Raw genomic sequence first — 67500 nt, 5'->3', positions numbered from 1 at the left:
AAACTCTGTCCATTTTATAAATGTAGGAATATTTTTGAATTCTCTAAAGAACAACACAAAGTATTCTTTCTTCTTTAAAAAGTGGGTTTCATTTACTAAATAATGTTCTCAAAGGGTTCATAGCCAAACTGAACATGCAACATGATACATGCAGCCTGGAAGGCACTATCATAATTTCTTTTCTGTTACCTATCAGGTACTCATTTCACACCTGATTATAGTGAGAGCTTTTTTGCTGCCCCACAGCAGGACTCGAACCTACGACCTACAGGTTGCGTCATATTATGTGACTACAGAGCTTGGAATATCTATTTAAGAATTAAATTAGCAGGTTTCAAGCAATGCCTTAGGCACTGACAATTTGACCTATTTTCATTCAATTTTAACTCGAAGGGGAAGCCTCCCCCCTGCCTGAAAATAAAAAAAAAGAAATAAAATGCGAATGAAAACTTAATTTATTTTTTACTTTAAATAAGCTTAATGTCTCTCAAACCTAATTATTTTTTCTGTTTTTTTAAATTTTAAACCAATGCTTTCCCTAACACGTGTGTTCCAGTTAAAATAAGAAACATACTTTGAGTGTGGCTTGTTGGAGTGACCATGAGTATCTAGACCAAGTAAATGTAGAAAGAACAATAGACCATCACCTTGCAAAACCTGTTTTAGAGTTGCATTTGATGATGCAGATGAAAAGAATGCCTGAAATATAAAATATATGCACATCAATGATAGTTGAGTGGTTTAAATACACATCCTTGGACCTGGTATCAAATTAAAAGACTGGAAGCAGTTGAAATGTGGTTTCTGAAGAAGAATGCTCCGTATTCCGTAGACAGATAAAAAGAGAAATGAGGATGTCCTTAAAGAGGCTGGGTGTGTAAGAGAAGTAGTTGGTGCAATACATGTGATAAGAGAGGGTCTGGAAAAATTGAGTGTGACCGGAAACTTAACAGGAAAGAAAGCCCATGGAAGACAGAGAGTGAAAATGATGGATTCCCTGACACAGACTGGCTGGGAATGAAAAACAAAAAACAAAACAGAAACACTATGTTACCAATAATGATGATAAATGCACACAATTTGGTGCAAAACAGAATAACTAATAAATTTTGGTGAGGCGAATGCAGGAGAAAAAAATTGAACAGGAGCTGATTGACAAAGAAAAGGGGGGTGAAAGTGATGGAAAACAAATGAAATAGTAATGGCAATAGGTTGCTGTATTCATAAATAAATGTTAAATAATAAATTGAATGTATGAAAAATATATTGAGTTTCATCGAAAAACAAAGCAAGCCAGATTTATACATGTTTCCTAACTCTCTCAAAATGAATTATGATTGTTTTAAACAATGAAAAGATATAAAGCATAAAGGTAATGGATTTAACCAATCTATATATTCAGAGCAATGATTGTATACCAATCATAACTCTATATACAAGGAATGGATTTGATTTATCTATAATTCAGAGTAATGAGTGTATCTATATATCATAACTATATACAAAGGAATAATATATTTAATATATTATCTTTATAATCAGAGCAATGACGTATGCTTCTTATAACCATGAACATACCCTGACTTTATCAAACACCCAAGTATCCAGCTTTGTCTTGTTAAACCTAGCAAAATCTTCAAACTGAGCAGAGTAACAGTTGATGTGAACATGCTTCCCTGAGGCTCCTGCAGAAAGAGGTGGAAAAGTACGAAAAAAATGGCCTTTAAATCATAGATAAAATAAACTACTCTAAAAGTTTTAAAAATACAAATAAATGTAACAAAATAGATGAAATAGAAACAACTTCCCTCAATTGAATGTCTCAATTTACTAAATCCATTTTGCGATTTGTTGAGGACCTTAATGCTTTGAATTCAAAAACTGAAATGCGAGTCCTGTGCAGCTCAAATTTTGAGATTCAGAAGAGACAAAAAACGAAAACAGTTTTTTTAATTATTGATTCTTGTGTAAAAATATCTGTAGAATACCATTTCTTAGACTTCAAAACCCAAAAAAGGTGTCTAAAACTCCTAAAATTAACATTGAATAATGTAAGGGTAAGGCAAAATATGAATAAAATGTTGAAAGTGCCCCAACTTTACCCCTTAGCAACGATATTTTTCACTATCGTAACATACCAAAGCTTGGTATTATTGGAAACCTCTAAATCAAAACTAAACATGACCGTTATTTTCGTTACTATCGATGTATAAGGGAGGAGCAGAAACAAATGAGGTTATTATTTTGCACATTTTTCTTAGGGGGTGGGTTAAAATATGTGGCTGCATCCTTTACAATTTGCTTTTAGTTTATTATCAATCTTTTGAAAAGGTTCGCACTGTTTTTAAGTTCCATAAAATATATAGATTAATGCACAAAATGTGTGTCTAAAATGTCATTTTTGACTAAATTGTCTCTCTATTTTAAGTAGATCTAAAAAGGTAATTACTAGAATTAGCTGTAATTTTGCCTTAATGTATCACGTTTCAAATAGATTTTTGATTAGCTGTTACAGTTTTTTTAGTTAGGACATTTTTTCTGTAATCATCCTTTAAATTCGGAGACCTCAATATAGTCTAATAATGACACACTTTGAGGATGAATATGTAAAAAATATGATAAAGATTCTCAAAATCGGCTTTTTGAAGGTGTTAGAGTCCGTCTATAGGAGTTATCATGCCAAATATCAGGCCTTAAACTAGAATATGTTTTGAAATCTACCCAAAATAAAATAATGTGTAAAACGCTGAGTCAGCATTTTAACCATGTCACCACCGGATGAAAAAACATGCATTTTTTTTTGGAAGCTTTAGAGTATCTAATTTTCAGCAAACAACTACACTAAGGTATATAAACAAGCAACAAAGATATAATATTAAGTTTTGTAGTATACCATAGCCATCTCCCCCTTTAAGTAGGCTCATTCCATATAAAATATGATACTCCTCACCTTTGGCAAACATTGGCAGAACATCTGGACTTCCCCATGACCAAGTTTGTTGAGTCTCGTTAAAAACTGAATCAAATTCTTCTGGATTCTCTATCCAACCTGTTTAAAGTGAAGTAAAGCAACTACTTGAGATGAAAAAAAGCTTTCAATGTCGGCTCAATTCTTCTAAGTCATATCACAAGAACCACATAAAAGTTATTCATCATCCATAAACTAGTAGGGGTGCAAGTCCTGACATTTAGCTGGTCTCATGTACAGGGCTTGTCTCTAATTATAACTGAGATGTCGGTAAACACGAGGTGAAGAAAATAATAAAATAAATTGTTCAGTCCCTGTTATTTCAGACTCAGAGATAAAATATAATCAAGTTCATTTCCGTGTACAATCTGATTTTTCCCCCGGAAAAAAAAAAAGGGGGGGGGGGGGATTAACATATTAACATATTTCTATCCCCTGATGTGTATCAAGATATTTTGGTGTCATCAACCCTTTTTTATATGTTGGATTCTTGATTCATTAGTTAATGAAACATCACTAATTATCTTGATTATAAACAAGATCTTTTACTGTACTTAGACCTTCTTTCAGCGCATATTTTATAAAAAATTGCCAAGTGGTAAATTTGAATTAGTGACTATAAGTCAGGCATTTTTTTTCATACAGTTTCACAATTTTTTTTTGGTATTCAGATATAACAAAACCAGTAATGCATAACGTAGAGAGGTTAATTGACACTCGTCGTTAACTTTCTGATTTTCATGGATTTTAATCTTGATTGTATTTGTCACTAATTAGCAAGTCTGAACAAATATGCAAAACTTAAAAAATGAAATCGTGAGAAAAATGTAAAGATATGAAGTGTAAATAACAATTTATCCCTTTCACGATGGGATTTGTTTTCACTCTAACCTGTCAGAACTTACTGCTTTTGTCAAGACAGCTGTATCAGTGATAAGAATCTGATTTCATTGAAATAAGAGTCTCAATATTGTTACTTTTTGTGTGAAAGTAGTTCTCTACAGTGTTAAGAAGATAAATGAAGGGAAATATAATGCAGCGATCACATACACTTTTGTTGTTGCAACAAAAGTCATCAGATCACTTCTCCCCCCTGCTCCTTTACCTGATCCTGCAGTAGTTGCTTAACAACAATAGCATATCTATAAAAGAGATGTGGTTGAGTATTTAAAAGGTTTACCCCCATATTTGCAATTTAAAGACAATTTACAATTCCTAAGTTTGTTGACTGATTAATATCATAATATCCTTCATTTAGTAAAAACTTTGCTCAGGGTTGTAACAAACAGTGACAGTACAATAATAAAAAAATCCCTATCATGTTGTTGACTGGAAATAAATTGAGAATCATACCCTTGATGACAGTACTAACATCCTCATAAATCCCAGCAATGAGAGCGACATGGCCTGGACGGGTCTCAGTAGGAACTCTAGTATGGGATAAGCCCCACACACCCTTTTTTTCAATCATCCGTCTGGAAATAAATAACATTTTACAACTTATCATTTTTAAAAGAGAGAAGTGTGAAATAAATATGTCATTTAAGTAAAGGAAAGAGGTAATGTCTAAAGAGCCATTATTTATTCCTTGTAAATCACAATGCACTTCACATTTTAAAAGAAATTAAAGACAAAACAAAACATATAATTGCTACTTGGATTAAATTTAGTGACACACCAAAACAACAATTTTAAGTTACAAAAGCAGGAACAATTTCTTCTTCTAAAAAAATAATAAATAAACAGCTGACTCAGCTAAATTGAAAATAATTTCTTTGAAGTACACACACACACACACACATACATACACACACACACACACACACACACACACACACAAATATACACAAATATGTTTCAAATGATTCAATTGAGAATTAACATTTTTACATAAGATAACTAAAATAGTGACTTGTTTCAGAAGATGGGTCAACTTTCATGTCACATGTCTTTTCACCAAATATAGTGCAACCTCTGGATAACGACACCCCTGAATAATTACAACGCCTGGATAGCGACAATGATCTTTGGTCCCAATTTTTTTCTATATGTTATTAGTAATAAAAGCCCCCAAAATAACGACATATATTTAAGTAAAATCCCTATTTAGCGACATCGTTATAACTATAATCTGCAATTGATAACAATGCTTGATACCCGACCATCGTCATCTCGTACTCTTAACCAATAAAAAAACCCTGCTATGCTATTTTCCTCACCAAATTAGATCGCTTTGTTATGGACCAATCAGAATGCTGGTTTACTACACTGCCTGGAATAAGTGTTAGTTCTTATGGAATCACAGCAAAAGAAGTTTACCAATGGATGGAACGATCAAGGGTCCATTAACCTTCCTTGTTAGCTACTGGTCTGAGGTCAGTGGGGTTTAACTGATATCAGGCAATGCCGTGTCCAATGGGGGTAACTATAGATATTTATGCTCTTATAATATGTTGGAATAGCTGGGAAAATAATAAAAGCCTCTTTCACTTCATTTATTTTCATTTGAAACATTAGTTGTCTTTCTAAACATCAGTCTAAATTTGATATTGTTGTGGTTAATACCTAGACCTATTTGTGTTTTTTTTTACATAAAAAATGCAGATATACTAATTTTAAGTGCTTGTTAATGTTGGTGCTCTTAAATAAAATTTTCGGCATTCAAAATTCATCAGCTGTAATTGCATGTATCTTAATTAAAATCAAACCTAAATGTGTGCATCTGTGTTCTTGTGCGGTATTATCTTGATTTATTCTTAGTTTTGTTCTGTGGCATTCGTGCACTGTTTACAATCAAAACAATGACAATACACATTGAAAAGTGAAAGCATAACTGGCATACCCTTTGTTAACAAGAGAAATACATATTCTAATGTTGTTGGGCTGTTTCTTCTCTCAGGCAATGGTCCCCGCATCGCACTGTTATGTATTCAAGAGTCTCAACATGTCCCCTTTTTTTGTCATCTTGAAAACCCTGGAATAGTGACATCCCTGGATAATGACTAAATTTTCTTGTCCCTGGTGATGTCGATATCCAGGGGTTGCACTGCATAATGATTGATCAATTTAAAATAATGACAAGGCTACCTCAGAAATGGTGCTCTGTATTTGCCTGTCTCATCCTGTTGATAAAATTTGTCTGCTCTGAGTCCATCAGTAACAATCAGAAAAAGACGTTTGGCAGGGGCTTCTACTGGTGGTTTAATTGGTGTCATGCCATGAACCAGTGGAGAGGTGAAATAAATGTCAAAGATAGAATAGAACAGGACCACATGGACAATGACGCCTGCCACAATCAGCTGCCATACTTGCATTGCGAATTCTCTATAGGAAAAACATGAAAATTGAAGATAATGAAAACAAAACATAACAAAACAACAAAAAAACTTTAAGCAACCAAGCAACTTAGGCTTTTAATGCCTTTGCTGATCTTGGGTGTCTAGCTTCGCGTATCATTTCATATCCTTGACAAGTCCTTTGATCTTTGCAGTCACATAACTTTGCTTAAATGGCCGTTGGTTCTTTAACCACCTGCAGTTTGATGGGAGGCTCAAATTAATTGAACATATAATCTGACAAAAGGCTGTTTAAGTTTATCCCTGAAGGTATCGATGTTTGGAACTTCAGTGACTGAAACTGTGATGATGTTCCAATGACCAATAACACGCTGACTAAAGAAATGCTGTCTGAGTGATGTGTTACATCTTGATATATTAAATTTATATTTATGGCCTCTGGTATTGTTGTCAGCAAACATAAATAGTACTCTCTGGACATTGTAGAGATCATGTGTAAATTTGTACATGTTTCTAGCAGATCACCACTAATACCCCTGTATGGCAGACTGGGAATCTCAATTAACTTCCGTTTTTCCTCTTATCCTTTAGACAAGGCATTATCTAAGTTGCTCTATGAAGTACTCCTATTATCTAGTTTCTAATCTTTTTCACACTTAAGCGCCCATACTGAGTTGCTGAATTACAGGTGAGGCGGAACCAGAGCAATGGAAAAGAAATCTCATGGATTCCAAATTGAGAAATTGACTCCTAATGAGTCCAAGGATTCCGTTTATCTAATTAACTTGGATCTCATAGAACACTTCCATGAGCCTGATAGGGCACACAAGTTAAATCGTTAAAGTGGAGATTAATTTTGTTATCTAAGCAGTGAAGATAATATAACGCAGAAGTGGATGAGAAAAACGGGTCAATTCTTTTGCACAACACCAAAGCGCTACAACAGTGGAGTGCTGTTGGAAGATTTCTTTTATTTTGGATGTATCTAGACGTCTAGACGGTCTAAGACCTTAAATGAATTGAATAGGAATGATGCTGGAAACGGGTGCCATCACTTTTCAAATCTGCATGGAATATAGGGTCTCCTTTAAAATGGTACAGAACAAAATAAATCCATGCAAGATGAGAAAACCGATTTGTTGGCAAGAAGCAAAGTACCGTGTCAATTGACGCAAAGAAAGCGAAAAGTACAGACTCATTCCCTCGTGAAATAACGTTGTTTTAGTTTGGATGATAATGATAATGAATGAACCAAAGCATACCGGCACAAATAATAAATTTAGAACATGATAAAAGAGAAGTAAAGCATATGTGAATCTTGTCATTTCAAATTATATAACAACCTTCAAAGTCGAAACCTGTCCCCTAAGCATGGATAGAATCAGAAAATAGGAACAATCGATCGGCTAGATTGACATGGACGACTCATCGCAGAGTCATTGAGGCAGAAAAGGGTGGATCTTGTGGATTCCTTGAATCACAGCAGACAATAAAATATCAATAATTCGTACAAAATCGTATTCGTCTATTACTTTTCATATTAAACATCCAGGTTTTTTATTATTTATTATTATTATTATTATTAATTATTATTATTATTATTATTTTATTATTATTATTATTATTATTATTATTATTATTATTATTATTATTATTATTATTATATTATATTATTATTATTATTATCATTTTATATTATTATCATTATTCATATTATCATTATTATATATTTATTATTATTATTATTATATTATTATTATTATTATTATTATTATTATTATTATTATTATTATTATTATTATTATATTATTCTTCTTCTTCTTCTTCTTCTTCTTCTTCTTCTTCTCTCTCTCTTCTTCTTCTTCTTCTTCTTCTTCTTCTTCTTCTTCTTATTTTCTTATTTTTTATTATTATTATTATTATTATTATTATTATTATTATTATTATTATTATTATTATTATTATTATTATTATTATTATTATTAAATTTTTAATATTAATTATATAATTAATATATAATATATAATAATAATAATAATAATAATAATAATATAATAATAATAATAATTATTATAATAATATAATTATATTATTATTAATTATTATTATTATTATATATTATTATTATTATTATTATTATTATTATTATTATTATTATTATTATTATATTATTATTATTATTATTATATTATTATTATTATTATTATTATTATATTATTATTATTATTATATTATTATTATTTTTTATTATTATTATTATTATCATTATTTTTATTATCGTCATAATAATAATAATTTTCATTACCAGAAGCTGAGGATTAGTGATGAACCTCACTACCACCATTACTATTTACAATCATTATCACACAATCAACAGGATCCTCATTTTATCCGGTGCAGTAGTAACAGCAGCAGCAACAACTGCAGTCGATTTACAGGATTTTAAGGCGCCTAGAAATACAAAAATGTAGGTAGTTTCAGCTCAAACCAGAAAATAAAATGCTGCTCTCTTTTTCGAATAAGGAGGTGGCGACAAATCTTAGTTCGAACCCTGACTCTCTCTCTCTCTCTCTCTCTCTCTCTCTCTCTCTCTCTCTCTCTCTCTCTCTCTCTCTCTCCGTTTTCTTCTTTTGCCACTTTCACATTCAACTCACAACTGAACATTACTCTAATCCACTGAGGTTTCTTTTTATACCACAAAGTGAAAGTCGGAGGACAAATAACCTTAATCGTAATAATAATACAGCAAAACCACACTTTTTCAATTAATATTTTAATAATAAGTCTAAGGAAGACCCTTTTTTTTGGATATTGCTCAGAATAATAATGAAATTTATACAATATATTTATTCTTTTATTTTAATAAACGAGCGGACGCAGCCAGACATAGCAATTATTTAGATGTGCATAACAAAAGTAAAAAGAAAAAAAGTAGGCCTTCTTTGATAATAGTCTGTAGTACATCTTTTAAGGTCTCAATATTGGCCACAAGCGTGATACGCGAAACGCATTTGTGAAAATTGAGTAAAGATGACTGTCAACACGAGATAGAGAAATATTTTGTTTGATATTCCAACTGTCTGATTTGTATTTTAGCTTACTTCTTTTTTGTTTGTTGTTGTTTACATAGGCGTTTCACTCTTCCAGGAGCATGGGTCATCAACAAAACCGGGTACGATTTTGGACTGCCATCACCACCTCCATCCATGTTGTCTCTTTCTCCTTCAAGTCAGTTTCAGACTGTGTTGCGCCTCCAGCTGCAACTTGGCTTTACCTTCTTTCGTTTCCCCTGAAAATTCCACAGGAGTACCTGGCGTGTGATGCTGGTTACTGTCTGCCATTAGGTGTCCCAATCCAACTCCCATTTCTCTGTCGGATTTTCTGCCAGACTGGTACTGCTTGAAAGGTCCCAGGTTTGAGAGTTTTTGCCAAGATGAGGGTCATTCAAATTTTTAAATAGTGTTTTTTTTTTCTCCAGAGTTCGGCAGTTAACTAGTTCATTCCAAGAGCTAAAGGTATTGAACCAAGTTCCAATCAATGCAAGTCACTTAGGTATAACTTAACGTGATTTTTGTTATTTATTGATGTTTCAATATTCATCACTACCTATAATAATGAGGTGGGCACTGCCTTCTCAATCACAATCAGATATAAATGGAGTGGAATTTTGCGTTTTCTTCTCTGTTATTTTAGTCCTTCTGAGACATTAGGCCCATGGGGGCCGGAGTTTATCCCGGTTTCTATAGCGTGAAACGGACACAAGCAATTGCTTGATACCATTGGGATAGGACGCTAATCTATCGCAAAGTACTTTCCGCTAGATTTTAAAGACCCAGCTAGCTAATCGCTGATAGGGGGTGACATATTAAAAAAAAAAAAAATCTCGACTTCACCCGGGATCGATCTCGTTCCATCTGAGTGTGAAGCGAGAGCTTTACCAACTGAGCTATAGGGATCCCATAATTCTGTACTTTATATGTTGACACCTCGGGGTCCTGGTAGTTCAGTGGCGGAGTGACTCGCCTCACATGCAAAGAGAACGATATTAATCCGAGATGCGTCGAGAATATTTATTATGCCCGCTCCCCCCGACGGCAGCAGCCTCTTATGGTTCACACTATTATGTTATGACGATCGACCCAATCAGCAAAGTCCGGTCCGCATTCGTACACCGTCGCGAACCCGCCGGGTAGCATCGTCACAACACACCTTTCGACTAGATGCTCTGCCGTCTCGGGTTCTTGCCCACAGCGTGGACATATTGGACAGGAAGTTAGACCCCACCGATGTGCTACTTAGTGGTGGGAACTAGGTTTAGTTGATGTATAGTTGTATATTTTAGAGTATAGTTGCAAGAACATAAAGCTTAAAGATAAAATATGTCAATTGATGGGGAAATTGGAAAACTGATAATCATTGATATAGGCTATCTTGATTAGTGGCATTGAAATTTTTTTTTTTCTAAAGTCGATGCATAACCCCACCCCTCACTCTTCTTCCAATAAAAAGTAAATCAAACATAAAAAATCAACAAACGAACAAGAAACAAAAGAAAAACAAACAAAAAAACAACAAACACAAACAAAAAGAACAAAAACAAAATAAAAAACCCCCAACAAAACCAACCCTAACAAATCAACAACAACAACAACAACAACAACAACAAAAACAACAACAACAACAACAACAACAACAACAACAACAACAACAACAACAACATAAGAAGCCAACTGATTTAAGAAAGTCGGTTTATGATCGTTTATTGGAATCCATAGTGATGATATATTATCTTATTTTAAGTAACATTTCTCCGAACAAAAAGTAGTCTGAATACATATCTATACACACGGATAGCAACACTATCCATGAACTTATGATAAATGAATGAAACATCAACCTCTACGTGTACTCATTTGCAGGTCTGATACCCAATTTTTGATGGACTCATTGTTGTAATGGAAATACAGTGCAACTCCTAGATAACGACATTGCCTGGTACCGGAAAATTATGTCGTTAAATTATCCAGGGATGTCGTTATTCCGGGGTTTTCAATATGGCGGAGAAATGGGGCATGCTGAGACCCTTGAATATAGATGGAACGAAATAGCCGTCACTCAATCATTTGTTATTGTTTTTAGCCAGCCATGTTTAGGAATAGTTCTCACTAAATTCTATCAATCAGACTATAAACGTTTAAGGTTACACACAGTTTTATGTTTTGGAACGTTATTTCCGACTGGCGAATGGTGTGAGCTTTTTGGTTAAACACACAGCATCAATAACCATGCGATGCGCAGGCCATTGTCGGTTATAAAACACGTCCGAACCACGTTAGAATGTGTTTACTAGTTACACTTTCACTCTGATGTGTATGGTCATTGTTTTGATTGTAAACAGTGCGCAGCAGAATCGTCACAGGCTACTTTAAAGACAAGGCTAAGTATGAAAGTGGTAAATTAAGGAAGTGGCACTTGTATAGGATAAAGATAAGAAAAAGATGTGTCTGAAACTGTTTCATGAACTTTTTATTTCGGGTCCTTAAATTAAAAAAAAAGGCGAAGCCAGTCTCACTGTTTAAATCTATTAACCCTATCCTTACCAACTACAGGAAAATCGTCACATTCGTTACGATGCAACCAACTTTTTTCTTATTCAAATTTCTTGTGTAGGGCTACATCATAAAATCTAAAGAAAATGAACAGTGTGTTGTAGAGCTTGTTTTGCTAAAGAAATTATGTATCGCAAGAACTTACTGCTAATGTGTTTGAGTGATAAAAAAATATATTTTTGTGTTAGTTGGGTGTGAAGTTTTGGGAAAAATCCTGAAAATGGTTGGTAAGGAGAGAGTTAAGGCAACCATTGTTCGCGTGAAAATCCGCCATTCCAAGCTTGTCCACAATAATTTTGGTCTGCTCGCAGTTGGTGGGGCCAGAAGTTGGATCATTTGAGGCTGTGTCAAAAGTCGTTTTGAAACATTCTCTACAAAAATACTCTGAAACTTTTTCATTTTGCAAAAACTAATGCCAAAATCGTTTTCATCAGAAGGGCATCTACCATATTGGCCAGAAAAGAAAAGTTTAAATTGGCTAAGAGGACGAGATGACGTTGCATATTAGAGCAGGTTATTTGTAGCAAGCGCATGTCAACTGTTGCTTATTGTTATATAGTTGTCGTTAAACAGAGGTTTTTATTAAAATGTATGCCGCTATCTTGGGCTTTTATTACATATCATATGTAGCAAAAGAAAAAAAAATCGGGACCAGCGGTTGTCGTTATTCAGGGGTATCGTTATCCAGCGGTTGCACTGACTCTCAACCATCGCAAAATGGTGTCTATTACCATAATGTTGTTAAATCAAGCCCACAATTGCATATAACATTCGGATACCAGACCTTCAAATACGAACCTGTCGATCAACCCCAATCTTTCATTCCATTCTGATAAGTGTTAATGTTTTTCTTTTCACCCGTGTCGTGTATGAGATTGTCATTGAAAGTAGCTCTGTAGATGTTTGTAATTTGTGTGAGACCAGTAACAGAATTTATTTTTAACTGAGTTGGTCTGATAGAAGGCTCTGATGGAGTAGGGGTTTCTACAGGAGGAATCGAGTCCCGTGGGTCGTAAGGTTTTGGTGGGCAGGCTAGGAAGAGAAGAAAATAAAAAACAAAAAACAAAACAATGTCAAACAATAAATAAAATGATGATAATGATGATGATGATGATGATGATGATGATGATGATGATGATGATGATGATAATAATAATGATAATATTAATAATAATGACAACAATGACGCCGACGACGATGATGATGATGATGATGATGATAATGATGATGATGATGATGATGATGATGATGATGATGATGGTGATGATGATGATGATCTTGATGATGATGATGATGATGATGATGATGATGATGATGATGATATAATAGTATTGGTGTTGTTGTTGATGTTGTTGTTGTTGCTTATGACGATGATAATGATAATGATGATGATGATGATGATGATTGAAGTGAGTGTAAAAGAGTCTGTCTTTAGTTTAAACCTAAGTCTAGGCTTTATTCAACATTCAAAAGAGGTACGACGAGAAGCATGATGATCTGCAACACAAGCAGAAAAGCAAACAGTTACGAAAACAGATAAAGCAGACATAGCATAACAAAGCGTTGAAAATAATAGCAAAGCGAAGCGGTCGAACAAAGCTACATCACAACATTCTTCCCCCCTCAGTCTAATTGGAAGCATCGAACAATGATTGCAAAGCCCCAAAGTCTATAATAAAATAAGAATGGGGGACGTAATGCTATGAATCAAAACACAACAAGTATAGTCTTGGTCTTAGAGATTGTCAGAAAAGTTCAGGCTTCTCTATTGCGCAGGTTGTAAGCCCGGGTCCGAATGAAAGGACTTGGTTTGGGACGACGAATGTTCTCATTAGGTGTTTCAGGGTCAGAGGGGTTTGGCCCGTTTTCTTCACAGAATGAGGTTTGAGGTTCAGGATCAGGAGTGTCTACCGATTCCGCTTGTTCCGAAACTTGATTTGGGGCATCCGCCTGAATAAGAACGGGTACTGGAACGTCCAGTGCCTGGTTTGTTGGCTCATTAATTGAGGGGTGCGTGAGCGGAGGAAAAGTGTCCTTTACGAAAGAGTCAGGCATAGGCAGGCCACCAGATGGTGCTAGGTTACGCAAAGCTACTGTTGTCTCCCTCCCGTCCTGGAGTCTGACATGGGCATAGAGTGGATTGCAATCCAACAGTTCGACTTCATCTACCAAAGTTTCATACTTTGAAGATCTCACGTTCCTTCTCATGAGCACCGTTCCAGGGGTAGTGAGCCAAGTCGGAAGAGTTGTACCGGTTGTGGATTTCCTGTTGTAGCGAAACATTCTCTCATGAGGAGTTTCGTTAGCGGAAGTGCACAAAAGAGACCTTAGGGAATGAAGGGAATCAGGAAGAACGAGTTCCCACTGGTGAATCTCCAGACCACGAGACTTTAGTGCAAGTGTTATTGTCTTCCAGAGTGTTCCGTTCAGTCGCTCCACTTATCCATTACCTCTCGGGTTATACGGAGTAGTCCGGCTAGTAGCTACACCCTTCCTATGTAAAAAGTCATTGAGATCGGCGGACATGAAGCTGGCCTCTCTATCAGAGTGCACATAAGACGGCATTCCAAACAGAGAGAAAAGCTGGCAGAAGCATTTGATGATTGTTGCGGCACTCATATCGGCACACGGAAAAGCAAACGGAAAGCGAGAGTATTCGTCAATCATTGTTAAAAGGTATTTATTTCTTGAAGAAGAGGGCAGAGGACCATTGAAGTCCACACTCAGGCGCTCAAAGGGCTGAGAAGCTTTGATCATATTAGGATCTTACTGTTTGTATAAGGAGGGCTTCGGTTCACAGCAGATTTTACAGTTTGCACAAATCTTCTTAACTTCATCAAGCGAGTAAGGCAGGTTCTTGGATTTGACGAGATGCATCATCCTTGTAACCCCAGGATGGGATAATGAGTCATGGAGATTTTGATGTGCCTCAGGATCAGAATGAGTTGTAGAACAATAGCCTCTGGAAAGAGCGTCTGCTGCATGATTGTCTTTGCCTGGTCTGTAGACAACATCGTAGCTGTAGCACGACAGTTCGATTCTCCATCTTTGGATTTTGTCATTCTTCACCTTCCCTTTCTGAGAGCTATTGTACATGAAGGCAACGCTTTTCTGGTCAGTTACAAGTTTGAAATGCTTCCCTAGTAAGTAGTGTTTCCATTTACGGAGAGCCTCTACAATGGCATATGCCTCTTTCTCTACAGAGGAATGCCTCCTTTCACTTTGATTCAGAGTTCTGGAAAAGAAAGCAACTGCGCACGAACAAAGCTACATCACAACAACAACAATGATGATGATGATGATGATGATGATGATGATGACGACGACGACGACGACGACGATGATGATGATGATGATGATGATGATGATGATGATGATGTTAAAATGATGATAATATGATAAATAGATAAATTCCCTTTATTCATCCCCAAGGGAAGACTGGAATAATCCAGGCGCCAGCCTCAGCGCAGCTTCGCAAAGTGAGATAGAGAGTGGTGACTTGCTCATGGACACACAGTGCGGTGGGTAATCGAACTCGGTGTCTTTTGGGGAAGAAGCAAAGACTTTACAGCAGAGTCAAGCTGCTGCACGATACATTTTAAAATCTTATAAAGCATACTACGAACGTTGACTTTCGTGATAAATTTTTATTTTGTTTTATATGGACCATTAGATATGTCCCGAGATATCATGTCTGGCGGGTCTGTGTGCACTTATAGGCAGGTATGATAACCGAACGCAATTATAGGCTTGAAGTAACATGGTTAAATGAACAATTTTTTGCGTTGCTTAAAAAATAACACAAAAACTTGAGCTTTTATATTGCCCAATATCTACAAAACGTGCCCAAAGCGCTTTTCAAGAGGTCCCTGGCCAGCAGCAACATGTAGGACGTGGCAGACGCCTGTTAGGCGATATTACAATTTTTTTTCAGACAGAGGCAACGCTTTTAACGGCCAGGTAATCATTTTACTCCGTAGTACGGTGAGAGAATGTGAGTAAAGAGCCTTTTCCAAGGACTCAACTATGCGCCGAGCGAGGTTTGAAGCCAGGACCTTCCGATCCGAAATCGAGTGTAATACCATAAGACCACATAGCCGCACAACGTTTTTAGAGTATTTCCATTAAAAAAATTATACAATAAAAATGTGGGTGATTAGACTGACAAATAAGCAGGAACACGTCGACCAATACCATAAATAGTTTACCAGATTATCAAAAATGATTTTTTTAATGAGAGCAAAATTAAAAAAAAATAACGCCAATTGTTTTTTAGTTATTTTTGGCACGTTTTTTGGAGCATTACCTTTGACCCACTGCTTGGTTCTGTCAGGGTAGTATTTTGATTGTGCTTGTCTTCGTGACTGGGAAGAGAAGCAGCAAGAGCCCCAACAGTATCGAACCAGAAGGAAGGTTGCCAAACTCAAACCTGATCAAGAATAATGCAATGCGATTAAGGTAATATTTGATAAAGGATAAAGTACTTGAATCTGTAAGCACTTAAGACTTTTCCTCTGGAAATACTTACATTTCTGAAAATTGCAGGCAGATACAATTTTAATCGACCGTCTAAGTTAACTTTCTCCCATTCAAAACATAAATCAAACTACAGTGTATTTTACTATTCAAGATTTCGTAATTCATATGTTGATGCCAGTACACGTATTAAAAAAAAGCGAGTGTCATACCACAAGACCACATAACCACACAACACATTTCCATTACGATGCAACGATTAAAACTGAAAACGTTTAATATGTGACATCACAAAACAAAGCGATATCCTGTGACAAGTGAAATCGAATTCTTTGTCGAAAAAACTGGATTTCTGTGGTTCGATTTTGAAAATTTAGAGAATGTTCCCCTAAAAATGAACAGAAAAGAGAAAAGGATAAAACATTTTGGGCTCACATTTCTCTTCTTTCTTAATAAAAATAAGTTCATTGACGCACCGCAATTTTTAATCTCCATTGAATAGTTGAAAGTTTTTCAAAATTTAACTAAATGCAATAAGCCGAGTTCAATATCTTTTTTAATAATATTAGGACGCTGAAAAGAAGAAACACCTAATGACTTCAGAAATTTTACTGGTGTAACGAATAGACAGAAATCAAATGAAGAATTCTATGAGCATGCTTTGAACCCACCCTCCCGCCGTATGCATCCATTTATGTATAAGTAGCTACTCTGAATCTGTTGATAATGGAATTTGAAGACTTGCAAAGTGCATATGAATAATGGCACAATACAATGAAAAAAGTTTGAAATAGTCTGAGCTCGTGATATATTAAAGAGAATGTTCTTTTAAATGTTTGTAAAACAAGGATAAGTTTGACAAGATTATCAACTGAAACGATTAGCAAGTGTACAATAATTGTAACAAAATACAACGGAAACTGGGGTATGCACAGCAAGATAAAATAATGACTCAAGATCAAGAGAATCGTTTCCATGGCATACTATTGCCTTGCAACAACAACAACAACAACAACAACAACAACAACAACAACAAAAAAAAAAAAGAACAACCCCCCCCCCCTAAATAAAAAAAACCCCTAAAAAAACCGAAAACCAAAAACCAAAACAAGACTTAAACACTCACACATATTATTCTAAGACTATTGTGAGATTCTTACAAAAGAAGCACAAGTCAAAGTTACAATAATTTATTTGCGATTTTGAAAGATCAAAGCAATTTATTGGATAGGGTCAGTATTTATTGAAGACTGCAGATGGAAACGTATTTGTTAAGCGTTGCCTCAAAACGGTATTATGTCTTGCTAAAAATATAATTTTATGTTAAATATATGAATTCGACGTCTACATATATACAGGTCTGAAATCCGAACCCAATTATGGGCCTCGTTTAGCCTAACAGTGTTGTAATGGAAAGTATTTTGCGTCATTTTCTTGATATTTCAATTACAACAATCAGCCCATAAGGAATGGGGTTATCAGACCTGCAAAGAAGTGATGTCGATGAAATGGGAATTATAACAACAGCCCTCGTTGAGGGAAGTGAATTTTGTTTTAAGACTTCAAATCATATAAATCCCCCAACTCATATTATTTTCATTTTAAACTATTTATTTTTTCCCATCCAGTTTGTTCTGACACGGCGATGCTTTATGGGTTCATTGTTGTAATGGAAATCTCAACAATGACGCAAAATATTGTCCATTACAACAATGTTAAATTAGGCCCAAAGTGGATTCGGGTGTCAGACCTGTATACATGTACACGTCTTTCTGACATAATACCAGATTGACGCGGTGGATAAAATTTATGACCCAATGTCTGGAAACGGTAACATGTCGGGATGATTCAGATTCTCAAAATCGAATTTACAGTGAAAAATCAGAAACTGGTGAAAAATTTATATGTTTTATTGTGGGCAATGGAAATAGTGCCTAAAACGAAAAAAAAACAACTAAAGTCTTACTTTTCTGGTCATTTTGACTTTACAAGCACTTTTTGACATTTGGTTTGACCTAAAAAAATACCGGTTTGAGACGAGTGGTCACTAATGTTGCAATACTGATTTTAAAAAACAAACAAACAAAACAATAGAATGTTTAAATAATAGCGAATTAGAAAGAAGCCATTTATTGTATCATCTCCTCGTATCGACGTGCACTTATTTGCAGGTCCGATAACTCAATTCATTATGGGCACACTGTTGTAATGGAAATCTAAAAAAAAATGACACAAAATATTGTCAATGTTAAATTAGGCCAGTAGTTGCGTTAGGATGTCAGACTTGCATTCATGTTTACGTCGCTTCATAATTATATAAATTCACTTCTTCAACATATTATATACACTCACATAATCCGATAGGAAACCCAATTAAAACTGATAGCAAATCCCGGACGCTCCTATCCATGGAGGGGCTCCTGGGGATGTATGGTGATACTACACAGCGGCAATGACTGTATTCTACAAGGGGACAGGTGCTTGGAGTGAAGACGTCAGGGAAAGCTGGCTGTTTCATTTTAGATAACATGAATATAATGAGTAAATCATACTATTTAAATAATTAGACAAATCCAACATTTTGGTTGGGGGCTTTTCATGAAATATAATGAGAAAGTCCTTTATTTTTAAGACAGTTAGTCATTGGAACACATCTAGATTTGAGGCTGAAAATATTTCTCCTATTAAAGCCTTCAAAATTGGTGACTGTAGGTTTATCACTTTGAAGCTATCTAGATCTAAGTCCTCAAGAAAACAAATAAAATTAACAAAGTTTTATATTTTGGTTACAAATTCAATGTCCCCAAGAAAACAAATAAAGTTAACAAAGCTTTATATTTTGGTTACAAATTCAATTCCCAGCATTCAAATCTCCTTGATATAACTCAGTTTTGAAGCTGTATCTCGGTCACAGCTATACAGACCTGCCTACTTAAACAAATTAAAAATCGTAATTTTAAGAGATAAAAATAGCAGTCGCTATAGTAATTTTATAGATCAACAATTTACCTTCACACTAGTTAATAATGCTTCAAAATCCTTACAATCCTTAAAACTTTGGCATCAATTTTATTTTTCCTAAACAAGGTTTAATACCTTAGAAATTCTCATAAAGTTTTGAAATTAGAGCCGAAATTTCGTAACTTTACGATTTTTTAGTATTAGTAGGGATGTCACATATATAATTTACCAGAGTATTAGGTCCAGCTGGTCCTGATATACCGGGTTGTATTGGGACTTTACCAGGGTGGCCACCCTTTCCTCCAGACACAACAGTGATGACAGGGGTTTTGCCTATTGGAATAACACTGTTGCTTCCTGTAGGTTTGAGTGTTGGTAATGGCATTCCTGGGAATCTGATGGATTACGTTATATTTAAATTTGATAACAGCACTAGTAGGTTAGATGATATAAAGCAGAATAAAAAAACCCAAAACAAACAACAACAAAAAACCTCCCAAAAAACAAAATAAACAAAACAACAACTATCCCCCCCCCCCAAATAAGCAAAATAAAAAACAAACAACAATCCCCCCCCCCCGTCAAAAAACAAAAAAACAAAACAAACCAAAACAAAAACAAAACAAAAAAAATCCAACAACAAACAAACAAAACAAACTGCCCGTGAGATTTACTTAGTGGCTTAAGGAAACATGCAGTAGCAAAAATAAAAATCTATTTTCTATAATGATGATGATACAACCCAATTCATTTTATAGTTTGTAATTCAAAAAGATAAAAAATGTACAGGGCATTAAAAATATTCTCCGGTTGCCATAGAAATTGAAATTGTTTGGCCGCCATATTGGATTAGTACCATTAAAAAAAGACAAAGGCTCAAGAACTAATGGACTAATAACATTGAAAACACATGTTTTGAGAGATCAATATATTGTCTCAAGAATGGCACACACTTTTTTAAACACAAGTCTTTTATTTATTTTATCAACGTTAAACTCCAGAAAGATGAAAAAAAAATAAATTAAAAATCACAAATTTACAACAAAAAAAAATAAAAAAAATTTAAGTTTTCAAAATATCACCACCCCCCCCTCCCACCCCAAAGCAAAATCAAAACAAACAAACTCATGCATTTTTTTGTCTGTAATCTCTGTAATTTTATAGGCTCTGTGTTAAAAAAACGGTAGGAGGAGTCAACTTTTGTATGTCAAAATGTAACAATTTTAGAAAAAGGCAGTTGAAGCCGAAGTGGGAAATTCAATCCTGCTTCGTGGCAATCATCAGATGCAGGAATTTTCAAATATTGGGTGATCACAAATATTGATGTTTTGTTTTATCGTTTAGGGATTAATCAAAGCTTTCCAATGCTGTATGACATGGATGTGCTGATTTCATAAAACCAATATTACTAAGGGATGGAATTTGATATTGGAAGATTTTTTTGATGAGCTTGGAATTAACCCACTTATGGATTTGTCGTAAGATTGAACAAGTTGAAACTTTTTTTCACGGTATAACCATTTAAAATTAAAAGTTAGATTTTGAAGAATCTAAACATGTAAAAATTATTTGGTGCCAAGTTGAAAAAATTTTTCCATCGCAGGTCCCCTTAAGGAGGCTTAGGGCAATCTTAGCTCTCCTCTCTCTCTCTCTCTCTCTCTCTCTCTCTCTCTCTCTCTCTCTCTCTCTCTCTCTCTATATATTATTATATTATTATTATTATTATTATTATTATTATTATTATTATTATTATTATTATTATTATTATTATTATTATTATTTATTATCATCATCATCATCATCATCATCATCATCATCATCATCATCATCATCATCATCATCATCATCATCATCATCATCATCATCATCATCATCATCATCATCATCATCATCATTATAATCTTCATAATCATCACCATTTTTATGATGATGATAATAATAATAATAATAATAATAATAATAATAATAATAATAATAATAATAATAATAATAATAATAATAATAATAATTATTATTATTATTATTATTATTATTATTATTATTATTATTATTATTATTATTTATTATTATTATTATTATTTTGAATTTCCCACCTGTTTCTATAGTCGCAAGTTCTTCCTTGCCAACCCGATGGACATTTGCATGTGAAACCAAAGAAACCGTTTATGCACACACCTCCATTGAAACAAGGATTAGGGCTACAAAAGTTATGACCTGGTGATAAGACAGACAAAGCCATTACATTCTAATTTGATATTTAAAAAAAGAAGTCATATTATTTGAATTATGAATATAAGACTAAATCAAGTAATAATCTTAAAGGTACCTTATGGATTGCAAGAGTAAGTAAAATTAATGTCATAAACTTGCCCTTTGAGAAAAAATACAAATACCCAAAAAATAAAAACAGCAGAAATTAAAATATTAAAATCTTAATTGTCTTAGAAAGTAAATAAGATGATTACAAATTAGAAGATGAATCGGATTTACCCTCAAAAATTTGATCTTATAGGTATTGATTACATTTGTACACAGCCTACCTATTTGACACAATCGTCCTGTAAAACCGACAGGGCAGGTACACGTGAAGGATGCTATCTTGTCATGACAAACACCTCCATTCTTGCAAGGGCTGCTGGCACAGTCATTAATATCTGGAATGAAAGAGGTGATGCATGATCATTTATTACATTTCACACGATAATCTGTTCCATTAACAGCAACATTAACTCCTCCCCTCCCCGTCCCCCAAGAAAAAAAAGAAGAGCATAAAAATGAGTGTGAGTCACGTCCTACAGATAGAGTCTCAATTATGAAAGAATTTTGCTTTAAATTTGGCATCAAAGAATTAGGTATGGTAGGACTCCTGACTGGTTAAACTACCATCAAAATGTAGGTCTTTTGTTCACAACGGAGAACAGAGGATAGAGCACAATGAATATATGTAAATGGTGTGTTATTTGGCAACACCAAAGACAGTGAATTTTGCCACATGAACACTAGGCTAAAACAGCAAAACAATTTTGCTAAAATAGCTTCCAATCGAATAGAAGCACCATCCATCCATGCTAAAGTAGTCTAATTACTCTCAGGACTACTGACACGACAGACATTACAAATCTCTTCAACAAGCCATTTAAGAGTTCAAATTGTCATCTACCAACGGTCTTACTCGGCATACACTTCGTCATCATTGTAGATCTGATGTAGTAACATAACACTTCACGTTTGAACGCTGACATATTCTATATCGAACCTCATAGACCATGCAAACACTGTTAAGAACGGTGGTGTCCACTTTCAACTTAAAAGAGTGGCTATCAGTGACGACAGCAATCTACATTCCCAACGCGCGCGCACACACACACACACACACACACACACACATACAATACACGCACACACACACACGCGCACAAACATACACACATTAAACATACAGTAAACAGTTATAGAATAATGAAATCCCAATAACTGGAATTGAAGTAACTGGACCGCTTCTGAAGACTGGGCAGTTGAATGGAATTAAAACACCAGACCATAAAACAGATACTTTCTACTCTGCCATCACATTCAGAATATATATCTTAAGTGGAATAAACCATTTGCCTACAAAGCCCCAAACAGAGAGGTTGCCTTCGTTCAAGATAATCGCAATCACAGTCAACAAAGAGAAAGTATTTCAAACCACTGTAAAATTTTGTTTATTATCCTACTTTTAAATGAATTTAACGTTTAACTCACCTATCCCGATAAAATGTAACGACAGGACATGAAATGCAAACGCAATAGACAACAAAATGTTAAGAAAAAGAAGACAATAAATTAAAAAAAAACAACGTAAAACATTACAAAAGCATTCAAAATAAATACGAGCATACAATCAAACCTTAATTCATATTGAATGACTGAGTAAAATGTCCACGTTACTGTCTGAGGCCTACTTACTTGTTTGACAAGTCTTGCCTTTGAATCCAGGGGGACACACACAAAAGAAATTGTTCACCTTGTCTATGCACATTCCACTGTTGTTACATGGATTTGGAGTGCAATCATCTATATCTACATGGAATTGGGATAGAAAAGATATTCAATAACTTTTTTGTTTTAATATTATGAAATACCTTGGTTACTTTCATGCTGAATGTGTTAACTCAATACAAGGTTGGCAGCATTTCGCATTTTCTAGAATTTAAAAAATATTCTAAATCTCTTAATAGGAAAAATAAATGCAAAATCTACGATAAATGCAAAATCTATGTTTTAAAACTGAACTCTCTATCCTACTAAAAAAGAAAGAAATGAATGAATCATTCTACCTTTTCCTCAAAAGGCTGAACTCGGAAACATAAAAAAAATAGTCAACCAAAATTAAAGAAGAGAGTGGCATTGTATTTTTAATTATGTTTTGATTGAATATTGATCTATCTCTCTTGCTAAAAAGAAAAAAAAATATATTTAACTTAACAGCTTATCTTTATTAAGGCAAACTAATTAATGATATTGGTGTAAACATACATTATCAGAATTTAAATATGTAATATAGTTTATATACTTTTTTTTTCCAAAACAAATCATATTTCTAATACACAAGATCTGAAAAAGTGTGAATGAAACATTTGATTATTCCAAGACACATTGGCGCACATTGCAAGTTCTTTAAATCAACAATCATACCAATTTGACAGTTGACTCCAGTATAACCAGGCAAACAGTTACATGTATAACTATTGACTCCATCCACACATGTGGCTCCATTCTGGCATGGGTCTGGGTTACAGTCGTCAATATCTGAGACGTATCATCATGATTGTTATATTAATAGTGATGATAATGATGAAACGATGGTGATTGTAATGGTGATGATGATATTGATGATGATGATGATGATGATGATGATGATGATGATGATGATGATGATGATGATGATGATGATGATGATGATGATGATGTTGAGAATGGATGGTGGTGGTGATGGATCTGAAAGTGGTGGTGATTTCGATAGGGGTGGTATTGATGGCGATGATCGGATTTTGCAAACAAAAATAGTTGATGCCTATTGGTATATTATCTTTCAAAACTAAAGCGATGATGGTGTCTAATAATAATAATGCCATAAATTGATAAACATTTGAATAATAATACCAATTTGACAGTTGACTCCAGTATAACCAGGCAGACAGTTACATGTATAACTATTGACTCCATCCACACATGTAGCTCCATTCTGGCATGGGTCTGGGTTACAATCGTCTATGTCTATGAGTTAAAATATACCATTTGAAATCTAATTATCTTGACAGAATTATTGTCGTTGATTTTGTTGATAATGATGAGGTTGTTGCTATTGATGATGATGATGATGATGATGATGATGATGATGATGATGATGATGATGATGATGAGGATGTTCAAGACAAAAGTGCTTACAAATTAATAAAAAGACATATTAAGATAGAAACGACGCACTTTATCGCAACAAATGGAAACATATCTATGTAATTAAACAAAGCTATACCCCTATAGTTTCAAATTGTTCTGCCGTGAATGATAAAATAAATCAATCTATCAAAATATTACTCATGTTGAAATTCATAACGTTGTGTTACGTTATGAAGACGCTTTGATAGTTGAGACTAAATTGCATAAGACACATGAGCAGTACATTTCATGCTTATGAAAAACTTACATAAAACATCATAAATAATAAATGAATATTAAAACATTAAATATGAAAGCAAAAGTATGTAATCAAAAATTAAGTTTTTAATGTTTCTTTAACGCAAATTAAGAACCACATTTATAATGCATAGATCTAGATTACTGGTTGTAAATAGAAAGTAAAGCGGCTTAAAAGTAGTTAAGAATATAATTTTAAATCGTTTTTAAAACCCAAAACCATTACATGCCGCACACGATGGCTTAAAAAGTTAAAATATACACTAGTAAGTTCAAATGTTACAATGCAAGAAAAATATAGAACAGGAAATATGACTCGGATCTAGAAAAAATTGCCACAAAAGTTCATACATGAACGGAGCAAATTCAGTTGTAATGATTAAGCAAAATCAAATGTGGTATTAAAAATTAAAATGTGACAAGATGTATTAAAGAGAAAAATGCTCAGAACAAATTGAAAGTTCTAAATGATGACAAAGTTTTTACTACATTTGAGAGATAAGGAATGCTTTGGAATGGCTAGATCAATAAGTATCAAAAGTAGGACAACATATGGGTTCATAAATTGCGTTGGGAACACTAGACCATACGTCAAATTGCTAAATAACGCCTCATACTGATAACACCACAGAAAATGCAAAATTCTTTTAGAGGGATGCAAACATAATATATGCTTGCATGTTTTTATCTAAGGAAAATTTATTTTATGTTACCATTCAAATCTCAATAAAATTAGATTGTTGTTACATCAGGACTATTAACATTTAATATTAGCTAGTTAAAAAAAAATTGTCCATAGAAACAGCTTTTATATAGAGTAGTACCGTCTTAACAGTGCTCAAAGCGCTTCAGATGGAGACCCTGGATGATGGTTAGGCACCAGTAATATAGAGCTTTGAGAGCCAAGTATGCAATAACAAGCAGCTACTCGAATGATCTTGAACCTAAACAACAAAGCATCTTCTTGTTTAAAAATAGTTTTCTGGCCGATTTATATGACCCGAGGGTTCAGTTATGAAAATATCCATCAAAATACCTTTCGGCTTAATAAAGCAAAGCTCATGTTTTAAAAAAGATATTATTACCTGATCCGCAAATGGAAGCCATTCATGCTCTTTTTTAACTTTTTGCTTTTATCAATTTAAAAATCTAATTAGCTTGTATCTCATTTGGTATAATTAAAGTTGCTATTTTAAATTGTAATTAAAAATGTTTATAAAGTGAAATTACAATACCAAAACGTGAATTTGCAATGTTTACACTTGAACTTTCAGTATTATAAACTTTGTATTTAATCTTGCAAATATATATTTTGTTTTGTAATATACCATTTGAAATCACAAGTCGAACACATAAATTGGAAAATAAACTCTACATTGTAATATTTTTCAATAATAGAAAATGGGAAAAATCAAGCCTGGTTATGGTTATTCAAACCAAGAATATTATTGTCTTCGTACAATAATATGTTAAGGTATTAAATTTTGCTGGTAAACTCCGGTCAGTGCAAGCTATAGATTCAACTGTTTAATAAGTCTCATATGTGTGACAGATTATTAAAAGTACCAAAGAAGCCATGCCCATGCAGTTGTTATATGGAAAATAGTGAGACTTATATTTTGTACGGTTTGCACAAAGTGCACATGCATAATATCTAAAAATCTTACCCTCTTAATAACAGCTGTCTGAACATAGTAAATACAATATATATATATATATATATATATATATATATATATATATATATATATATATATATATATATATATATATATATATATATATATATATGATGAAAATAGCAAAAATAAAAAGACACATTTTCAGTCCTGAAACAAAAATAAGAGACAAGGACGAACATTAAACGGGGTCGAAAATTAAAATTCTTATGACGCAGAACATAAATGTAAAAAAAAAAAATAAAAATTAAATCAAAACAAGTTTTGAAAAAAAAACCCAAAAAAGAAAATGAAAAGGACAGCAACAACAACTACAACACTATCACCACCACCACCACCACCACCACCACCACCACCACCACCACCAACAACAACAACAACAGCAACGACAACAACAAACACCAACTCTCCCCATCCTCCCCCCCCCCCCGGCCCAGAAATGCTCATTAACTAACACTCCGAACAATGAGAGTATCTCAACATTAAGACTTAAAGAATGAAACAAAACGAAAGTACACGTTAAAACTGTTGATCTTGAAACATTCAATTACTCATCATTCCAAAAACCAACAACGATTTTTAAAAAGATGAAAACTGTATTTAATATAAAAAAATTATATTGAACAAGCACATCAACGTGCACATGACAACAACTAAGTATGGATTTCACTGGTCATTCCGTCGACGATAGGAATGCAAGAGGAGTACAATGTTTTGTCTCTAAGAAAGAAATATGTGCTCTTACACTAAAAGACGGTTTACACTTGACAATTCCTTCAGAACCATTACCATGTATCCTGCGTTTATTCCGGCCTCTAAAGCGTGAAACGGACAAAAATGCTTTGGACAGGTTGCTGGTCTATTCCAAAATACTTTCCCGCCAAATCTAACAATCATTGCTGGGTGGACAAGGGGGATCAGATGAAAAGAAAATAATCTCAATTGCATCCGGGATCGATCCCACAGTCGCTTGCTTTGCATATTAAAGCGAGTGCTCTACCAACTAAACTATTGGAATTCCTTTGACATAATATGACTTAACAATAATATAAGTAGAAAATAAAAGTTTTGACTAAAATCGGATTTTCTAACATTTTGACGCAGCTGTTTTACAAAAAAGTGTTATTTAGGAGAACAGTTCCTGGTTTAAATGTTGATACCATCTACACACTTGGCTCCATTCTGGCATAGGTCTGAAATACAGTCATCTTTGTCCAGGGGAAGGTAAATTAATTACTCGAAAACTTTATGACAAAGTTCAAATCAATTAATAAAGGAAGTGTCAGTTACTTTATATATTTATAATGTTGTTTGTTGTAGGGCTGAATAACGGTAATGGTGATAATGGTGACACTTATGATAATGATACTGATGATGGTGTTGACGCAGCCACTGATGATAATAATGATGATGATGGTGATGATGATGATGATAATGATGATTGATGATGATGATTAGAGGTGGTGAAAGAAAATTGTTATGATTTTACAAAGTGACAACCATGTAAAATGCAACCCCAAGAATTCATAAGTAAATTCACATACAGTTTCGAGCAATCATACCAATTTGACAGTTGACTCCAGTATAGCCAGGCAGACAGTTACATGTATAACTGTTGACTCCATCCACACACGTGGCTCCATTCTGACATGGGTCTGGGTTACAGTCGTCTATGTCTGTTAGATAATTAGAATATTGAGTTAAGATGATGTTGATGATAATGAATATGTTTAGGATAAGGATGGCAATTAAGACGATGATAATGACAATGATGATGATGGTGATGACCACGAATACTACGACGACGATTACGATGACGACGATAATGATAATTACGATGATGATGATGATGATGATGATGATGATGATGATGATGATGGGAACGATGACAATAACATTAACAATGATGATGATTATGATGATGACGACGACGATGATAATAATGATGATGATGATGATGATAATGATGATGATGATGATGATGATGATGATGATGATGATGATGATGATGCTGGTGATGATGACAATGATGATGATAATGATGATGATGATGATGATGATGATGATGATGATGATGATGATGATGATGGTGGTGATGATGACGATATGATGATGATGATGATGATGATGATGATGATGATGATGATGATGAGGGTGAGGGTGATGGTGAGGATTATGATGATGATGATGATGATGATGATGATGATGATGATGATGATGATGATGATGATGATGGTGAGGATCATGATGATGATGATGATGATGATGATGACGATGATACCAATTTGACAGTTGACTCCTGTATAGCCAGGCAGACAGTTACAGGTATAACTATTGACTCCATCCACACATGTGGCTCCATTCTGGCATGGGTCTGGATTGCAGTCGTCTATGTCTGTTCGATAATTAGGACAAATAGTTGTACGATGATGATAAATGATGGTGAGGCTTATTTTTAAAAGGAGGATGATAATGATCATCTTCATCACAATGATGACGACGAATACGAAAATGACTAAGACGACGACGATGACGACAATGACGACGACGACGACAATGATGATGATGATGATGATGATGATGATGATGATGATGATGATGATGACGATGATGATGATGATGATTGATGATGGTGATTAGAAGTGGTGATAGAAAATTGTTATGATCTTACAAAGTGAAAACCATGTAAAATGCAACCCCAGGAATCCATAATGAGTAAATTCACATAAGTTCGAGCAATCATACCAATTTGACAGTTGACTCCACTATAGCCAGGCAGACAGTTACATGTATAACTGTTGACTCCATCCACACATGTGGCTCCATTCTGACATGGGTCTGGGTTACAGTCGTCTATGTCTGTTAGATAATTAGAATATTGAGTTAAAATGATATAGATGATAATGAATATGTTTAGGATAAGGATGGCAATTAAGACGATGATAATGACAATGATGATGATGGTGATGACGACGAATACTACGACGACGATGACGATGACGACGATAATGATAATTACGATGATGATTATGATGATGATAATGATGATGATGATGATGATGATGATGATGATGATGATGATGATGATGATGATGTTGTTGACAATGCTACCAATTTGACATTTGACTCCAGTATAGCCAGGCAGACAGTTACAGATATAACTATTGACTCCATCCACACATGTGGCTACATTCTGGCATGGGTCTGGATTGCAGTCGTCTATGTCTGTTCGATAATTAGGATAAATAGTTGTACAATGATGATAAATGATGGTGAGGCTTATTTTTAAAAGGATGGTGATAATGATGATAATGATGATGATAATAATGATGATAATCTTAATCATAATGATGATACTGCTGATGATGATAAATGTTTCGGATGATGATGATGACAATTAAGACGATGATAATGACTATGATAATGATGGTGATGATGACGAATGATGACGACGACGACCACGACGGCGACGATGATGACGACGACAACGATGATGATGATGATGATGATGATGATGATGATGATGATGATGATGATGATGATGATGATGATTGTGGTGATGATGATGATGATGATGATGATGATGATGATGATGATGATGATACCAATTTGACAGTTGACTCCTGTATAGCCAGGCAGACAGTTACAGGTATAACTATTGACTCCATCCACACACGTGGCTCCATTCTGGCATGGATCTGGGCTACAGTCGTCTATGTCTGTTCGATAATTAGGACACATAGTTGTACGATGATGATAAATGATGGTGAGGCTTATTTTTAAAATGACCCAACAGCAGATCTTCCCGATTTCATCAAAAGACAAGTAACGCTTTGATAATTGAAGTCCGGGTCGCGATGGTCTGACTGCTCTTTTTGTGGAAACGCTTTTTTCTCCATAAACAATAATAAAGATAAAAAGAAACTTATCTGGAAAAAAAATCAGCTTCTCTGGTTAAAGCACCTGCACGACACGCGTCCCATATACTAGGTCACGAGGCGACCCGTCTCTTTTTCACCTTCCCCCATATCCCCTCCCGTCATCCCTTATCCCTCCAATCTCGGAATATCCTGCTGGATATGAATTGTTTTCTCTCTTGATCAATTAAAAGACATTGGGTAGCTTGTTCACAGTTGGATATGTGAATTGTTTTGAAAGCGATTCAGTCCCGAGTTCCGATTCAATGTCCCGTCACAGCTCTAATTGATACACACTTTGATTCTTCAAAACAATATAAAGAGTCCCAGGCATACTTAATCGTTTTTACGTATTTTAGTCACAGAAGTAAAACTTCTTATGTTCAAAGACAAAATGTGAAGACAGTTCTACATCATTTTAATTACATGATTCTGCAATGGCACACTTGTAGAGAAAAACGGATATTTCTCTAAGTGATATAAAATCATCTCATACGCTATGGCTCTATTCAGAGCATTGCAAACAACTGTGGTGGATAAACCGCTTCCATTACCGTGCTATTGTGATTACAGAGGGGAGTATTTTGAAGATGTTAAAGTGGTTACTATGCAAGAAAATAATTAAATTTAATTTATCGGAACGACCACTGAATCCCATTTATAAATTGATATAAAAACTTTCTTCTTTCTTTCTTTCTTTCTTTCTTTCTTTCTTTCTTTCTTTCTTTCTTTCTTTCTTTCTTTCTTTCTTCTTCTTCTTCTTCTTCTTCTTCTTCCTCTTTTTCTTCCTCTTCTTCTTAGTTATGTAGAAAACCTCGTTTGAGGACCACACTACATTTGATATTAATAGAAACCAGTGATAAAAAAGTAATTGATGAAGAATTGTTGAATGACGAGTTTCGGAGCTTGAGGATGTTATTGGGCGCAACGTGATATCACACGATGAAGATTAAACCGGCTGCCAGATTCCGTTTCATTCCTAATTCGTAATTTGGCTTTTTGTTGCATGGTCTAAAAATGGTCAAACCCCAGGCTTTTAGCACATGATTAGGCGCATGTTTGTAGTGGCCAATCGTTGTAAATACATCTGGTTACTCTAATGTGTCATCTCCAACGCATTTTAGAGATGCATGTTCCAAGTAATACTGGATATTTTGTAGCAGCGAGCAAAGGTGTTATTTGAACAGCGTCTTAGACTATGGTGAATAAACAAGTTTGTTCTTTGCCTTTTGATACTATCTGTGGGATATGGTCGCGTTCATTTTGTTACTAATTTCCACACCGAGGTATTTTACAGATGTAATTCTATTTAGTGTTTCATTATTGAGTATCTAGATATTTGAAGCGCGAGAGATTTTAAAAGTTACTTATTGGGATGATATGACATTTGGATACTTTGTACTCCATCCACCACTCTTATTCCTCTTCATGTAGTATGTGTAAATCCTTATCTAAAATCTGGCAGTTATCTAGGGTTCGGATATATTTGCACAGAGGTCTATCATTTGTTTGTACTTATTATTGCTATGGATTATTGGTGCATATCAACAAAAATAGACAACCTCAGAGGCGAAATTAAAAAAAAATGCAGGAGCAATAAGATAGGATGGTTTTTGGGACTGGATCTCTGTTTAATTTAGTAAAAGTTCATAATTTAAACATTTTAATTATCGTACCAATTTGACAGTTGACTCCAGTATAGCCAGGCAGACAGTTACATGTATAACTATTGACTCCATCCACACATGTGGCTCCGTTCTGGCATGGGTCTGGATTGCAGTCGTCTATATCTAAAAGTATTCAAGAAAAAACACAGTTAATGGTAATAATAATAATAATAATAATAATAATAATAATAATAATAATAATAATGATAATAATAATAATAATAATATAATAATAATAATAATAATAATATAATAATAATAATATTGATAATGATAATAATAATAATAATAATAGTAAATAATAATAATAATAATAATAATAATAATAATAATAATAATAATAATAATAATAAAAATAATAATAATAATAACAATAATAATAATAATAAAATAATAATAATAATAATAATAATAATAATAAATAAATAATAATAATAATAATAAAATAATAATAATAATAAATAATATAATAATAATAATAATAATAATAATAATAATAATAATAATAATAATAATAATAATAATAAAATAATAATAATAATAATAATAATAATAATAATAATAATAATAATAATAATAATAATAATAATAATAATAATAATAATAATAATAATTAATATATATGTTAGCGCTACTACACTTTATTGGGAGGCTCTAATCGAAGATTCACCCTCATTGTAAATCGAACAAATTTGTTCGATTTTCCATGCATATGAAGCCGAGGGAGTTTTAAATAAGAACAGAGCAAATACACCAAAATAACTGATTAGTAAGGATATGTAATTTGGACCTTTGGGAAGTTTTTATTAATATTCTAAATCGAAATCAAAACATAAAATTATAGAAAAAACAAACAAATGGGAAACAAAAATAAGAATCAGAATGAAAGAACATTTTTACTTATTTTGCTTAAACTATATTTTAGATATTGTAAGACGTTTAATTGATAGAAAAAGAAAAGAAAAGAAAAAAGAATGCAAACAAAACAAAACGAAACAAACCCCCCCCCCCCCAAAAAAAAAAAAAAACAAAAAAAAAAAAAAAACCCCAAAAAACCCTTAACCCGAGAATGAATTTCATGTGATTGCTAAAATTATTACACTTCAATATTTCATAACTTAATCATATTGCTCGATACAACATGATATTTACATTATATTTTAAAGTGGATTCTTATTAAACATATTGCAAACAGAATGCTTGGCATGTAATTTAGGTAATGAGGTTACTTAAAGTAATTGTATCCTCTCGAACCATGTTTCAAATAAGTTTGTTAGATTGTTATCAACCTAATTGTAAATTGATTTAGAGTAGGTGCATATTTATTTTTATTAAATAGACATTTACATAACAAAAAACTTTACCGATTTGACAGTTGACTCCAGTATAGCCAAGCAGGCAGTTACAAGTGTAACTATTGATTCCATCTATACATGTGGCTCCATTCTGACATGGGTCTGGATTACAATCATCTATGTCTTAATGATAGAAGATTAAATACAGTTATAACTTATCTTATATAAAGAAGCACAGTTTATTTTAAAAAAAAAAATCATTTTATAGAATAATTGATTGTTATTCAGATAAAAGAACTGGATAGCTGTTTTTCTTTTCTGAAAAATCTATACCAAAAGTTTTCGTATCTAAAATTGAGTTTACAGAAAGATACGGCAATGAAAGTCAGTCTCAACTATCCGTGATTAAAAAATTACAACATGGATTTTGATATTGCAAATATTGACTATTTCAATAATTGTTTGTTATGGATGAGTTAAACGAAAGAATTTGTTGAAAGGTAGAATAGACATAATATGTGTTGATTCTCAAATAGGTCTAGGATATAGTATAGTACCTCACGAAAGAATTACAATATCATTCATGGTTATTCCATTTATTAGGTCTAGATACATTTGTCTTTGTTTGGTTGTAGACAATAGTTGTCGTTAATGACGATTCTTCGGATTTAAAGTTAAAACAAATGGCATTCCACAAGGCAGCGTACTTAGCCCATTATTGTTTTTACTTTTTAAAAAATAAATGACCTGTTGAATCCTTTGTAACATGTTTGCTGATGACATGAACATTTAAGATCCTACTTTGGGTTATGCACTTATCCAAAATGATGTTTGATGAACTACTCAACTACCAAATATTGTATGAATATAGCACATATAATTTTAGAATGTATTGATCAATGTGTTTTAAAATGCACGTATCATTTATTAATTTGTATAAATCAATGGGTAAGTCAATTTTGGTTTATGTATCTGTATCTGAAGCTCCCTTTTCAAAAGGCAATCCACCGACACTGCAAATGCACAAAGACATAAAAATACCATCACCAGAATTAATTGAAAGATGTAAATGAAAGATTGAAAGAAATAAGAACTAAAATATACATTCTTGAACCCCCCCCACCCCCCCCCAGAAGATAAAGTGTTCACCTCATTTACTTGTATAAAACTGTCCATAATATTAATACCACCAGTCCTAATTCTGGACAAAGATTACTACACATAACTTGTATAGGGTGGGGTTAGGGGTTTAGAGCTGTTCATAAGGTATTAAGTAGAAAGTTTTCATTTTTTTTTCAAAATCTAAAATTCTATTTCATATAAATGCTTTCAAGATTGCCATTGATAGGACGATGTCTCATATGATATATGAGTATGAGTAATATAAATACTCTTATTACACTATGCCATGCTCACTTTTACAAAATCTAAGAAAGTTTTCTCTGAATGACTTTAAATACGCAAGGCATTTTTTATCATAATTCTGTGTATTACATTAACCCAAACTGTTAATTATATTCTAAAAAATTAATTATCATTAGTTGAAAAGTTTACCTTTAAGTATATTTGCTTTGCATATTGATATGATAAGATATGTTAGGTATTATATAACATTGGTTGAACTACTTATACATATGTATATATTTATATATATATATATATATATATATATATATATAATATATATATATATATATATATATATATATATATATAATATGAAACATGACTCGATTCACACATAAACCACCAGTTTATAATTGTCAGTTATGTAGCTGTAGAAGGTAAAAAAACAACTTTACAGGATATATATTATAAAATCTTTGTTTTCTAAAGCGTTTATTATGAATATCAAACATTACCCCTGAGCAAAATTATTGAAAAATCAGTAATTTTCAATTAAATACTTTGTAATAGATATACAGCTAAATTACAGTTTACACCCCCCCCCCCCAATAAAGATCAAATAATGATTTTGAGACACGGTATTTTGTGCAATAGCTGATAACTGCCATGTCTACAAAACAGGATTAATTTTGTTGGTACATTCAATTTAATTATCTGGAAAATTAGTGTTTTCTATAATATGTAACTGTATATAAAAAGCTTTATTATATGTTCAACCAATGCTGTTATTGAATTAAAAAAGTAATAAAAAGTAGGTAATTTGCCCAAACAATCCCGCCTTCTCTCCCCCCCCCCCAATTATGATACACACAATTATCATGCTTAACCTTAAAGCATGTTATTTATAATATTTCGTTTTTTATTCCGCTGTCAGCGTAAGTATTCACTCAAAGGCCTGAAAATAATAAATGCACACTACAGGAAGCTGATCATTGATAATACCCATGGTACAGTGACAAATTTTTTTCTCACTCAGCAACAATTCAACAGAGTGCTAAACGATTAATCTTACCAAATATGTAATGAAGATTCCTTCACCAATAATGAGGTTTACAACAGTTTGAAAAAATGAAAAGCACAGCACAATATTCTTACCGTTAACATAAAAGAACATTACCTTCTGAGTCTAATAACATCTTTGAGTTTTACGTCTGTAACAAGTACATCAAATAAAGAGTTTGCAAATTAGTTCGTTCATGCCTTTTGGAGAGAAAGATGTAATATTTTTCATTAACGTCAAGGTCCCATTTTTGATTGAAAAAAGATAATGAGTTTTGAAAACAAAAAGGGTATACATAGAATTTTTTTTCTTCGTAAATCATATAAGCAGCTTATTTTGTTATAGTAGAAAGTAGTCAACAATTTCTTACCAATTCAAATACGAGTTTTAACTCAGAGGTATATAATTTTACTTTACCAACTTGGCAGTTAATTCCGGTATAGCCAGGCAGACAATTACAGGCATAACTATTGATTCCATCCACACATGTGGCTCCATTCTGACATGGGTTTGGATTACAGTCGTCCTTATCTAGTCGAAGATAAGATATAGGTTTTATCAGTTTTATTCTCTCTCCCTCCCTCCCTCCCACCCCATCTCTCTCTCTCTCTCTCTCTCTCTCTCTCTCTCTCTCTCTCTCTCTCTCTCTCTGGTATAGAAACAAATTCAAGTTAAAGCAACAACAGTTGTTTAAACCAAGATATCTTAATTAACATTTAGAATGTGTCATACAATCCCTTATAGAATTCCATTTGTGTGACCATTCTAACACCAGATTGTAAAAGTGTCAAAAAATAATATAACATATTCTGAATCAAAGAAAAATGCACGTCTGATGAGTCTCCATATTATAAAACTGATGATGTATAACCAGACTCTTAAAGGAAGAACTGAGCTTTTACATTATTTCACTTATAGCAGAGTAAATATTGCAAGGTTCTTTTGGCATAATTAGTAACTACAAAAATAGCGAGCATTTAAAAACAAAATCATTTCATTTATGAGAATAACTTTTAATTATTGAACAGCTTACTGTCAATGAAGCTCAGAAATTAACTTGAAAAAATTATGATATATCTAAATTATATTTGCTGTTTCATTGCCTGTTCCACAGGTAAGTCCACTGTAGCCAGGCAGACAGTTACAGGTATAACTATTGACTCCATCCACACATGTGGCTCCATTCTGGCAGGGATCAGGGCTACAATCGTCTATATCTGTAGTGGTTGGAAGCATTGTATGAAAATAAAGTATAGTATTTAAAACCAAAAGTGTAGCTATACAATATGTTTTACAGATATCTCCCCGGAACAATAATTTTAAAAAAATGGGAAATAGACAGTGAAATTGGATATTTAAAAAAACAGATTAGGCGTGTATGACATGCTGCTTTATAAACAAAATGACACTCTGTTCCCAATTGAGAATTACAGATTTTTATGGATGATTCTTTTTGTGTACTGTCCTGGATCCTTTGTCTCACAGTTTTAACTTATACAATGAACATGTACATAGTTCAATGCACAACAAAATCATCGTTTGCCACTATCAGCAATTTGAAGCGGTCAAAATAACTATCAAAAAAATTGGCACTATTCTGTTTATAGTATGCCTTACCAATTTGACAGTTGACTCCAGTATACCCAGGCAGACAGTTACAGGTATAACTATTGACTCCATCCACACATGTGGCTCCATTCTGACATGGGTCTGGGTTGCAGTCATCTATGTCTGTGGTAGTTAAAGGCGAAGTAAAAGCTGAATCGTTTACAAACGCAAGGCACTGTATACGTTTTGTGACTGATTCTTGTGGAACACCAAAAACAAACGAACAGTATCAAAGAAGTGTTTGTGGTTTATGCTAACAAACTGCCCGCTAGCACTCAAATAAGAATGAAACTAATTTAAAACGACCACATTAATGCCATATGCACTTTTTAATATAGCGAAAAGAACATGTTGATTAATAGTATCGATGGCTGCACTGAGGTAAAAAAGAACTTTTAAAAATTGAGCTCTATATTGCGCAATATCCACTAAATGTGCTCAAATCGCTTTACAAGGGGCCCCTGGTCAACAGCAACATTTAACATGTAGGACGGGACATGAGGCCTGCTAGGCTATATTACACAACGCTGTTAACGGTCAGGTACTCATTTACACCTGAATACGTGAGAGAATGTGACTAAAGAGCCTTTTCCAAGGACTCAACTTTGCGCCGAGCGCGAGGCTCGAACCAAGGACCTTCCGATCCGAAAGCGGGTGTCATACCACTAGATCACATAGCCGCACGACAAGAAGTACAAGAACAATACTTTTTAAACTTTTAGCCAATTAAAAATAAAGAAAAGGTGTGTATGATAAAGCACCATATGAGCCTGAAAGAAAAAATATATAATGAAACCCAGCCCAAACTATTCAGCTTCCTTGAGGAGAGCTCATTTCATTTTTTTTTTGTTAAATCAGGAATTATTTTTCTTCTTTGTCTTGCTTTTCATGATATACAGCATAACATAACTATTTATAATATTTATAATAAACTCCCGTGAGCACTGTAATTTTATTTTTTACTTTAGATATTTTGATACAAAGCAAAGGTTTTTGCAATTTGTGTATTGTATTTAAACAGAGGTATTCTAAAATCAAAATAAACGAGAGAAGAAGAAAGAAAATTTAAAGAGAGTCGCTCAATCAAAATATTGTGACAGGTCATTTTCTTGGTACAAGAAATAAAAACCAGTAAATATCGTAGATGTGAAAAAGTAAAATCAAATTATATCTCATTTTGGCTTTTCAAACGTTCATCATCAAAATCATGTCATACCAATTTGACAGTTGACTCCAGTATAGCCAGACAGACAATTACAGGTATAACTATTGACTCCATCCACACATGTGGCTCCATTCTGGCATGGGTCTGGATTGCAATCATCTATATCTGTGAGATATTTACGATAACTGTGATAATATTGGTGATTACATATAACTGGCTTGAGATTAGATATTCAAATGCGGTCAATGAATTCTGATGTATTTAATTTATTAAATGATTGACACAATCAATGGTTGCATAAAAATTATTTTGAATAGATAGTGTCAGAATATGTTGATTTCTATAAGACAAGGAAAGTACCAATTTGACAGTTGACTCCAGTATAGCCAGGCAGACAGGTACAGGTATAACTATTGACGCCATCCACACATGTGGCTCCATTATGGCAGGGATCAGGGCTACAATCGTCTATATCTGTAGTGGTTGGAAGCATTGTATGAAAATAAAGTATAGTATTTAAAACCAAAAGTGTAGCTATACAATATGTTTTACAGATAACCCTCCCGTGCAATATAAAAATGGGAAATAGACAGTGAAGTTGGATATTAAAAAAACCCCGATTAGGTGTGTATGACATGCTGCTTTATCATCAAAATGACACCCTGTTCCCAATTGAGAAAAGCAGATTTTTATGGATGATTCTTTTTGTGTACTGTCCTGGATCCTTTGTCTCACACTGTTTTAGCTTATACAATGAAAATGCCCATAATTCAATGACACAACAAAACCATCGTTTGCCACTATCAGCAATTTGAAGCGACTCAAAATAAGTCTTATAAAATTGACACTATTCTGTTTATGTTATGCCTTACCAATTTGACAGTTGACTCCAGTATAACCAGGCAGACAGTTACAGGTATAACTATTGACTCCATCCACACATGTGGCTCCGTTTTGACATGGGTCTGGGTTACAGTCATCTATGTCTGTGGTAGTTAGAGGCAAAGTAAAAGTTAAATCGTTTACAAATGCAAGACATTATATCATTTTTTTGTGACTGATTCTTATAGAACACCAAAAAAAAAAAACTTAAGAAAAAAACTCCCAAAAAAATCCACCAAAAAACAAAGACAAACGAACAGTATCAAAGAAGTGTTTGTGGTTTATGCTAATAAACTGCCCGCTAGCACTCAAATAAGAATGAAACTAATTTAAAACGACCACATTGATGCCATATTATACACTTTATAATCTAGCGAAAAGGACATGTTGATAAATGTTATCGAAGTCTGCACAGAGGTCAAGAAGTACAAGAACAACACTTTTTAAAAATTTTGCCAATTAAAAATAAAGAAAACATATGTATGGTAAAGCACCATCCAAGCCTGAAAAAAATATATAATAAAAACCCAGCCCAAACTATTCAGCTTCCTCGAGGAGAGCTCATTTCGTTTTTTAAAGATCAGGAATTATTTTTATTCTTTGTCTTACTTTGTATGATATACAGCCTTTCACATTTATACTAAACATTTCTGAGCACTGCAATTTAATTTTTTACAGTAGATATTTTGACACAAAGCAACGGTTTTAGCAATTCGTGTATTGTATTTAAACACAATTATTCTAAAATCAAGATAAACGAGAGAAGAAGAAAGACACTTTAAAGACATGCGCTCAACCAAAATATTGTGACACGTCGTTTTCTTGGTACAGGAAATGGCAACTAATAAATATCGTAGATGTAAAAAAGTAAAATCCAATTTTATCCCATTTTGGCTTTTCAAACGTTCAGCATCAAAATCATGTCATACCAATTTGACAGTTGACTCCAGTATAGCCAGGCAAACAGTTACAAGTATAACTATTGACTCCATCCACACATGTGGCTCCATTCTGGCATGGGTCTGGATTGCAATCATCTATATCTGTGAGATAATTACGATAACTGTGATGATATTGGTGATGAAATATAACTGGCTTGAGATTAGATATTCAAATGCGGTCAATGAATTTTGATTAAATGATTGACACAATCAATGGTTGCATAAAAACTATTTTGAATAGATACTGTCACAATATGTTGATTTCTATAAGACAAAGGAAGTACCAATTTGACAGTTTACTCCAGTATAGCCAGACAAACAGTTACAGGTATAACTATTGACTCCATCCACACATGTGGCTCCATTCTGGCAAGGGTCTGGGTTACAGTCGTCTATATCTATACATAAATGGTGTGATGGGTGAGAGGAAAATGAATGAAGTTAGAAAGGAATATATATATATATATATATATATATATATATATATATATATATATATATATATATATATAATATATAATATATATATATATATATATATATATATATATATATATATATATATATATATATAATATGTGTGTGTGTGTGTGTGTGTGTGTATATCATATTGACTAGATCTTGCAATGGATTTGCTTGTCATAATTGCATATCAAAACCGTTCTTGGGTTGAAATTAATCCCAATACAATTTTTTTTTACCAAAACCGGAATAGATTTCGAAGCTCAATAATTTTCTGCCTGAAAAATATCCAGATCCGATTTTGTCTTTCTATCTCGAAGAAACCAAAACACAATTAAAACGTTACCAACGCATGCCTAATATGTACCATAATTCAAATACTAGAATTTAAGATATATCGCCAGCTTGACATACTTATCTGACAGTTGACTCCAGTATAGCCAGGCAGACAGTTGCAGGTATAAGTATTGACTCCATCTACACATGTGGCCCCATTTTGGCATGGGTCTGGGTTACAGTCGTCTATGTCTATTGAAACATGGTGACCATGGAATCACACAGCATTGACATAATGATAAAATTGTTTTCAAAATAACGGACATTTTGGGGAAATTATTATGTCATGCCATTTTTATGCCATGCGGATATTATGTCATGCCAATATGATATGAATAAGAGTACGAGTTTTCTTCAAATCAAACATACAGAAAAGAAAAACAGGTGCTGTATAATTAAGTAGTGCAGTGCAAAATTATAGCCATTATAGGTATATTAAGTATGAAAAAAGGTTATGCAAATAGAAGGATATGATATGATGTGATATGATATGATAATAATTTAATGGGCTAAAACAGGCTAGGCCCTTTAAATGCTCACGACCTGTTAGCATGTGAGTATCGCAAATCAATTCCAAATTTTAGCCATGAACATCGTTTTTTCCCAAAAATTATTATCTTAATATGTAAATATTCTGTTACTTTGATTTGCCAGCAGTCATGCCAACGGATCTAAAAAAAGAGCGAGGCATATTAAACTTCATATAATCGATGTTTTATATTTTAGCAATGGCATTAACAAAAGTAAACACAATAAAATGATAATTATAAAAAAAAAACTGAGAACATAAAATATGTAAGTTATTCATTATAATCAAACGCCAATTGGTACAGTTTGATACGAAAAAAATCATAAAGAAAAAAAGAACAGAATAAAAGGAAAAGAAAATAAGTTAAAAAAAAGACAATACTAAAAACAAAATAATTTCAAAGTATACAGACATCGACGCCAACAATATCACACGTTACAAAAATAATTAATTATAATATGTCAATCATCATATTCAAACATCGAATGGGACAATTCTTTGTCAATGCCATTTTTAAAAAAATTGACTATTTCAGAGAATTTTTTATCAATTTTTAGTTTGTTCCAGAAGTTGGCGGTTCTAAACATAAAGGACTTTTTCTACTATTTGAAGAAGAACCCTCTATGTATATTTTGTATTTGTCTCTTCTAGTGAATGAAACATGAGAAAATCTAAAAATGTCTCCAGCATTGAAATAATACTTATTATGAACAATCTAGTATAAATGTATAAGATCTCCTCGTAAGCGCAAATACTTAAGAGACGGGAGTTGTAATGTCCTTAAGCAGTCAGCATAGGATAAATAATTTGATAATTCTGTTAGCAATCTAGTGGCTCTTCTTTGAACCTTTTCTAAAGTAATGATTTGGCGTTTATAAAGTGGGCTCCAAATACTATTACCATATTCTAAAACAGTACGTTTATTGATTTTGCATAATGTAATAAATGTGTTTGTGTCTGTATACACAAAACTAAATATTATAGCTATCATTCTGTTAGCTTTATTTATACACGTTGAGATATGTTGATCGAATAAAGTTATTGGTCAAAAATAATTCCTAAATATCTTTCGGAATCAACGGTCGTTAAATTTGGGAATCTTTCTTCATCAACTTAATAAACATGAGATGTATTTATATACCCATATGCAAAATCTTACATTTGGAAACATTTAAATCCATTTGCCAATCATTTCCCCTATGGAATATCGAATACAGGTCATTTTGTAAAATATCACGTTTCTCAATGGGGGCATACATTTTTGTGTCATCAGGAAATATTTTGCATTCAGATTCAACAACATTTGGTAGGTCATTAATTTATGATATAAATAAGAGTGGTCCCAAAGCACTACCTTGTGGCACACCACTTCAAACATTTCTATATTCCGATTGTTCATTTCCAACAATCACTCTTTGAATACGATTTGTAAGAAAAGATACAATCCAATGATACACACTCACACACACACACACACACACATATATATATATATATATATATATATATATATATATATATATATATATATATATTCCCTTAAACCGTAATCCCATACCTTACGAAACAACCTTGGAACAGTATCAAAAAGCTTTTTAAATATATATATTATCTCAACATATATTGAGTATCAATTAAATTTGTTAGATCAACTATTACTTCCAGTAATTGTGTTATACCATCTTCCATTTCTAAAGCCATGTTGTGAATAACTCATTAAGTCATTTGATTCAAGGAAAGACATAATGCGTTTCTTAATCATCGACTCAAAAATTTAACAAAGTATTCATGCCAAGCTAGTTGGTCTATAGTTATCTGGGTTGCAGCGATCAACTTTTTAAAAAAAAATTACTGTAACATTTGCTACTTTCCACTCACCTGATAGCTCTCCAGAAGAAATTGATTTGTTGAAAATGATCATAATAGGGAAACATTTTCAATAAAAAATGATGTATTCTATCTGGACCCATGCTATTAGTGGTATCTAGGCCATTTGGTTTAAAAAACAAACAAACCAAAAACACTTTTATTCAGTTATGCATGATATCTGTCAAAAAATTATTATTCATTCTGTCCACAAATTCCCGAACATTTCCCACTCTCTCATCCATAAAAACACTATTCTTATTTAATACATTTAATCCAGATCTTAATTTCAGTTTCCGATTCACACAATTCCAAAACATTTTGACATTTATTTGGCATTCTTTGGCGATTTCTCTTTCAAATTTGATTTTGGCTTCTTGTATTGAACTCTTAGTCCAATTTCTACATAATATATATCTATAGTGAGGATTATTATTTATCTGTTTAAAGCAATAATGATTTTATGACATCCAATTCTCGCTCATATTGATAAATCAATATAAAAAGTTATTTAGGAAAGCATCCAGATTTTTTCATTTAAAACTATATATAGATTGATGCGATGATATTTCATGATTTCTAGTTTACACGGAGCTTAAAAGGATCTCTATGTTAGTAATCCAACAAACTACATTTCGTGTAAAACTAAATTCATTCATCAGTATAAATTGTTTGATGACAATCCACTACAAATCTGCATTCATGAAATATCTAAAATGAACTTGACTCACAGTCCCAAAAATGGCATCATGTCGGGACGAAAAATGTTTTATTTATGAGATTTCAAAGAGCCTAAATTCCCTAACTCTTATCATTTTCATGTTAACGTTTTTTTCATTCAGTTTGTTTCAACATAATATCATATTGACGCAGCGGGTAACAGTATTGAGTTATTTTGATTTACCAATTTGACAGTTGACTCCAGTATAGCCAGGCAGACAGTTACAGGTATAACTATTGACTCCATCCACACATGTGGCTCCATTCTGCCACGGGTCTGGATTACAATCGTCTATGTCTGCAGAAATTTACAAGATGGTAGGCCTAAATGACCGTGGCTAGCAAGGTATTTTCTTTTATGCGTGTATGTTTTTAAGAGATCTACCGCATATGAAAGGGAGAATTAGACGTTATACATGATAATTATTTAAATATCTGAGTAAATATTTTTTACTTCACTTAGAAGAGATAGAAATATAACCAGACAAACAAATATATATCGGGGAAAATTCGATCAAGCTTTGATGACATATAGCTATTTAAATCACGACTATCATACATTATGCAGACATATATATCAATTATAATAAAAGTATGAGGAAATTTTTTTTTGTACGACTCATAAAAAAGACGTAAGATTGCACAAATACTTGAGCAGTTAACAGGAAACTTATTTTGTCGAAGGCAATACTATCAAAATGTTAATGTCAGAGTAGTACAAACTGTAGAAAAACTATTAAACCAAAATATTTACTATTTAGTACCATTCACTTGTGGAATAATATTACATTCCAAACAAAGAATGCATATTCTCTGGATAATTTTAAAACTTTGATTGACCGAGAGTTGTATTATCTAAGATTTCAAAATGACCAGTAATATTTCTCTACTCATTTGTTTAATGATACATTGATGATGTTATTAATTGATCATATTATATGTTTCATATCAAAGACATTAAAAAGAGATAAATACTCTTGATTATGTGGTTATGTAAAACTTGGTCTATAAAGTTGTGTGCTTAAAGATGTCTAATTCTTTTAAGAATAGTCAAGGCAAATTCTGGAACATGACATTTTATATGTTTATAGATCAAAAGTCAAAAGTGGCCTGAAAGGATGCGGCTGGGGAAAGATTAAGTGGAGTCCAGTGAAGAGGATCTTTACAACCTGCACTCAGTGGACATTATCGAGTTAAATTCGTGGTTAACCATAGCTTTTCTTGAGCTACTTCCAGAAAGACTGGAAAGCAGATACTCAATCATCTTTGCTAGAGACCATTTTAATCCGATCACCAATATTTTTTAACAAATCGTCTCAAAACGCTATTTTACCGGGATGTAGTTGAAGATAAAAACTGATTTTATTTTCTGCTAGATTGATAAAATATAGGTTATAACAAATGTCTTTGATCAAAAGAAGTAGTTATTGTTTCTTTAACTTCAAATTACTTAGATTTATTACTTCTGACAATTTAGATATCCATCTTAACATAAAATCAGATTGATGCGTGACATAATTACGATATAATATATATATATATATATATATATATATATATATATATATATATATATATATATATATATATATAAACACAAGAAACATGGTATATTTAAAAAGCAATATTTAGATCAACAATTAAAAAAAATATATATTTATACAAACAGAAAAATGCCAAATTATAGACAAATCTTATTATCATAGCGGTATCATAAGCAAACAGGTCTACATCGCAAAACGCTTGTAGAAATCGATGCATATTACTTTAATAAAAGTATTCATGGATCAAGATTCAAAATATAAAAGCAAGAAACTTAGAAGGAAAGAAAAAGGCCCTCTACTGCGACGTACATAAAATCGACAGCAGTAATGAACGTAGACAAACAAAAGTTAATACCAAATCATAACTTATTTTGCCTTTTCAAACTCCAATTATCAAAACCATGTCTTACCAATTTGACAGTTGACTCCAGTATAGCCAGGCAAACAGTTACAGGTATAACTATTGACTCCATCCACACATGTGGCTCCGTTCAGACATGGGTCTGGCATACAATCGTCTATGTCTGAACACACAGAAGGGAGGGAAATTAAGGAAGTTGAAAGTTCTCTTCTAGTAAGTTCATTTTGCCATGTATTGATTCATCATCATTTATAATGTACTTATAATGTCATATCTGTAGGCAAATTTCTCTTGGATTTAACTGAACTGTATGTTGATCAAAATCGGATAATAAGACATAATACTCAAAACAGAATACTATTATGTGTGAATATTTCCTTTGTCATCTTGAAGATAGAATCTACTTAGGTGACAAATTAGGGAGTAGGACTGATAGGAGATCTAAGGTTCGATCCTCAGTCGAGGCAGGCTGATATTCTTGGGGTTCTTTTTTCTTGTATTATTTTCTTGCTTTGTCTGGCACTATTTCACACACACTTTTCAGATGTTTATCTTTGAAGATAGAATACATATCAATACAAAGCTTAATAGACATGTCTAATTATGTGCACCCCTATTCAAATGCTAGAGTTTTAGATATATTGCCAGCTTGACATACTTATCTGACAGTTGACTCCAGTATAGCCAGGCGGACAATTACAGGTATAACTATTGACTCCATCCACACATGTGGCTCCATTCTGGCATGGGTCTGGATTGCAGTCGTCTATGTCTATTGAAACATGGTGACCGCAGTAACAAGCGGAAGGTTTTGGACATTTGTTGATGAAATGTAATGATGTTGTGTTGAAAAATGAAAACATAGAAGAATAATAGTTCATGCCATTATCATGCCAACCATATATTGTGTCATGCTAGTATATATATATATATATAATATATATATATATATATATATATATATATATAATATATATATTATTATATATATACACACATATATATATACACACACACACACACACACACAAATACACACGAGTACAAGATCGTGCAAAGCAAGACAAAAGGAACAATTTGGTGCAGTGGAGTTATGAGGTTCAGAACAAAGATATAGCCAATATAAATATATGTGATATTATTACACCGATATTAAGGATAATAATCGCCTGTGAAAAATAAAAGTGTGGAAAAGGGGGATACAAGATTATATTTTCTATAAATATTACAGATAGAGCATTTGATTTGTCATGGGATAAATGCCCTCAAGCTAATGCTAATGCAATTAGACTGCCAACGTAAAAGCTGTTTCCAAACATCGATTTTATGATAATTCCCTCTCATATCATTTTTCTCTACTAATTTAATCAGATACAAAAATGGAGTGGTAATTAGTGAAATAGATATAAACATTTTTCTTATCACATTTCCAAAAAAACCAAATCAAAGCAAACAAAAAATGAATTTTTAAAAATTGGTAAGTGTCCAGCTTATTTTATTTCAAACTATCAACAGCTTGACAAAATTAAAACCATTTACCATTCTGACAGTTTTTTCCTGTGTACCCCAGCAGGCACGCGCATGTGTAGTTTCCCATGTGGTTGTTGCAAGTGCCACCATTTTGACAAGGACCTGACTTGCATGGCTTTGGTACTGAAAAATGGAATGAGCAATTAATCAGCCTGCCTTGGGGAACTAAACAAAAACCCAAAGAAGCAAACGTGTAAAAAAAACTAACCAACCAGCAGATTTGTTAGAACCCCAAAAAGGAAATCATAATGGGCAACTATGAATATATCGAACCTAAGCTCACAACTCAAAACACAAACGTGAGTTTTACATAGTACATTAGCCTACATATGAAATATGTTCAAAGCTCTCTACATGGCGTCATAAGCCAAGGCTTCCAGTTAACATATAGATAGTATGCGTTTCGGTCTTATGATCACTCATTCTTTTTTTTTAAAGCAATCGTTGCCAACGCACAAAGGTATCGATAACCTCCATAAATTAAATTTAGGTAGAAAGAAATTAGTGACCACATTCATGGCGTTCCTAAATCGACAACCAACAGTTTGGCGACATCAAGTTCATGTTTTCTTTAAGGTATAATTACAATTTATTCTACAGACTCAATGCCCGGTTTCATTTTATAAATGAGTACAGTGATAAGTGTGAATAAAAAACCTTTTTCACGCACTAAACTTTGCTCGCCAAGAGCAGGAAGCAAACCAATTACCTAGAGAGCCTATGCTTATGTAGTGGGGCGGACTTAGTCAATGACTATAGAACTTTACTAAGACAATTTGCTCTTATACTTACTAAGTTCTAGTTCCCCCCCCCTCCCCCCGCATCCATCCATCCATCCATACATGCATATATTCATACATTCACACATACATACATACATACATACATACATACATACATACATACATACATACATACATACATAAGTACATAAGTAAATACGTACATACGTACATACGTACATACATACATACGTACATACATACATACATACATACATACATACATACATACATACATACATACATACATACATACATACATACATACATACATACATGCATACATACATACATACATACATACATACATACATACATACATACATACAGAAAAGTAATGTCATTCTTAGTAAATAATATATTAGGCTAGTAGGCAGTATTGTCAGTTGTTAGGTCATTCCGTATAGTATGGGATACCTTTAAAAAATATAATTAATAATTTCATGAAGAAATATGTTATTTTTGACATACCAACTCGAATTGTGAAGCATCTGGGAACACCGCTCTTTCTGAAATATTGAAGAAAAAAATCATCAGGCCATTAAATCATTTACCGCGTCATAATTTTCTACTCAGTTGTCTGCCTGAAAAGTTGTGAAATCATTATACCGGAAAGAATATCTTAAAATATATATCCATAACAATGATCTTGATATAATCTCGTTGGAGCATTTTGTTACAGTTATCATTTTCGTTCGCCATATTTCTAAAGCATGTGTGATCACGTCCCTTCCAAAGCGGACTACTGAGGCCCTTCTTTGGGTCAGTTGATCTGCGACCATTTGAGAAATTATAGAAAGGTGTCAATGCCTACACAAATTGCAGAATATATTTTCCAAATTAATACATGAATGGATCAATAAATAAATTAATTACACCCCTCCCTTTTAGCATTAAGATATCACATCCCAATGGGAAAGAAACGTCGTGATATCTAACCCTCTATTCTTTTGGTTCCCAAATCTTTCGGAATATGCAGGGAAACAGAATTTAAGAGTGCTAATAATGAATAGGTTACATAAAGGTGGCATCAATATAACAGTCGCAGGATGTATTGGCAAATTCTTAAGATTACGAGACCCCACAGAGAGAAGATGGATTATCTTTATTGACGACCAGCATATATTTAGACTAGAAAATAAGATACCATCACTCTGACAAGATGAATTATACAAGGTATGTATCCAGTCCCCCAGAAATAGGAACCCGTTTTTGACATCACACTTTCCTTCCCTATTGTGGACCACAGACACATCCAGACGACGTTCTTGTCATGACAATAAATGGCCAGTGTCCATTAAGAATGATAAATGTGCGTTTACACGACTTAATTAGGTCAGATATGTTGGAAATTTATCCAAGTCAACTATAATAATATAAATAGCATTGATGTATATCATTTACTGGGTGACACACTGAACTGCTACACCATGCTCAATATGCACTTCAATGCTTCATGCGATAACCTCGTTGATGATATGTAGTCAAAATTATGTCGTCCGTCAGGCGCTTATTTTGTTCTTGGTCTATCACACTATACGTTATTATCTATTGACAAATTATAATCACATCTGAGTCGAATGTGGCTATGCGTGTGAAGAGACTTACCCAAGTGTAAACCTCCGGGATCAGGATTATGTAATTAATTTCACCTATCCGGTCAATAGCCATTCCCAACATTGCTTGATATTAAGAGACGGGGGATTGGCCGGTGCGAGTATGACTGTCTTATTTCTAACATCAACTTACCGTTTCTCATTTTCCACGTTTCCACACACAATATGATCTCCTATATCAGAGGCTTTAGTTTGCCAGGTTAGTGTGGTTTGGAAAGTATTTGGCCGTGACGGGTCTGGAATCACATTGGACTGTATCAAACCTAGCGGTCCTGCCACAGTGATTTTGTTAGCTCTGTTTGAAAGAGGAAAGTCACAAAATATTTTAATGGTATTTTGAAATATGCCAATTGGTAGATCACGCAACTCAAAACAAAGAGACTGGTATCTATCAACTCAGCGATCAGTCGGGTATTTTCTTTCCAACGTGCGTGTCCATTCAGCACTGTTTGAGTACCTGGGCATGGTATATCTGGCGGAAAATATTTTGCAATAGAGTAGTATCCTGTCCAACCCCCCCCCCCCCCAAATCCCCATTGTTGCTGTCTGTATAATGCTACAGATACTCGGATCAATCTAGCTCTATTGACCATACTTCTCATAACTACTGCTTTATGATTATATGCTTACTTCAATATCTTTTAAAATCTGATCAAGATATAACTTATATTGGACCTTAACCTCAAAACAAAATTTATAGCATGAGCTTTGATGAACCTATGGAGTTGTAAGGAGTCGAAAAATCGAGGGTTAGAATTCTAGTGGTTTTTTTTTACTCTGGTCTGTAAAACTCTTTAGTCGATGGATTTCTCATCAGCTATCTTTAAAATAAACAAAAATATGTGTATTCTGTTGTAAAAACAACAGCCCCATGACTGGCTTTTTAAAAAAATGCTAATATGTGATAGTGCTTTATGACATGTGAAGATTAACATAACCCATTCATATTTTTGGTGACTGCACTGATTAACCAAATTTTACATTTCAGATCGGATAAATCAAATTTTATACTACTCAGCAGATAAACTAATTCTTACTTTACGCTCGTATCGTTTCCATTATCAGCAAACATGTCCACGTTTATCAAATTGCCTTCTTCAACAAGAACCACTTCGTTCTCCATTGGAGTCCCTGGTACAAATCTTGGAATCCAGTCACATGGTTCCGGAAATGTTGGCGTTTTGATCAAAAACTTCAATGAAAGTTCAGATGAAAATAAAGAAAATAGAAATTAAACTATTTGCAGCAAAATTAATCTGATTATGGTCGACAAAAAGAAAACTTTACGGATCAATTGAATCTTGGCCAAGGAGGAATTTCATTGAAATCACTAATTTTCGTCCAAATATGAGAAAACAAGTAAATGGATGAAGAAATTTCTAGTATTGGGAAATTCATATTTCAAATATCAAAGACTAAAGTGGAAATATAATTGAAATGTTGATTTTAAACAGCTTGAAAAATATGGTCAGACTAGACTGTAACTCATTGAATCAGATGTGAATGAAATTTCGTCATAATACTAATACCATCAAATGCTTACTCGATTGATTCATGGACAATATGATAAATGAAAAGTAGAAAGATTGTGGAACAATCACCCCGTTTTACAAATTAGTAATGGCTAAATTCTGTGAAGGCACAGAGGTCTAAATAGTTCATATTCTGTGACTCTCTCCCGTGGGCGTCAAATGCATTTACGACGTTCCTCCTCTTGTGTTCTTTTTTTTTAGTAGCCGAATAGGGTCTCAAGATCTATATAACTGAATCCTTTGGCAATGATTACCGTTGAGTTAGATATGTAGTCATGTTTGTGATGAAAATATTGTTAATCTGAAGCAATAATAAAAAATGCTTCATCAAGCCTTTGTTTGGTTTTATTGTAGAAAAGCTCCAAAAAGTTAGTTTTCTGGTAATAAAAATCGTTTCATTACTGTCAAGTTAAATGTCAGCAATTAATGAGCAAACGTGTACTTATTTGCACTTCCGATAACCGACGCAACTGTGGGCTTTGTCTAAGCATTATTATAATGAACAATATTTTGCAGTGGCTTGAAAGTATTTTCATTACAACAATGAGCCAATAAAAATTAGGGTTGTCAGATTTGCAAACAAGGAGATGTTGGTTATGATATATACATTATATGACATGTGATGTGGCAATGGGTTTTAGAGCACTCTGCACTTTCATCTATGAACAAATCCTAACAAAGAAATGTTAACGTTACCTGTATTGGAATGGAAGACAGACTATCAGATGGAGTTTTCCTAGCACCGTTGTTGCCTAAAGTGATTGAGGTTTGTGGAAAATCTTCGATGGTCAAGGCTACAGCATAATGCCCTCCGGGGTTAAAAGTGTTGAGTGTTGTGGAATTGAAGTAGAGTGTACAAGTATTCTGAGGAATACGTTTTTGTAATTGTTTAAAATATATTTAAACTAGTACCAGCATATAGAGAAAATGCGTTTTCCACTGGCCCAAGACCACTGAAGTCCTTTTATTGTATCAATTTTAAATCACAACGCTTATTGATAATATGAAACAAAATTAAAAACATCCATTTGTTTACATGGCAGATACGTTAGATTGTCTATTGTCTACAAAATGTTAATATAAATTGTCTCAATAATTCTGAAGTTACTACATAATCTGCAACAAATTGTAAATCGCAATGTCAACCTGGTATTATGTCAAAATGAGCCAAATATGGGAAAGTGCGTTTGAATGTAAAATTTGACAAGAATTGGGATTTCTCTTGTTTCCGTGGTTTGTATTTTATAACTTCTGAAACAACTTTCCTAAATAAAAGCACTTAATTTAATGCAAATTATAACAATCAAACTATAGCCTCAATATTCAGGTCCACTCATATACAATATCGAATTAAGACTGTTGGCTACACATCAATATTCATATAAAGTTAAGCTTGCCTAAGCGATTACTTTTTCTACACACGGTACTATAGACCTATGCTCTGTGATTTTCTTGCTTTTTCTCAATATTTTTGACATCATTATAGATTACTTTTCTAAAGAGACCGCTTTGCGGAATTAAAACTTCCATTTAACATTGTCATTGAAGATGTCTGAAGAAAATTCCATTACTTTCATTGAATTTTGTTTTCCATGATTTGTTTATATGATTTAAATTACAATGCTTTATCCTCTTTTAACTCACTCAATCCAAGAGATTTTTGCTACTTTGTTTTTAATTCGAAAAATGTATTAAAAATGAGCATGTATTATATAGTTTTATTCAACTGCCATTAACATGTAAAAATTAAAAACATTAGCTTTGATACTACGCCTATAATTTTTCTCAGAAAAAAATGTAATAAATAGGCATGGGGTAAAAGTAACCCGGGTAAACAACGGATATAGTCGGTGTTAGGGTTGAGTGAGTTAATCACAATCACTCGCCTATTGCGTTCAATTTATCAGTGATCTAAAATAAATAACGATTTGGACAACTCTGAGAATGAGTGATAAAATGCACATATACACGCAGATCTACATGGGTGTATCCATGTTCACATTTGCATTCTGGCCAATTCGACTGACACGGAGTAATTGATTAATCCAGCAGGAATCCAAATTAGGTAAAACGTGTAACACAGGCTATATTATAACCCTAATAAAAAGCTGATATGTATATGTTAATGTGGTTCAATAATATGACCAATGGGAGCGATCTATTTAGGTTTTCGTCTAACCGAGTCATCAATTACATGATATGTTTCTGTCATACAATTGGATGCTTCTTGATAATTGTAAACACTGATTTATTTACGAAAGTTGTAAACATGCCCATGGCCGACAGGCTCAATGCAATAGAAACAGAGATTAACTCAAACTCTACGGGTTTTACGCGGGACCCACAACAACTATTGCATTAGGTGAATTATCTTTCGTATTGCGATCTATCCGGCTAAAAAAGTGAGATTTTATATAGGGTAATATCCACTAAACGTGCTCAAAGCGCTTTAAAAAGAGTCCCCGACCGACAGCAACACGTAACATGCAGAAGAGACCTGACGCCTGTTAGGCCATATTACAATTTTTCCGACCGAGACAACGCTGTTAATGGCCAGTTACTCATTTTACACTTGAGTACGGCGAGAGAATGCAAGTAATTAGCCTTTTCCAAGAACTCAACAATGCGCCGAACGATCCGAAAGAGAGTGTCATACAACAAAACCACATAACTGGTTACTTATTATGTTCAACGTCACTTGACTTTTAGTTTCATACTTGTACAACAACACTGGAAAAGACATTATCAACTAGCAGTCTTACCTAAAATGATTCATAACACCTCACCTCATCTAAATAAGCCCCTGGCAGTGCATTACAGACAGTCTCACACTCCTTGCCAGTGGCCCATTGACATCGGACCTTATCTCCATCGGGATCTATGATGGGGATATGAAGCTCGTGATGACAGTTGTACTGATTGCTGTCAAAAGTTTAAAAAAAGTTTGTTTATTTGCTAGAGATTAGTCAATGTGATGCTACTCTATTAGTCTCATCGTAGCTACTAATCGCCAGTAAGTTCGCGGATTCTATCCCCCATCGCCGCGAAATTTTTATTCTCTATTGTTTTCTGGCACTTTCCTACCCACTTCATTTTTTGTTATTATGAACATGTTTGCTCCACTCACTTTTCTGAATTAATATTCACCGCAAACACCGGAGCTTACTCAATGTCTCAAACGTTTCTATGTTATATATTTTTGTTGAGAATATGGCTATTAAGCGTACAAATGCTTGCTTACAAACTTCGTGGCGGTTGTGTCTTAAACCCATGACCTCAAGAAGTTGGGGAGAGTGGTTCAAGATAGACACAGAGTTTGATGCTACTTTTTTTTTTTGGAGTGGTAGATAGCTCTGGCAGTAGCGCTACTCTCTTATCGGCCAGGCTGAGTTGTCCTTCCAATAAAGTCGCTGATTCGAGCCCCCATCGCCGAGAAATTTTTATTCTCTATGGTCTTCCGGCAGTTTCCTACTCACTGCGTTTCTTGTTATTACCAAACCCTTACTGAAAGCAATGGAAATAGCAGCCATGTCCTGACAAAAGTCATACATTGAAGCAACGTAAAATCGGCCATGGCAGTTGTAGGGTTATGTCGAAATGATCATAAATAGGATATTAACGAGTTTTGAAGTTTGAGAAATTAAATTACTCTTCTAAATTGGTGTATTTTTGATAAAGAAAAAAATTTATATTATGAGTTTGAAATATAGTTCTGACTGCCAGGTTTACCCAACCTAATACCGTGTCGAGACGATTTGTCACCTATATAGCTTACAAGCATAGCTGCCAGTTCAATGAACATGATGATTAGTCGATCAGCTCAAAGTGTATTGTTCAAATGTTGAACAATATTTGAACTTAATTTTTATAGTCTTAATATACCTTATTTTCTGCATTTAATGTCCTATATATTTCGCGCGCCTATCGTAAAATTATTTCCAATGTTAAGAACGGAAAATGGTTAATATACATTTTAAGAAATTGATTGTATTCAAAATAATGAGAGGAACCACTAACTGATATCGATTCAATCCAAGTACTCCGACCTCATTGTCATACTCGCTGACACAGAATCCATGTGATAAAAATGATAGCGTCTGTTATTCGATGAGATTTGCCGGAACAAATTTGATTTTTCGATAAAATCATGACGATGTCTAATCAATCTCATGATACACGAAAATCATCTTCTGATAACTGAAAACACCATGCAAAAAATGGTGTCGACTGGTCCTGTGATTTCGAAACCTTAGTGTTACTAAAAATCCAATTTACCAAATATATGATAAAATAAGTGAATGGTGACTTACTGATAAAGAGGCCTGCTTAACGAGACAGGGCTTCTGTTGATTTGTCCCGTGTCACTTCTTTTTCTAAGATCCACTATGGTAAAGATATTCCATTGGCCATTCCCCTTATTTCCGTCCAGCTGCATCCACGCATTTCCACTGTAGCTGAAAAAATAGCGAAAAAAAATCAAATAAAGGGGGACTGCAGAATGCTTTCGGCTCTTTTTACAATTTTATCTATTATTTCTCTATCCCCGGCAGTGATGGCCCCATCTCAGCAACTGAATCCAAATGTTATAACACTTTGTACTATTGACAAATAGAACATATCTATTAAGGATTTCTTTTGTAATTTTAAAAAGAATTTAGTTTTCTGAGGAAAAATAATCTAGAACTAAGTTTTAAATAACTATTATTTACAGGCAAATAGAAGTTCAGCTTGTCAATAGTAAATCCCAGATATCAACAATTTCTAGAAATTGATTCTCCATTTTTAGGGGCACTTTGTGATTTTTGTTAGTCGAAAATCAATTATCATCTCTTTTGTGTTTTGAACATTAAGTAATAGAAACTTATCCTTGCACCTTAATAATGCAGAGCACAACCAGTCAGTAAGCGAATAAAGCGGCAAAGATGGAAACTGATCGGACACATGCTCCGACGAGAAGAAAATATTCCAGCACAAACCGCGATGGACGATTACTTCAGACAAGGAGTCAAATACAGAGGGCGTGCACCAACTTTACTTCCAACAACATGGAATCAAGATCTCAAAAATATCAAATATATTTAGAAACAACAACTGAAGAACTGATTTCAACAACACAAGGAAACATTCCATTGCCTCAGCACCTCAACACAAATGATGACCTTCAAAATCTAAGTACACTTGAACTGGACAGAGATTTATGGAAATATATTACTAACTGGGTACTAGGAACAGACTGACACACTCAAAGTAACGCAAAAAGTGTTCACGGCAAACGTCCATGGAGACAGTGCAGCCATATTCATTTATTCATTCATTATTTATTAGTGAGGTGGGCTGGAAATGTATATGGCGACATTGTAACAACCTGGAAACGAGGAAAAACTGGTGGATGGTCAGCAGACTAGGGCTTGTCTGATGGAGACCGTTCAGGTCAATCGAAACAAATGATGCGTGGCGTATTCGCGCCTCAGTCGGGCTTCATAGAAGGAGAGAGTGTTTGTATTCCATAGGAGAGTGACTCCAATGGAAGGTGCCATTCACACTTTACCAGGTGGTTGGACACACATGGTTTTGCCGATGTCGAAGACTTTCTTGGTTTTATCCACAGGTCTTATGAGAGCACAGATACCGCAACAGCCGCTTTTATTGGTTAATTGCCCCATATTGTGTGATGTGTAAACAATGATAGGATGAACCGTGAATAGAGATTGGTGATAATGGACAACCTGAAGCCTGGATCTCTTTTTATTTTATCTGTTGTGTTATCAGAGAAAACTGCTGCTGGCCCACAGCGCAATTTGATCATAAATGTTTATGTGATATTAAATAAGATAATCAACCTTCATGGGAGATTACCAAAATGTTTAGATTTTCCGGAGAATGATGAAAAAAACAAACAAAAAAAGACACCTACAAACAAATCCCCCCCCTAAAAAAAAAAACAACAAAAAAAAAAACAAAAAACAAAACAAAAAAAACAAACAAACAAACAAACAAAACTAACAAAAACAAAAATCAAACGTACAAACAAGCAAAACAAAGCAAAAGCAACAAAAAAAATCCCCAAAAAACAAAACAAAACAAAACACAAACAAACTTCTAAATCAGATTACCAGTAATGAACTTTGCAGAAAATTTTAGTTATTATACTGTTTTGTCATTATGATTACATATATTACGTTTGTCTTTTCGGGTCGGTTAGTCATAATCTAGTTTGAGAGAATAATACATTACCCCGAGTGCTCTTCATGTTAATTCTTTTGTTAACCATGAAGAATAACAATTTATATTCCAGAAATGTACAAATGAAAGACACACCCGACTTGGAAAGGACCGTCGTTAGGGAACGTATAAGTAAATGAATTTTGTCCCTGCTCCCAGTCGTCAATCTGGTTGGCATCCATGCAGTAGTATGCAATCGAACTCAAGGCAACCACGGACGGACATCCTTGTTGGCATCTGAAATATAAGTGGTATTAATTCGCCTTTTATTTTCTAAATGGAAAAATAATGGATCTCGTAATAGCAAACTGATTCTATAGTTTAAATCTATCTGTCTCACAGTATTATAAATTTTACTCTTGCAAACCACTTATTATAAACCACTGTTTATTATGATAATAATAATAGTAATAATAATAATAATAATAATAATAATAATAATAATAATAATAATAATAATAATAATATATATTATTCATCATCATCATTTATTATTATTATTATTATTATTATTATTATTATTATTATTATATTATTATTATTATTATTATTTTATTATTATTATTATTATTATTATTATTATTATTATTATTATTATTATTATTATTATTATTATTATTATTATTATTATTATTATTATCATTATTGTTGTTACTATTATTATTATTTTTTTTTATTATCATTATCACTATTTCACAGAATTGCGATAAAAAGCCTTTAATGGGATATATTCGACTGCTTTATCCCTTATCATAAGATTATCATCAACGTCGTCATCGTCACCATTATCATAATCATCATCATCATCATCCTTATCACCATCATCAGCAAAATAAAAATACTAATGATATTCATCAACATCAAAATCATTATCACCATCATCATCATCATCATCATCATCATCATCATCATCATCATCATCATCATCATCATCATCATCATCATCATCATCATCATCATCATCATCATCATCATCATCATCATTCTTTATGGTTGCTGTTATTGCTCTAATTTTTATCATCTTCACCATTAATGTTGTTATATCTTGTTAATTTGTGTCCAAACACACGCCACTCTTTTTATCTTTACACGAGGATCAGTCTAATTAACAGAACAATTATTGTTAACAACGTTACTACCAGATTATCTCATTTGTCTGAATTGTTTCATTCATCCTGTTTTATTGATAAAGGGGAAACCCGAAACGTCTATTTTATCTGTTTTTGCAAATTGTATTGCAGCTTACACTTAATTTAACACTGTTAGTTAGTTCTTCGAGCTCTCGAGCAGCTACATTTACATTGTACCTAATAGGGTAAACTTTGTACCTTCCCACTTCATCACTTTCACCAGCTTTATTAAGCTTAAGTTGTATTTATGAATCCTGGTACCTCTAGTGGATACGCGTGGCAATCTATTAACAATTGATGTACTTTACTTTATGTATTTTACTATTATCTTATATTATGAGCCCCAGGTTGTTCAATCAACATACAGTGCCTTTGAAAATTACATCAGTTTTCATATATTTTATTTAAAAGATTCAAAGGAATGTTTCATTGGTTTAATTATCATTAAAATAAAAGATAATAACAAGCTTTGTAACGCTCGAACTAATCAATTGGTAGAATACCTACTTGCATCAGAAGTGAATCAACTGGCTTCCATTTCGGACTGAGTTGAGATTGTCGTTCATTTCGACCTGTTTGTTCACTTACTACATAGTTATTATTTGCATTTTATTATTTACTATTATTATTAATTTATTTTTTCATTATTTTAATATTTGGATCTTGTTTGCATTGTGTATATTAATTAATCGAAACTCTCGAATGATTAAAGTTTGAGATGTCAAATTATACTCCGAATATTGACTATGACACTTATTTGTGAATTAGATGTATAACACTCAATATTATCATATCAACAATGAATGTTATTTATATAATTTTGATAAATTGTATCTATGCATGGAAGTTTCACAGAGCATTTAAAGATTAAAAATGCCTAACCTATTCGTTCTTAAACGATACGATACGATATTGATTAACTGGTTCCGTTACATTTTGTGGAACGTATTCTGAAACAAACTAGAGTCCTTTCAGAAGAGTTGCAATAAGTTGTACGTAGCTGTTTGTATAACATTACGGAAACTGGCATTATTTTTCATTCAATATATATCAGGGATCTATGGGGTACGCTTAAAACGTATAATACTCACTTCCATTCTTGATTCCCTCCAATCATGGCATTGTTTACAAACTGACCAAGTTTAGATGGAACACATCCGGGACCTTTGCCATAGGTCCATCCTAGTTTAAATGTAAATTCCACCTAGGGATTGACGATTAAATGTCATGAAATGTTAAAGATTCATTTCAATATATACAAAGAAGGGTTCGGTTTGGTGTTTTGAATGGCAAATTCCAAAATCTTGATAATCCCCAAAATTCCTGGCTACGCTGCTGTTAATTATGTTTTAAACTTGAGACAGAAGTTTCGGGTTTGAGACTTTTGACAAAGGGTAATTCGATTGATATTTGAATAAAAGTAGCAGAATAAGAAAAAAAATTGGGGTCATAATACGACAGTAAAGTCTGCTCCCTTAGCATTGAGTCAAGTGATAGTTATGCTAAGGTCCCTTTGACCAACATCGCTCCCTTTTGTTATAAAGCTGTCATTAATTGTAAGTTAATAATCATTGTTTATGTAAGCATTACAAAAAAATGGAGGGACAAGAAGAGCATATGAAATATACAAAGATAATAGTCTCATATTAGGAAGGGTTAGTCTCACCTAATAAATCACACGTTATAAAGTGGAATATCACATTTAATTATGATACATTTTCCAAGCAGATTAATGTTTTTCCCTCTGTGACAGATTGAAAATAAAAGGAATTTTCAAAGCCGTTTCCTAAATTTAAAAAAAAATGAAAAGTGATAGAGAACAAAACTAAAAAGTCCGCCCCTAATAAAAAAGACCAAACAATCAGTGAGTAGTTGTTAATTCGTTTTTGAGATTTTGAAAAATAAATTGTTCTAATACTGATTAAGAACAGTACTACGTGCAATTTTTCTGGGCAATAGCAATGATTGAAATATGTAATTGAAAGTTATGAAAGTCATTTACAGCAAACAAATGTCCCATTCCATGCGTTCTTGTACAAACCAACTTAAATTTGATTAAAATATCTTAGAAATCTTTTTAAACACATTAAAACGTGTTACAAATGATTATTTCTTTGATTATTGGTAACTAGACGTCTAGATTCCTACAATAAAAAAAATTGTACAATCAAAATGTGCCGACTAGGTTAAAATAAACAACTGGGTATCTACAAAGGATTATATGATGCCATAAATACATATTGGGGGTACCAATAGTTCGGTTGGAAGAGCACTTGCTTCAACCGCAAAGGGACCAAGATCGATCCCGGATGCAGTCGAGATTTTTTTCTGACCCCCCCCCCCTTGTCCACCCAGCAGTAATTGGGTAGTTGGGTCTCTTAGATCTGGCGGAAAGTACTTTGCGATAGACTAGCGCCCTATCCAAAGGGTAGCAAGTAATTACTATTGTCCATTTCCCGCTATAGAAACTGGAATAAACTCCGGCTCTATGGGCCGAATGGTCTGAAGGACTACTTTAAAAAAAATACAGATTATCAAATGAAATCAGATAAAATGCAAACAAGGGATTTGGGATAATCAAATAAATAACATTCCTCAATCAGATGCGGATAATCATCTTTATTCGTTGCATCAAATTGTAAATACAATAAATAGTTAAAGCCAGCTGTCGGCTAGTATGAAATAATGACGTATAATAGACAGAAAAGTAGCCACCATAATTATTTACCTCAAAATCTATGCATTGATAAGTCTGAGTGAATTAGTCTAGAAGAAGAAAAAGAAGAAGAAGAAGAAGAAGAAGAAGAAGAAGAAGAGATAGATTAACAGGATGAGGAGGAAGAGGAGGAGGAGGAGCAGGAAGAGGAGGAGGAGTATATGATGATGATGATGATGATGATGATGATGATGATGATGATGATGATGATGATGATGATGAGGAGGAGGAGGAGGATAATTACCGTTCTACCCCCGGTTGGCCTCCAGCTGATCGTTCCTCCGCGGAAGTGTGTGGCATTCACACTACATGACGTAAAAATGAGTATAATCGTCACCAGCAATAATATGTATTTGATGATGAAGTCGCCTGCCATTCGTCTTGAGAAAATTTCCAGAGCCGAGTTGTGTTTTCTTTGAGTTAAATGAAGTGAAAGAAAAGAAGTTTGGATTGAATTTGCATTTTAAAATCTGATAATGTGTGATTTTGCAAATTTTTGTGACTCATTAAAGGACGCTTAATGTTATCATTTATATTTATATTGTAGACTTGGATGGCATCACTTTAGCTGATAATGGAAAGGCTCTTTGACTTTGAGTCCATTTTTAAGAGACGTTCCATTCGACTCTGACTGCCATCAGCTTAGTCCAACAGAGTCAAAAATAGGCCCATGGAGCCGGGGTTTATCCCGGTTTCTGCAGCGTGAAACGGACAACAGCAATTGCTTGTTATCCTTTTAGGTAGTCTATCGCAAAGTAATTTCCGCCAGATCTATCAATCTACGTGGAAATATAGACAAGCGTTTCAAAACGAGAACTTCTGTTGTTTCAAAAGGCACGAAGCACAGACACAAAGTCAAGAATAGAAAACCATGTAATATTTAAACATGTGTTTGTTGACTAAGCTTATAATATCTTACAGGGAAATTATTGAGATAGCTGGTCCATAAATCAAATAACAACAGACTTATACAACTATAATAAATCTATTAAATGTCGTTAGGAACCATATTGGTGGTTATAAATTGGAATATAAGATATAAATAAATGTTAAGGAAAATAAGGTCAAAATAAGCCGTTTACAGAGGATTGATCGCATCAATAGTACATCAATGGAATTATGATATAGAAAACACAATTGTAAGTTGATTCAAATAACAAATTATAAGTATTGTTAAATTTCATAGCAGCATCATTGATAATATGTAGATTATAATGTAATCAATTACAACATAAAGAAAGCATAAATCAAATGAAATAATGATTAATCATCAAGTAATCATTATTCTAAAAATACCATAACACCATTTGACGTAATGAAATTTATGTTAAATATCAAATTAATAGACAGTTTCTATTAAAATGACATTGTAATTTGACACATACCCAATGTTGGGCAAAATATGACAAACACGGTTGATGACGATCGCAAGTTTCACCTCTTAAATAACCAACACTTTAGTGCTGCTTTAAATATAAGTTAGGACTGGTGTCTTTTAAGATAAATGAACTGTGTCTATTATTTACTCGTTGACAGACGAGGACTTCTAGGGCTCTTTTGTTTACAGATTCTCCAGGATAAGTGAAATTATTGTTTAATCAGCGTTAATTTATTCTGTTTTAAGCAGGAAATAATAATTCCATATATGTCCTCATACGTTATTAGAACGAATTATTCAATATGGATTACCCACGACAGATAGAAGAATGTTACCACTTAGCCATGCTTCGCGGGCGAATCATGTCATTATGTTATCAAACAGCAACAATGCATTTGGGATATAGGTGACATTGTGTGATAACACAAATAAGGAGAGGATTTGAGTGTAGGTTGTTTTTTTTTGTACAAAACATCCTGTTCGATATAAGTCGTTGTATAGAGATGAATTGATAATACATGATGCAACGATCTTATCCAAACAAACAATTTATAAATGGGTTAAAGGCTATAATTTAGACTTCCTTACACACTATAAAAATAGAGATTGGTAATTCATTCTCTACCCAACGAAGAGACTAATAAAATCAGTTCATTTTCTGAGATTCCGTTTAATAACAATACAGTGTTATTTTTAATATTGACACATTTCAGGTTTGAATAGCTATGTAAGATTCATTAAACGGTTTTTTTTTGCCATATGTGCAGAATTTATTCAAGTTTTGATTGAAAAAAGTTTTAACACTTTGCGTCTTTTGGTAGCCTCAGCTATGACATCATCAGTAGAAATGGGTAATTTTGACATACATCGTAATTTACAGTGTGTTATGGATCGGCCGAGATGGTCCAATTTTCCTGGCCTCCAAGATCACCTGACCTGACACTACTTGGCTTTTTAAAAATGGAAATATGTTAATATCAGAGTGTTTAGAGCCCCCAGGAAAGACACGTGTCACTTGAATACAAAAATAAGAGAAACCGTTGGCTCTGTCACATTACTCATGCTGCAAAAGACGTGGTACGACCTGGAGAGAGTCTGAGCTGAGTCGTTATATTTGAGGGCTCGTCGAAGGTTGGACAACAATAATAATCGCAACCTTTAAAAAGGTGAGGTATATTTATTGAAAATTGTGATTCGTATTATGATTGGAATTGGATATCGAGATGTCAGAATTGTTGGCGAGGTATGGAAAGGAGGCAGACATGATGAAATTATCAGCGGAGGAGAGAAAAGTGTTAATAAGAGAAAGACTAAATGAGGAAAGACAAATCGAAATGGAAACGTTGAAGTTAGGACAAGAAGCAAAGATGAAAAGGGAGACAGAGAGATTGAAGCTTGAACACGCAAAGATAGAAGCAGAGAAAGGGAAAGGGAAAGATAGAATGCAGCATGAATTGGAAATGGCTAGACGTTCCTCCTCTTCTTCGTCTGTCAACATGATAGGACAACCGGTATCTAAACTACCACAAATTCTACCATTCGGAGACGGCAAAGATGATCTAGATAGTTGCTTACTTCGTTTTGAGCGGTTCGCAGAAACTACCTTGGCCCATATATCTATCACCGCTATTGTCAGGATGTGCGTTGAACTGCTATAGTCGATTATCAACGGTAGATGCACAAGATTACGATACCGTAAAGAAAGCGCTACAGATGAGATATAACTTGACAGAAGACGGCTACCGAGAGAAATCTTGCCAAGACATACCGGAGGACGGAGAAAATGCATTTATGTTCATCACCCGAATGAAAACGTATCTGGAGAAATGGGTCGACCTAGCCAAGATTGAGAAAGATTATGACAGTTTGAGAGACCTGTTCATCAAAGGATTCCCTGACTTCGGACTTAGATGCATACGAGATGGAAGTCGGTTTGGACGAATTCAATCCCTCGAGCGGGCCGGGACATCAATTCCTCGAAACTGAGGGAGAAGTTGCCAGGTTTTTCCACCACAAGAGGAGACACTAGGTGGCTGCGAATCGACTCCGCCGGAGAACGGCAAAATCGCTTCATCAGTGGGGACTTTCCACCTGTCCAAAATGTACCCGTTGTGGTAACTAGCCCGAAACCGCATAGCATCAAATTGAACGGTGTGTTGTGACGAAGCTTCCGGGTGGTTTGCGACGGTGTACGAGTGCGGTACGGAATTTGCTGATTGGGTCGATCGTCATAACATAGTGTGAGCACCATTAGAAGCTGCTGCCTTTAGGAACAGTCATCGGGAGGCTTAAGCGTGCTTAATGCGTGATTGAGTTCGAAGTAGATAGACATAATCCAAAGATTTCCATGAATCAAATTTCAAGTCATTTCCCTTTGTTGGTTAGTCATAATGGCAAAAAACCACGCGATGTTGTTCCATCGTTGCCAGTCGTTGCAGTGCTTGTTTTGTTTTTTGTTTAGTTTAGTGTCTTATTTTTCCCCCGTTAATTCTACATTAATTATAGATTTCATCTGCTAAAAATGGATAAAAACACTCAATTTGAAAAGCATGAAGTAATTTGTCATAGTGGAAAATGTTGGTGTTGAGGAGGATCTGTCTTATTTTGGTAAAAATAATTTAATAATTGAGATTTGATTGTAGCCAGTGTTTAGGCATAATAGTATGTAGCACTTTCCATTGTTTGTTTTTGTTTGCCCGTGTGTAGCCTGTAAGTGCGTTAGTGTATATGAATGTGTGTCTGAGTGTATTTTGTGTGTTCGTATGCGTCTGCCTTTCTCTCTATAGCTCACTCGCCTTCTTTCCATCTGTCTTTCTCAATTTTACATCTATAATGACTCGATTGGTTATAGGGGATGGATAACAATGATTAACAATGAGAATAAGAGACAGGGTTGTCACAGTCTTGTCTTGTTACATTTGCAATGTTAGATCGGAATTCATCCCAGTTTCTAAAGCGTAACAGAAATGGCATTTTGGGTCTTACACTCAACTACCTAATCATTGTTATATGCACAGAGAAAACGGGAAAAATTGGGTTTAATTAGGTAACTTCCGTGGACAGAATGCTTGAGATGACAGGCCCCTTTCCAGAATAAACTTTGGGGAAAAATTCTAGTATCAGATTATCAATGCTCATAAAGTTAAAAACAAGAAGACTATCGAATTTCATCAAACTTCCAAAATACAAAATAACTCCATACAATTATAAATGAAGGAACAGAAACAAAACAAATAAAGAAAACAAATAAAGACAAACAAACAAAATTTTATTTAAAAATCCTAAATTAAAAAAAAAACAAACAAATCAAAAAAAGAACCTAGAAAGAAAAGAAAAAAATGACAAAAACACCACCCCCCCCCAAGCAAAATAAAACAACAACAACAAAAAACAAACAACCAAAACAAAACTCCCAGAAAACCCCCAAAAATAAATAAACAAAACAAAACAAAACAAGAAAAGAAAGAATAAATAAAACACTCACATTAATATATAGACACCACCGCCAAGAGTTGAAAATCAGCCTGAGTGAATCCCACCCTGATAGATATATTATTTTAATCCTGGCAAATCACATGTCATCGTGGTTCGATGTCACGATCGGCACACGGGTCCCGATCATTAGATCGTTACTTGTCAATTTTCTCTGAGTTTAAACAGTTCATAATTCTCTTCTCATATCAAAACTCATACTGGGTTTCTCCATTCCCATCAACCAATGGAATAGGACTGATCTGATAAGCAACCTGTACTGAAAAGCGAGGTTGTCAGAAACTTAGTGCAATATGGAAACCGTATTGAAATAACTATCATTGACTATCTATTGAGATACGAAGACCAATAGCAGTGGAATTTGGAATCAGGCGTGGCAAGTGAGCATTACCATTGCTGTCTTACAATGACAAAACACTCGATTATAAATATTGGGCCATAAAAGATTCACTTCTTACACCGATAGATTAAGATGGCATAAACACATTTATGAAAAAGAACATTGGTAGAATTATTTATAAATCCTAAAGCACTGCAATGGACTGAATTAATGATTTGACGACAAATCAAACATTGATAACACACGTGACGATGTCTTATCAAAGGTTGATTTGTCCTCAATTTGACTTACTAATCCCCATTTATTTTTCAACAAGATGGAGCATGGCCCACAGGCATCTTCAGTTACCTCAATGAAAACATGGCTCAACAGTGGATTTGTTGGAGAGTTGCTA

At 33.6% G+C, this 67500-nt stretch overlaps 2 protein-coding genes across 3 annotated transcripts in view; both read right to left on the bottom strand.

Moving 5' to 3' along the window:
- LOC144975481 (GPI ethanolamine phosphate transferase 1-like) overlaps positions 1–7729 on the bottom strand; it is a 44151-nt gene extending 36422 nt beyond the window's left edge. For both annotated transcript variants that reach the window (XM_078919610.1, XM_078919618.1), the window contains exons 1-6: positions 7608–7729; positions 6056–6292; positions 4322–4443; positions 2951–3049; positions 1579–1685; positions 575–699 (exon numbers count right to left, since the gene is read on the bottom strand). In XM_078919610.1, the coding sequence (XP_078775736.1) occupies positions 575–699; positions 1579–1685; positions 2951–3049; positions 4322–4443; positions 6056–6282 (680 nt within the window). In that variant the 5' untranslated portion in view covers positions 6283–6292; positions 7608–7729. The remainder of the gene's footprint in view (positions 1–574; positions 700–1578; positions 1686–2950; positions 3050–4321; positions 4444–6055; positions 6293–7607) is intronic.
- A 4849-nt stretch (positions 7730–12578) lies between these two features.
- LOC144969710 (uncharacterized) lies at positions 12579–67027 on the bottom strand. Its single transcript, XM_078908897.1, has 39 exons — positions 66759–67027; positions 62141–62309; positions 60272–60384; positions 58147–58287; positions 56139–56282; positions 54615–54750; positions 52525–52692; positions 51334–51488; positions 50430–50591; positions 49152–49189; positions 47908–48021; positions 47027–47140; positions 46418–46531; positions 44648–44761; positions 41427–41540; positions 40835–40948; positions 40539–40652; positions 39600–39713; positions 39088–39201; positions 38779–38892; positions 37572–37685; positions 37058–37171; positions 36372–36485; positions 33617–33730; positions 32262–32375; positions 30188–30387; positions 29780–30062; positions 29414–29527; positions 28950–29063; positions 28231–28344; positions 24456–24569; positions 23988–24101; positions 23259–23372; positions 21851–21964; positions 21404–21524; positions 19540–19705; positions 18702–18858; positions 16180–16302; positions 12579–12905 (listed from the first exon to the last, which is right to left on the bottom strand). Exons 2-39 carry the CDS (start codon positions 62270–62272, stop codon positions 12679–12681), a joined length of 4974 nt encoding a protein of 1657 aa, XP_078765023.1. The 5' UTR covers positions 62273–62309; positions 66759–67027; the 3' UTR covers positions 12579–12678.
- Between the last annotated feature and the right edge of the window lie 473 nt (positions 67028–67500).

The sequence above is a fragment of the Berghia stephanieae genome, chromosome 1 (assembly GCF_034508935.2).
Source record: "Berghia stephanieae isolate SIO BIC M18660-M18661 chromosome 1, UCSD_Bste_1.3, whole genome shotgun sequence".
In the NCBI taxonomy this organism is placed as follows: domain Eukaryota; kingdom Metazoa; phylum Mollusca; class Gastropoda; order Nudibranchia; family Aeolidiidae; genus Berghia; species Berghia stephanieae.
This window is presented reverse-complemented; position numbering and strand designations above follow the sequence as displayed.

Coding starts and splice junctions, on each gene's coding strand:
- LOC144969710 (XM_078908897.1), bottom strand. CDS start 62,272: ATGGCAGGCGACTTCATCATCAAATACATATTATTGCTGGTGACGATT. Junction 30,388..32,261: donor TGGAGTCAACTGTCAAATTG/GTACGATAATTA, acceptor ATTATCGAACAG/ACATAGACGACTGTAGCCCA. Junction 18,859..19,539: donor CAGCTGGACCTAATACTCTG/GTAAATTATATA, acceptor AAAATGAAACAG/CCAGCTTTCCCTGACGTCTT.